At 44.3% G+C, this 50,804-nt stretch overlaps 1 protein-coding gene across 3 annotated transcripts; it reads left to right on the top strand.

Annotated features, from left to right (window-relative positions):
- Window positions 1-12,273: 12,273 nt before the first annotated feature.
- LOC122560798 (cytochrome P450 3A21-like) lies at window positions 12,274-49,715 on the top strand. Of its 3 annotated transcripts, XM_043711905.2 has the most exons (13): window positions 12,274-12,399; window positions 13,774-13,867; window positions 18,864-18,916; window positions 20,297-20,396; window positions 27,041-27,154; window positions 27,565-27,653; window positions 32,756-32,904; window positions 37,734-37,861; window positions 38,912-38,993; window positions 39,532-39,692; window positions 46,617-46,843; window positions 47,931-48,093; window positions 48,428-49,715. In XM_043711905.2, the coding sequence occupies exons 1-13, from the start codon at window positions 12,302-12,304 to the stop codon at window positions 48,521-48,523; spliced, it is 1,554 nt and encodes a 517-aa protein (XP_043567840.1). In that variant the 5' UTR covers window positions 12,274-12,301; the 3' UTR covers window positions 48,524-49,715. The 3 variants fall into 3 exon arrangements, with proteins under 3 accessions (XP_043567840.1, XP_087853833.1, XP_087853834.1); XM_087997708.1 differs by lacking the exon at window positions 13,774-13,867 and having other exon boundaries at window positions 12,305-12,399; XM_087997707.1 differs by lacking the exons at window positions 18,864-18,916; window positions 20,297-20,396.
- The last annotated feature ends 1,089 nt before the right edge of the window (window positions 49,716-50,804 follow it).

Here is a 50,804-nt window from a genome sequence, read left to right as displayed (position 1 = left end):
GAATCGACGTTTCGGGCATAAGCCCTTCTTCAGGAATGAGGAAAGTTTGTCCAGCAGACTAAGATAAAAGGTAGGGAGGAGGGACTTGGGGGAGGGGCGTCGGAAATGTGATAGGTGGAAAGAGGTCAAGGTGAGGGTGATAGGTCAGACTGGGGTGGGGGCGGAGAGGTCCGGAAGAAGATCTCAGGTTAGGAAGGCGGTGCTGAATTTGATGGATTTGACTGAGACAGGGTGGGGGGAGGGGAAATGAGGAAACTGGTGAAATCCGAGTTCATCCCTTGTGGTTGGAGGGTTCCTAGCCGGAAGATGAGGCGTTCTTCCTCCAACTGTCGTTTTGTTGTGGTCTGACGATGGAGGAGTCCAAAGACCTGCATATCCTTGGTGGAGTGGGAGGGGGAATTGAAATGTTGAGCTACAGGGTGGTTGGGTTGGTTGGTCCGGGTGTCCCAGAGGTGTTCTCTGAAACGCTCTGCAAGTAGCCGGCCTGTCTCCCCAATATAGAGGAGGCCACATCGGGTGCAGAGGATGCAATAGATGATATGTGTGGAGGTGCAGGTGAATCTGTGGCGGATATGGAAGTTTCCTTTGGGGCCTTGGAGGGAGGTGAGGGGGGAGGTGTGGGCGCAAGTCTTGCACCTCCTGCGGTTGCAGGGGAAGGTGCCGGGAGTGGAGGTTGGGTTGGTGGGGGGTGTGGATCTGACGAGGGAGTCACGGAGGGAGTGGTCTTTATGGAATGCTGATAGGGGAGGGGAGGGAAATATATCCTTGGTGGTGGGGTCCGTTTGGAGGTAGCGGAAATGACGACGGATGATGCGCTGTACATGGAGATTGGTGGGGTGGTAGGTGAGGACCACTGGGGTTCTGTCCTGGTGGCGGTTGGAGGGGCGGGGTTCAAGGGCGGAGGAGCAGGATGTGGAAGAGATGCGGTGGAGGGCATCGTCGACCACGTCGGGGGGGAAATTGCGGTCCTTGAAGAAGGAGGCCATCTGGGTTGTGCGTTTTTGGAACTGGTCCTCCTGGGAGCAGATGCGGCGGAGTCGAAGGAATTGGGAGAATGGGGTGGCGTTTTTACAGGGGGCAGGATGGGAGGAGGTGTAGTCCAGGTAGCTGTGGGAGTCGGTCGGTTTGTAGTAGATGTCCGTGTTGATTCGGTCGCCTGAGATAGAAATAGAAAGGTCGAGGAAGGGGAGGGAGGAATCTGAGACTGTCCAGGTGAATTTGAAGTCAGGGTGGAAGGTGTTGGTGAAGTTGATGAACTGTTCAACTTCCTCGTGGGAGCACGAGGCGGCGCCGATACAGTCATCGATGTAGCGGAGGAAAAGGTGGGGGGTGGGGCCAGTGTAGTTGCGGAAGATGGATTGTTCCACATATCCTACGAAGAGGCAGGCATAGCTGGGGCCCATGCGGGTGCCCATGGCTACTCCTTTCGTTTGGAGGAAGTGGGAGGATTGGAAAGAGAAGTTGTTCAGGGTGAGGACCAGTTCAGTCGGTCGAAGGAGGGTGTCAGTGGAAGGGTACTGGTCGGTACGGCGGAAAAGAAAGAAGCGGAGGGCTTTGAGTCCTTCGTGATGGGGGATGGAGGTGTACAGGGATTTGATGTCCATGGTGAAAATAAGGCGTTGGGGACCGGGGAAGTGAAAATCATGGAGCAGGTGGAGGGCATGAGTGGTGTCCCGAACATTGGTGGGAAGTTCTTGGACTAAGGGGGACAGGACGGTGTCAAGGTACGCAGAGATGAGTTCGGTGGGGCAGGAGCAGGCGGAGACAATGGGTCGGCCGGGACAGTCAGGTTTGTGGATTTTGGGCAGGAGGTAGAAGCGGGAGGTGCGGGGTTGTGGGACTATGAGGTTGGAGGCGGTAGATGGGAGATCCCCCGAGGTGATGAGGTTATGGACGGTCTGGGAGATGATGGTTTGGTGGTGGGGGGTGGGGTCATGGTCAAGGGGGCAGTAGGAGGAGGTATCTGCGAGCTGGCGTTTGGCCTCAGCGGTGTAGAGGTCGGTGCGCCAAACTACTACCGCGCCTCCCTTGTCTGCTGGTTTGATAGTGAGGTTTGATCGCCGCCCAGACAACCGCCTCCGCGATCGCCATGAAGACAATCGCCGGCAGATTCGCGACCTCCACGGCTATGGGGAATAACTCTGTCTCTGCGGTCGCCGCAGCCACTTCCGCCCCCACTGACGTCACTAACCAACACGCCCACAACGCCGCATGTGTCTCCGCCCCCACGCCGATCTCCACGCCTAACCCCGCCCCCCGGCGAGTTCCGTCACCTCGCCTAACCCCGCCCCTTCGCCGATCTCCGACTGCATGCCTAACCCCGCCCCCACACCTATTTCCGTCACCACGTCTAACCCCGCCCCTTCGCCTATCGCCATCACCACGCCCAACCCCGCCCCCACGCCGATCCCCGTCCACGCCGATCCCCGTCCCCGCCCCAGACCTAACCCCGCCCGCACACCCACCTCCAGCCCCAAACCAGGTCCTAGCTCCCAGCCCTGCCGTGTTTTCACTATCCCTCCAGACCTACCCCTCTCTGAGGATGAAAGATCAGTCCTCAGCAGAGGCCTCACCTTCATTCCCCTACGCTCTCGGATTAATGAGTTCAACACACGGCGTGACATAGAACAATTCTTCCGCCGCCTTCGCCTCCATGCCCACTTCTTTAACCAAGACTCTCGCCCACCCTCTGACGACCCCTTCTCCCGCCTCCAACACACCCCATCCACCTGGACACCCCGTGCTGGCCTCCAACCTGCCCTCGACCTCTTCATAGCCAACTGCTGCCGCGATATTAACCGCCACCTGAACTCCCCCACCCCACTCACCCACTCCAACCTCTCACCCTCGGAACGCGCAGCCCTCCACTCACTCCGCTGCAACCCCAACCTCACTATCAAACCAGCAGACAAGGGAGGCGCGGTAGTAGTTTGGCGCACCGACCTCTACACCGCTGAAGCCAAACGCCAGCTCGCAGATACCTCCTCCTACTGCCCCCTTAACCATGACCCCACCCCCCACCACCAAACCATCATCTCCCAGACCGTCCATAACCTCATCACCTCGGGGAATCTCCCATCCACCGCCTCCAACCTCATAGTCCCACAACCCCGCACCTCCCGCTTCTACCTCCTGCCCAAAATCCACAAACCTGACTGCCCCGGCCGACCCATTGTCTCCGCCTGCTCCTGCCCCACCGAACTCATCTCTGCGTACCTTGACACCATCCTGTCCCCCTTAGTCCAAGAACTTCCCACCTATGTTCGGGACACCACTCATGCCCTCCACCTGCTCCATGATTTTCGCTTCCCCGGTCCCCAACGCCTTATTTTCACCATGGACATCCAGTCCCTGTACACCTCCATCCCCCATCACGAAGGATTCAAAGCCCTCCGCTTCTTTCTTTCCCGCCGTACTGACCAGTACCCTTCCACCGACACCCTACTTCGACTGACTGAACTGGTCCTCACCCTGAACAACTTCTCTTTCCAATCCTCCCACTTCCTCCAAACGAAAGGAGTAGCCATGGGCACCCGCATGGGCCCCAGCTATGCCTGCCTCTTCGTAGGATATGTGGAACAATCCATCTTCCGCAACTACACTGGCCCCACCCCCCACCTTTTCCTCCGCTACATCGATGACTGTATCGGCGCCGCCTTGTGCTCCCACGAGGAAGTTGAACAGTTCATCCACTTCACCAACACCTTCCACCCCGACCTCAAATTCACCTGGACAGTCTCAGATTCCTCCCTCCCCTTCCTCGACCTTTCTATTTCTATCTCAGGCGACCGAATCAACACGGACATCTACTACAAACCGACCGACTCCCACAGCTACCTGGACTACACCTCCTCCCATCTTGCCCCCTGTAAAAACGCCATCCCATTCTCCCAATTCCTTCGACTCCGCCGCATCTGCTCCCAGGAGGACCAGTTCCAAAAACGCACAACCCAGATGGCCTCTTTCTTCAAGGACCGCAATTTCCCCCCCGACGTGGTCGACGATGCCCTCCACCGCATCTCTTCCACTTCCCGCTCCTCCGCCCTTGAACCCCGCCCCTCCAACCGCCACCAGGACAGAACCCCAGTGGTCCTCACCTACCACCCCACCAATCTCCATGTACAGCGCATCATCCGCCGTCATTTCCGCTACCTCCAAACGGACCCCACCACCAAGGATATATTTCCTTCCCCTCCCCTATCAGCATTCCGTAAAGACCACTCCCTCCGTGAATCCCTCGTCAGATCCACACCCCCCACCAACCCAACCTCCACTCCCGGCACCTTCCCCTGCAACCACAGGAGGTGCAAGACTTGCGCCCACACCTCCCCCCTCACCTCCCTCCAAGGCCCCAAAGGAAACTTCCATATCCGCCACAGATTCACCTGCACCTCCACACATATCATCTATTGCATCCTCTGCACCCGATGTGGCCTCCTCTATATTGGGGAGACAGGCCGGCTACTTGCGGAGCGTTTCAGAGAACACCTCTGGGACACCCGGACCAACCAACCCAACCACCCTGTAGCTCAACATTTCAATTCCCCCTCCCACTCCACCAAGGATATGCAGGTCGTTGGACTCCTCCATCGTCAGACCACAACAAAACGACGGTTGGAGGAAGAACGCCTCATCTTCCGGCTAGGAACCCTCCAACCACAAGGGATGAACTCGGATTTCACCAGTTTCCTCATTTCCCCTTCCCCCACCCTGTCTCAGTCAAATCCATCAAATTCAGCACCGCCTTCCTAACCTGAGATCTTCTTCCCGACCTCTCCGCCCCCACCCCAGTCTGACCTATCACCCTCACCTTAACCTCTTTCCACCTATCACATTTCCGACGCCCCTCCCCCAAGTCCCTCCTCCCTACCTTTTATCTTAGCCTGCTGGACAAACCTTCCTCATTCCTGAAGAAGGGCGTATGCCCGAAACGTCGATTCTCCTGTTCCCTGGATGCTGCCTGACCTGCTGCGCTTTTCCAGCAACACATCTCCGGCTTTAATTCAAGATGGGCCTTGATTTCATCACTAGATGTAATATTAAACAGTGAATCTTGAGAATAGCTGAGCCTTTTTGCCCATGAAACAAGAACTAAACAGAATTATTTCACTGAGTTAACATCTCTCTTGAAGATTTATCTTCAAGCATAGCTCCTGGTGATTCTCAGAGGATCTTCAAACTGATGAGTTCCAAATTTTCTCTGATATAGAACATAGAACATAACAGCGCAGTACAGGCCTTCGGCCCTCAATGTTGCGCTGACCTGTGGAACCAATCTGAAGCCCATCTAACACTATTGCATTTTCATCCATATGTTTATCCAATGACCATTTAAATACTCCTAAAGCTAGTGAATCTGTTGCAGGCAGGGTGTTCCCTGCAAATACTATTGTCTGAGTAAAGAAACTACCTCTGACATTTGTCCCATACCTATCACCTCTCAATTTAAAGCTATGTCCCCTCATGCTAGCCATCACCATCTGAGGAAAAAGGCTCTCACTGTCCACCTGGTCTAACCCTGTGATTATCTTATATGTCTCAATTAAGTCACCTCTCAACCTTCTTCTCTCTAATGAAAACAGTCTCAAGTCCCTCAGCCTTTCCTCATATGACCTTCCCTCCATACTAGGCAACATCCTAGTTAATATCCTCTGCACCCTTTCCAAAGCTTCCGCATCCTTCCTATAATGCAGTGACCTGAACTGTACACAATACTCCAAGTGCAGCCACACCAGAGTTTTGTACAGCTGTAACATGACCTTGTGGCTCTGAAACTCAATCCCTCTACCAATAAAAGCTAATATACCATTAGCCTTCTTAACAACCTGATCAACCTGAGTGGCAACTTTCAGGGACCTATGTACATGGACACCGAGATCTCTCTGCTCATCTACACTACCAAGAATCTTACCATTAGTCCAGTACTCTTTATCCCTGTTGTTCCTTCGAAAGTGAATCACCTCACACTTTTCCACATTAAATTCCATTTGCCACTTCTCAGCCCAGCTCTGCAGCTTTATCTATGTCCCTCTGTAACCTGCAACATCCTTCTGTCCACAACTCCACCAACCTTAGTGTCATCTGCAAATTTACTAACTCATCCTTCCACGTCATCATCCATATCATTTATAAAAATGACAAACAGTGACCCCAAAATAGATCCTTGCAGTACACCACTAGTCACTGAACTTCAGGATAAACATTTCCCATCAACCACCACCCTCTGTCTTCTTTCAGCTAGATAATTTTTGATCCAAAACGCTAAATCACCCTCAATCCCATGTCTCCATATTTTGTGCAATAGCCTATCGTGGGGAACCTTATGAAATCCATATAGATCACATCAACCGCTTTACCCTCATCCACCTGTTTGGTCACCTTCTCAAATAACTCAATAAAGGTTTCTGAGGCATAACCTATCCTTCACAAAACCATATTGACTATCTCTAATCAACTTATTCTTTTCTAGATTATCATAAATCCTTTCTCTTTTAGCCTTTTTTAACACTTTACCCACAACTGAAGTAAGGCTCACTGGTCTATAATTACCTGGGTTGTCCCTACTCCCCTTCTTGAACAAGGGGACAACATTTGCGATCCTCCTGGCTTCTGACACTATTCCTGTAGACAATGATGACATAAAGATCAAAACCAAAGGCTTTGTAATCTCCTCCCTGGCTTCCCAGAGAATCCTGGGATAAATCCCATCCGGCCATGGTACTTGTCTATTTTTACACTTTCCAGAATTGCTAACACCTCCTCCCCGTGAACCTCAGCCCCGTCTCGTCTCGTAGCCTGTATCTCAGTATTCTCCTTGACACCGTTGTCTTTTTCCGGTGTGAATACCAATTTAAAATATTCATTTCGTACTTCTCCTATCTCCTCGAACTCCATGCACAACTTCCTATTACTGTCTTTGATTGGCACTAATCTTTCCTGAAGAAGGGCTTATGCCCGAAACATCGATTCTCCTGTTCCTTGGATGCTGCCTGACCTGCTGCGCTTCTCCAGCAACACATTTTCAACACTAATCTTATTCTAGTCATTCTTTTATTCCTGATATACCTAAAGAAAGCTTTAGGGTTTTCCTTGATCCTATCTGCCAATGACTTCTCATGTTCCCTCTTAGTTCTCTCTTTAGGTCTTTCCTGGCTAGCTTGTAACTCTCAATTGCCCTAACTGAGCCTTCACGTCTCATTCGAACATAAACCTTCTTCTTTCTCTTGACAAGAGATTCAACTTCTTTAGTAAACCACGGCTCCCTCACTTGACTGCTTCCTCCCTGCCTGACAGGTACATACTTATCAAGGACATGCAGTTTCTGTTCCTTGAATAAGGTCCACGTTTCAATTGTGTCCATCCCCTGCAGTTTCCTTCCCCATCCTATGCATCCTAAATCTTGCCTCATCGCATCATAATTGCCGTTCCCTCAGCTATAACGTTTGCCCTGCAGTATATACCTATCCCTTTCCATCGCTGAAGTAAACATAACCAAATTGTAGACATTATCACCAAAGTGCTCACCTACCTCCAAATCGAACACCTGGCCTGGTTCATTACTCAGTACCAAATCCAATGTGGCCTCGCCCCTTGTTGGCCTGTCTACATACTGTGGCAGGTGGCCCTCCTGCATACATTGAACAAAAACTGACCCATCTAAAGTACTCAAATATTTGAAAGTTAAAGTCCCCCGTAACAACTACTCTGTTACTCTTGCTCCTATCCAGAATCATCTTTGCTATCCTTTCCTCTACATCTCTGGAACTATTCAGAGGCCCATTAAAAACTCCCAACAGGGTGACCTGTCCTTTCCTGTTTCTAACCTCAGCCCATACTACCTCAGTAGACAAGTCCTCAAACATTATTTCTGCCACTGTAATACTATCGTTGACTAACAATGTCAGACATCCCCCTCTTTTACCATCTTCTCTATTCTTACTGAAACATCTAAATCCCGGAACCTGCAACAACCATTCCTGTCCCTGCTCTATCTCTGTCTCTGAAATGGCCCCAACATCGAAGTCCCAGACACCTACCCATGCTGCAAGTTCACTCACCTCATTCTGGACACTCCTGGCATTGAAGTAGACACACTTCCAACCACCTTCCTGCTTGCCTGTGCACTCTTCCTACCTTGAAACCATGTTTCTGACATCACCACTCTCAACCTCCTGGACACTGGAACTACAATTTAGGTTCCCATTCCCCTGCTGAATTAGTTTAAACCCTCCCAAAGAGCATTAGCAAATTTCACCCCCCCCCCCCCAACCCCCAGGATTTTGATACCCCTCTGGTTCAGGTGTAGACCATCCTGTTTGTAGAGGTCCCACCTACCCCAGAATGAGCCCCAATTATCCAGGTATCCGAAACCCTCCCTCCTACACCATCCCTGTAGCCACTGTTCAACTCCTCTCTCTCTCTCTCTCTCTCTCTCTCCCTATTCCTTGCCTCGCTAGCACGTGGGGGGTGAAGTGAGAGAGGGATTCACTGAGATCCTTGTAGAGGGAGGAGGAGAGCTTCTTCAAGGTAGGCATCCTTGCAAGAGGATTCGCAGTAGGTTAAGATCAACTAGAAGAAAATGAGGACTGCAGATGCTGGAGACCAGAGATGAAAAGTGTGGCACTGGAAAGGCGCAGCAGTCCACGTCATCTCCTCTGCCCTGAAGCTCTTCAGCCACGTCCTGAGCAATCTTCTTCCTGACCTCTCCGCCCCCACCCCCTCTCCGGCCTACCACCCTCACCCTCACCTCCTTCCACCTATCGTATTCCCAGCGCTCTTCCCCCAAATTCCACCCCCCCCCACCTTTTATCTCAGCCCGCTTGGCACACCAGCCTCATTCCTGAAGAAGGGCTCATGCCCGAAACGTCGATTCTCCTGCTCTTTAGATGCTGCCTGGCCTGCTGCGCCTTTCCAGCACCACACCTTTCAACTCTGGTCTCCAGCATCTGCAGTCCTCACTTTCTCCTAGTTGATCATAACTCCGTTAGTTAAAACTTCAGCCCAGTTTTAAATCTTTTGCACACATTTAGATGGATATAGACAAGCAAATGGGCATATTGGCTGGAGGCAGCAAAGGTGGGAAACACAATTCAATAGTTCCAGTTTACAGTGTTCCATTACATGTTCCATTTGCTTCCTGAAATCTTCTGTCATTTGATCTCCTTTGCCCAAGTTCCCATTGTCTCTTCGCAGGAGTCACATGACTCGGTCAACATTGTATATGTCATATGCTGCAGACGTATGCCCCAAGGCATGCTGTATTGGCGAGATCAGGCAGACGCTAAGACAATGGATGAATGGACACCGCGGAACAATAACCGGACAGCAGTGTTCCTTCCCAGTTGAGGAACATTTCAGCAGTCCAGGACATTTGGCCTTGGATCTTGCAGTGACTATTCTCCAAGGCGGACTTCGGGACAGGCAACAACACAAAGTGGCTGAGCAGAGGCTGATAGCCAAAGTTGGTACCTATGGGGATAGCCTCAACCAGGACCTTGGGTTCATGTCACACTACAGGTGACCTCACTATATTATACACTCTTTCGCACACAGACGCATGCAGACACACACACTCTTACATGCTCATACACTCATGCAGACCCTCTTATGCACACGCTCTTTCTCATATACACACACATACACCCCCCACTCACACCCATGCATGCACCCTCTCTCAGGATTATACCACATCACACTCACACACATACTTTACCAAGCTTTACACACGCAAACACTTTCTCTCCTGCACGCGCTCACACATGTAAGTCTATGGGGTGAGTTTCTATTTGAAGAATTATATTTGCAGATACATTCTATTTTGCTCAAAAAATGCACAATCTGCAGGCAGTCAATCCATTAAATATTTTGTAAATTTCACTTTGGAACTTTGGAGCTGTACCTGCCTCTTTGTCGGATACGTGGAATAGTCTATCTTCCATAGCTACACCGGCACTGTTCACCACCTTTTCCTCCGTTACATTGATGACTGTAACAGCGCCACCTCGTGCTCCCACGAGGAGGTGGAACAGTCCATCAACTTCACTAACACCTTCCACCCCAACCTCAGGTTCACCTGGATCGTCTCGGACACCTCCTTCCCCTTCCCCTTCCCCTTCCTCTCCATCTCCATGAACTGACTCAACATAGACATCTACTGCAAACTCACCAACTCCCACAGTTCCCTGAATTACCCCTCCTCCCACTCTTCTTCCTGTAAAAATGCTATCCCTTATTCCCAATTCCTCCACCTCCACCGCACCTGCTCCCAGGAGGACCAATGCCACCATAGAACATGCCAGATGGCCTCCTCTTTCAAACACCACAATTTCCTCTCCCACATGGTCAACGATGACCTCCAGTGCATCTCCTTCACTTCTGTGCCTCTGCCCTTGAACACCATCCTTCCAATCGTAACAAGAACAGAAACCCTGGTCCTCACTGTCGACCCCATCAACCTTCAGATACACCACATCATCCTCCACAAATTTTGCCACCTACAAACAGACCCCACAAGCAGGGATATATTTCCCTCCCAACGCCTATATACATTCTGGAGAGACCATTCCCTCTGTGACTCCCTTGTTAGGTTCATGTCCCTCACCAACCTACCCTCCACTCCCGGCACCTACCCTTGCCACTGCAAGAAGTGCAAAACCTGTGCCAACACCTTCCCCCTCACCTCCATCCAAGCCCCAAAGGAAGCTTCCACATCTGACAGAAATTTATCTGTACTTCCACACACATCATCAACTATGTCCGTTACTCTCGATGTGGTCTCCTCTAGATTGGGGAGACAGGATGCCAACTTGTGGAACATTTCAGAGAACATCTCTGGGACACATGCACTAAACAACCCCACCACCCTGTGGCCAAACACTTCAACTCCCCCTCCCACTCCACCAAGGACATGCAAGTCCTGGGCCTCCTCCACTGCCAAACCCTAACCACCTGATGCCTGGAGGAAGAATGCATCATTTTCCACCTTGGGACCTTCCAACCACATGGAATCAATGTGGATTTCACCAGGTTCCTCATTTCCCCTCCCCTCACTTTATCCCAGACCCAACCTTCCAACTCAGTACTGCCCTCTTGAACTGCCCTGTCATCTTCCTTCCCACCTATCCACTCCACCCTCCTCTCCAACCTATCATCTTCACACCCACCTATCGTGATCACAGCTACCTTCCCCCCAGCCCCACTCTCCTCCCATTTATCTCTCAGTCCACTTGGGCCACAAGCCTCATTCCTGGTGAAGGGTTTATGCTCGAAATGCTGATTCTCCTGCTCCTTGGATGCTGTCTGACTGGCTGTGCTTTTCTAGCACCATGCTCTTCAACTCTGATCTTCAGCATCTGCAGTCCTCACTTCCTCCGGAAATAGAACCAGTTTGACTGAAGATTGGGATACAGACAGACACTAACCTCATACCTTTTAATGCATTTCCTGAGCTGAGATGTCAACTTTTTTTTATAAAACCTTAAGTTATTTTGAGAATGTGACTTAAAATAAGTTCTGGGATTTAGATATTAATGAACCGAAACCGGCAACTCATTCTAAAAGATGAAAGACTGGAGGGGGTGATGGTGATAGGTCATCCCCCACCTGCATCTCCCTATTGCCTTCCCAGCTATCTTGCTCCCACTCTCCACCCCCACCCTACTGTTTATCTCTCAGCCCCCTTTACATTCCCGATGAAGGCGTTATGCCCAAAACTTGAACTCTCCTGCTCCTCGGATGTTTCCTGACCTGCTGAGCTTTTCCAGTGCCACACTTTTTGATGACGAATGAAAAATAATCATCATGTCCATTCTGGATGGAGCAAGAAACACTGGAATGTTGTGACTTCAACTTATTGTGTTTCCTTTCTTTTGTATGATTTGGATTCATTAGGCCCTGAAGGGGGAAAGTGTGTCTAAATTCGATGTCTCAGAGATACAAAAATCTAGAGTCTGGTCAGATGGTAGTGGGCTATCATTGCTATTTACTTACAAAATGATAGCGTGCTGAGGGCTCCTGTGGTACAGTGGTTGTGTGAGCCAGGAGACTTGCTTTCAAGTCTCCAAACATGTGTCATAATATCTGAGCAGGTTGCTTGAAAAATATCCATCTAAGACACCTTGTTCGCACGCGATGTTTCATCACCTGATTTTGCTAATAGTAGGTAGAGTATTGAACATTGATGGTTTGGTGTGATGAAGCAATCCTGATCCCGCCCTCTGGCTCTCTGCCCCCCCACTCCCTATAAACACAGCCAGCACTAGCTCAGGCTGCTCACAGTTGCTGCCTGCTGTTTGCTCTCGGGATGGCTGTCCTTTTTGCAGAGAGTCTGGGGGCGATCCGGGCCGCTCTGTCCGACCAGACCTGGATCCTTCTCATCACTTTCCTGCTCCTGCTGGCTTGGTAAGTGTCTGCGGGATCTCTTTATCGCCTCGTCCAGCTTCCAACGATGGGACACAACAGTCACAAAGTTCAACTGCAGTCGCTAACGGGGACGGGGAAAGTTTGTCACCAGGTGGTCTGTGTGTTTGAACTCTTGTGTGTGAGGCGGAGAGAGGGAGGGGGCTCTCCTCAGCCTCTGACCGCACTCACCCTGCCCGGGCAATCGCTGCTGATTGTGGGGTATTTTCCCTTCCTCCTGCCCCCAGCCCTGAGATCCCAGGCTCTGGCTGAATGAGGCTGGTCCCAGGATGGGAGAGAAGCTGATCCTTGTGAGATCCAGTTTCGGGTGGGGGCAAAGGGGGGTCGGGGGTGCTGGAGAATGTCTGGTAGTGAAGAGACAGTCAGACCTGGGAGTGTGTGAGAGGAAGCCATCCTCCTAACGCTGCAGATTCCTCCCTCCCTCCCTCCAGCGTTTTCGGTTGAGGATGAGAACAAGCTGAATGTCTGGGGCAGGTGAGGTTGACAGTCCTCTGTTTTGTGGTTATCCAGAAGTTAGACAGGACTGTTTTAATTGTTTATAGGGGTAGGTCTATTCTGCCTATTATAATCTAGATCTTGTTTTAGAGCTAAACAGTATTTACAATGGTATGGGAACCAGATCTTACATTTCCAGAAGGGCACACAATTGAACGATTTCTTCTCCATCAAATAACCAGTGGGATTTTGTTATCTATTAACCACCACCAGTAAATCATCCATGTTTACCAATTGATTGATGTAGTTGCAAAGTCATACAGACAAACGGGGGGGGGGGGGGGGGGCGGAATAATATTCAAAATGGAGTTGGAAGGGGAGATAGGAAGTCAGTTCTTCTACCCAGAAGTGTCTTATCACACACAAGTAAGCGTCTTCCCACTACCAAAAGCTTCATGACTTTGTTGCTTTTAAACTAATAAACATTAAAACACTGTTAAGGGCAGTGCAAACCATGAAAGGTTGGGGGATGAGGTATTTAGGGAGAGTAAGAAGGGACTAAATCAAGATGGAGGGTGAAATAAAGCACTGAGGAAACAACTTTCTCATGTGCACCAATTAGCCTCAGTACCTGTTAATCATACCTGGAACATGCACATATCCACATTCAATTAGTTCAGCATTTGAAATATTAGCCACTTTTAACAATAAACACAATGAATGCTGGAGAAACTCAGAAATGACTGCATTGTGAAAGAGAAACAGAGTCAAACAAGATGATACTGGACTAAAAATGTTAACTCTGGCACTATCCTGTGGAGAGAGAAACAGTTTTGCTGAGTGTTTCCAGTATCTGTTGTACTTTGCTTTTATTGACATGTTCAGGTTTTGTTGTTGATGAGATAGTCATTCACTTTGCAGGTACAGTGTTTTACCATTTGGGTTATTTAAACGCATTGGAGTTCCAGGCCCAAGGCCACTGCCATTCATTGGAACATTTCTACATTATAGAAAGGTATGTTTGGTTGCCATTTTCTTTCCTGACTATGTCAAGAACTCCAATTTGAACCTTAATGAGAGCTGATGGAGATTCCTCGAACATATTTAAGGGTAAAGGTGAATCTGGAGGATGCAGGGTTGGTGCTGGCTGACTGTCATCATGCTCTATTTAGTGAATTAGCCACAATCTGATGGAACTCTCCCACAGGACTGTCTCACTGGATGTCTGCAGAAGTGAGTTTGAACTTGTACTCCTGTGATTGGCAGTGCTAGTGCTTCAGCCTTGGACTGACTGCAGTAGTGTGAGATATTGTATTCTAGTTCCCTTAACTAACCCACTCACAAATGCTTTATATTTTCCACACACAACATTTTATGTTTATTCGTTTGTAATCCTTTACTAGCCCACTAAGAAGCTCACACCACTTTCCAGTTTCATTCATTCATTCATACCTCCCTACTATAATACGGTTTCATTCAGTCATTCATAAAACCACAGTTTTGTAGTAATTTTACTACCATGATAGCATTAGCGCATTTTCACATCTTATCAGCACTTGCTACAAGCAGTGTTTAGGTTTATTTACCTCTGAATAAGTGTAGTGTATTCAGATCAATGCCATACCCTCCATTATATCTCCACGAAAGATTATGATATTCATCAGTCCTTACCAATCAACTCTCATACCTGAATAGATTACAGAACATCAAACATTTTCCCCAATTAGTACGTATTTGTTAAATGCCTTTTAACTGAGCTCATAGAGTCATAGAGATGTACAGCATGCAAACAGGTCCAACCCGTCCATGCTGACCAGATATCCCAACACAATCTAGTCCCACCTGCCAGCACCCGGCCCATATTCCTCCAAACCCTTCCTATTCATATACCTATCCAAATGCCTTTTAAATGTAGGAATTGTACCAGCCTCCAACACTTCCTCTGGCAGCTCATTCCATACACATACCACCCTCTGTGTGAAAAAGTTGCCTCTCAGGTCTCTTTTATATTTTTCCCCTCTCACCCTAAACCTATGCCGTCTAGTTCTGGACTCCCTCACCCCAGGGAAAAGACTTTGTCTATTTATCCTATCCATGCTCCTCATAATTTTGTAAACCTAATAAGGTTATCCCGCAGCCTCTGACGCTCCAGGGAGAACAGCCCCAGCATGTACAGCCTCTCCTTATAGCTCAAATCCTCCAACCCTGGCACCATCCTTGTAAATCTTTTCTGAACCCTTTCAAGTTTCACAACATCTTTCCAATAGGAAGGAGACCAGAATTGCACGCAATATTACAACCGTGGCCTAACCAATGTCCTGTACAGCTGCAACATGACCTCCCAACTCCTGTACTCAATACTCTGACCAATAAAGGAAAGCATACCAAACGCCTTCTTCAATATCCTATCTACCTGCAACTCCACGTTCAAGGAGCTATGAACCTGCACTCCAAGGTCTCTTTGTTCAGCAACATTCCCTAGGACCTTACCATTAAGTGTATAAATTCTGCTAAGATTTGCTTTCCCAAAATGCAGCACCTCACATTTATCTGAATTAAACTCCATCTGCCACTTCTCAGCTCATTGGCCCATCTGATCAAGATCCCATTGTAATCTGAGGTAACCTTCTTCACTGTCCACTGCACCTCCAATTTTGTTGTCATCTGCAAACTTACTAACTATACCTCTTATGCTCACATCCAAATAACTTATTTAAATGGCAAAAAGTAGATGACCCAGCGCCGATCCTTGTGGCGCTCCACTGGTCATAGGCCTCCAGTCTGAAAAATAACACTCCACCACCACCCTCTATCTTCTACCTTTGAGCCAATTCTGTATCCAACTAGCTAGTTCTCCCTGTATTCCGTGAGATCAAACCTTGCTAACCAGTCTCCTTGGGGAACCTTGTCGAATAACTTACTTGAAGTCCATATAGATCACATCTACTGCTCTGCCTTCATCAATCCTCTTTGTTACTTCTTCAAAAAACTCAATCAAGTTTGTGAGACATGATTTCCTATACACAAAACCATGTTGACTATCCCTAATCAGTCCTTGCCTTTCCAAATACATGTACATCCTGTCCCTCAGGATTCCTTCCAACAACTTGCCCACCACCGATGTCAGGCTCACTGGTCTATAGTTTTCTGGCTTGTCCTTACCATCTTTATGTGTTTCAAGACATCCAGCACTTCCTGCTCTGTAATATGGACATTTTCCAAGGAGTCACCATCTATTTCCCGACATTTTATATCTTCCATATCCTTTCCCACAGTAAATATTGATGCAAAATACTCGTTTAGTATCTCCCCCATTTTCTGCGGCTCCACATAAAGGCCGCCTTGCTGATATTTGAGGCTAATGTAAGAACTGTGTATAAACAGGCTAATGTAAGAACTATGTTTAAACAGGCTAATGTAAGAACTGTGTATAAACAGGCGAGTGTAAGAACTGTGTATAAACAGGCGAGTGTAAGAATTGTGTATAAACAGGCGAGTGTAAGAACTGTGTATAAACAGGCGAGTGTAAGAACTATGTATAAACAGGCGAGTGTAAGAACTGAATATAAACAGGCGAGTGTAAGAACTGTGTATAAACAGACGAGTGTAAGAACTGTATATAAACAGGCGAGTGTAAGAACTGTGTATAAACAGGCTAATGTAAGAACTGTGTATAAACAGGCTAATGTAAGAACTGTGTATCAACAGGCTAATGTAAGAACTGTGTATAAACAGGCGAGTGTAAGAACTGTGTATAAACAGGCTAATGTAAGAACTGTGTATAAACAGGCGAGTGTAAGAACTGTGTATAAACAGGCGAGTGTAAGAACTGTGTATAAACAGGCTAATGTAAGAACTATGTTTAAACAGGCGAGTGTAAGAACTGTGTATAAACAGGCGAGTGTAAGAACTGTGTATAAACAGGCGAGTGTAAGAACTGTGTATAAACAGGCTAATGTAAGAACTGTGTATAAACAGGCGAGTGTAAGAACTGTGTATAAACAGGCGAGTGTAAGAACTGTGTATAAACAGGCGAGTGTAAGAACTGTGTATAACCAGGCTAATGTAAGAACTGTGTATAAACAGGCGAGTGTAAGAACTGTGTATAAACAGGCGAGTGTAAGAACTGTGTATAAACAGGCTAATGTAAGAACTGTGTATCAACAGGCCAATGTAAGAACTGTGTATCAACAGGCTAATGTAAGAACTGTGTATAAACAGGCGAGTGTAAGAACTGTGTATAAACAGGCGAGTGTAAGAACTGTGTATAAACAGGCTAATGTAAGAACTATGTTTAAACAGGCGAGTGTAAGAACTGTGTATAAACAGGCTAATGTAAGAACTGTGTATAAACAGGCGAGTGTAAGAACTGTGTATAAACAGGCGAGTGTAAGAACTGTGTATAAACAGGCTAATGTAAGAACTATGTTTAAACAGGCGAGTGTAAGAACTGTGTATAAACAGGCGAGTGTAAGAACTGTGTATAAACAGGCGAGTGTAAGAACTGTGTATAAACAGGCTAATGTAAGAACTGTGTATAAACAGGCGAGTGTAAGAACTGTGTATAAACAGGCGAGTGTAAGAACTGTGTATAAACAGGCGAGTGTAAGAACTGTGTATAACCAGGCTAATGTAAGAACTGTGTATAAACAGGCGAGTGTAAGAACTGTGTATAAACAGGCGAGTGTAAGAACTGTGTATAAACAGGCTAATGTAAGAACTGTGTATCAACAGGCCAATGTAAGAACTGTGTATCAACAGGCGAGTGTAAGAACTGTGTATAAACAGGCCAGTGTAAGAACTGTGTTTTGGGATTCTGTTGCCGCCTCGAACTCGTGCTACTTGTGGTTTCTGAATAAAGAGGTTATTTTTGCCACTTACCAATTTTGGTCGGTATTTGAACACGATCTGGCAGTAGTGTAAAAGAATTATTTTAACAGCATGGCTAATAAATAAAGTGTTTCAAAAAATCGCAGTTAAAAATTACAGAAAGAAATGCAAATCACAGGCCTTCAGTCTGGGGGTAAGGATGGGCATGGGGGTGCAATTACAACAGAACAGAAGAAGCCTCTATTGTAGTTCTATGCCCAACCTCAATTTCTCTTTTCAGCTTAATTTTCATTTGGGCTGGAAATAGATCAGCAACAGTAAAGTCCTGATTATCTGACTTGGTGATAAAGGTTGAAGGATAAATATTGCCAAGATAAATACTGCAAGCAGTAATTGCTGCTTATCTTTGAAATAGTGCTGTGGGATCTTTCACATACACCCAATAAAAGGAAGATGAGGCCTTGAGTTAACCTGTTGTCAGAAATACACTGTTCAGTAAAAGCTGCCTTCATCTGATCACCTCAAACAGTTGATAGGATGATGCTGCTGTTGCTCCATGTCCTTCTCACATTCTCAGTCTGGATGAGCAAGGTTCTGAGGTACATACACTGTGGTCATGGACATGTCTTATCAGAGACTGAAGACAGAAGTTTGGTATCAGAGATAGTGGGAGGGATGAGGGGATGTTGAGATGAAGCTAGAGGAACACACGATGGATAAAGCGATTGGAAAGGGTCCTCAATAGAATAGATGGAGTCTTGTGCGGAGCATAAATTCCATGAATACAACAACTGCCTCATATGACCTGTCTTCATCTTTGAAAGTGATTTCAAACTGTCTGCTGTGATTGATTCCGATGAGGTTACATTAATGTATACTTGCAAAATGTCAAAATGGAATGGAATTAAAAAGGTACATTTGGTGGTGGTTCCAGAAGATTCTTTTGACTAGAACATTTGTAAGAGCACAGGACATTGACTGAAAACATTGCAGGAATGTGTTTCTCTGGAGTTCAAGAGGAGCAGTGCCCTTCGTATTGTTCCAATTGTTACCTCACCTTCTGTCTCCATGCACCAGCCCTTCGTAGCCACCCGCCACACGGACCTGGATATGTAATTATCCTTCTATTTTCTTTGAGCTTTGTGCTTGTTTTTCTGATGTTTTTGTTTTCTTCTGGCTAGGGTATGTTTGGATTTGACACAGAATGCTACAAGAAATATGGAAAGATATGGGGGTGAGTGCATTTAATCAACAGGTGACATATGTGAAGTGTTGGATTTTTATCTTCTTCAAAAATCTATTTTCCTTCAGTCATACAGTCCAGCCTAAGTGTAGTGGCCATCTCAGTTTTAAGGGAAAGATCATTCCAGTCTTGACATTGATTCAGTTATGACTCTTCAAAAACTTGATACACTGTTGTCATGGATAATTCACTTTACACACAAAAGGATGGTTTGAAGTTCTTGTGGAGGGATGTTCAACCTTCATGTCCTTTTGTTCATTCTGAGAACTGTCTCCAATGGTGCCTTCACATTAAGCCTGACATTCACTCTGGTTTGATTCAAACACAGCTCGTACACTTTTCCATCCAAGTCACTGCAATATTGGGGTGAAGTTTTGATCTGATGAGAATTGGCCCATTTTCATTGTTGCCTGGAATTATCATAATGGGTTGGCCTGAATTCCGTCCACATTTCCTGTAGGAAGGGAGCATTTTTGAGGGAGCTAGAGATTCTAGTCTATTGGAGAAATTTCATCTATTGAAAATGAGCAAGAGTCTAAGAAATGTCCCAGTTGTCCCTCAAAGCTTATTGATCCCAGAGGTGACCTTTGATAGGCTGAGAATGTTTAATCTGTCATTTCCCTTTGGATGAGGATGGGCTTCAGGATGAAGGTGGAATAGATGGTGGCGACTAATTCACTCGTAGGGTGGTGATGAGTCACAGGGTGAAAGGCTTTAAGGATTGATTCTACATGTTTTTATTGATGTCCCATTTTTGGGAGGATTTCCTGGACCTGAATTATTCCAGTGCTATCCTCCTATTGACCCCACCTCTTCTCAACCTTCCTCTGTCATTGCTACCTCAAATTCCCTATCCCTGATGTCTACTACAGGTTAGTGTCAGAGCACTTACCAGGCTGACAATTAGGCAACTTCTCAAACAGGCTGCCTTTCAGCAGAGTTAAAAATCACGCAACACTACTTTATAGTCCAACAGGTTTATTTGGGCTATAACCTGGTGTTGTGTGATTTTTAACTTTGTACACCCCAGTCCAACACCGGCCTCTCCAAATCATGCCCTTTCAGCAGGGCAAACTGATGATAAATTTGCATTATAATCTGCATGGTGTCTGTGAAACCTGAACATCTGAGTTTTCTGTTCAGCTTACAGTAAATATTGGGCATGTGTTCTCTGTCTGAACTGGTTTTGAGTGAGTCAGGTGGTGGTGAGAAAGCATTTATATGTCTGTATTAAGGTTGTAGTGACAAAGACCTGGCTGTCGAGAGCACATGAATTTATTGCAGTAAATCAGCCAAGTCCCCCAAGTCAGACCCCAAGCTTTACCTGAAGCCAAAATTCACTTTGGAACATTTTTGCCTTTTTCCCTTTAGGATTTATGATGGACGGTTACCCATTCTCTCAATCTTGGATCTTGATCTCGTTAAAACCATCTTTGTAAAAGAATGTTACACTTTGTTCACCAACAGGCGGGTATGTGTTGGACTGCGCTGAAGGTTATCTGCTTTTTTTATTGGTTCTTCTCAGAACTGCAATAAACCCTTGTTTTCTTTATCTGAATGTTAGAATTGCTTTACTGGTTCATCTGAAATGTAATTTGATTCCCATTTTTTCTCCATCTGCTAGAAGGTATATCTTACCCAAGCTTTAAGTTTCTTGTAGCCTGCAATCCTCACCACAGAGTCAGTAATTGTTGTGAAGTTTGACAGGATTTCTGCACTCTGATTTATGTTATGCAACAGAAGGATTTATAGTCACAGAGTTGGACAGCACAGAAACAGACTCTTTGGTCCAACCCGTCCATGCCAACCAGGTATCCTAAATTGATTTAGCCCCATTTCCGAGCATTTGACTCATATCCCTCTAAACTCATTCTATTCACATACCCATCTGGATTCATTTAAAATGTTGTAATTGTACCGGCCTCCACCACTTCCTTTGGCAGCACGACCCTACGTGTACAAATGTTGCCCTTATGTCCCTTTTAAATCTTTCCCCTCTCACCTTAGACCTATGCCCTCCAGTTTTGGACACACTCACCCTGAGGAAAAGACCTAGGGTATTCACCCTATCCATGCCCCTTATGATTTTATAAATCTCTTTAAGGTTACCCCTCAGCCTCCAATGCTCCAGGGAGAAATAGTCCCAACCTATTCAAACCTCTCCCTCTAGCTCAAACCCTCCAACCCTGGCAACATCCTTGTAAATCTTTTCTGAACCCTTTCAAGTTTCACAACATCCTTCCGATAGGAAGGAGACCAGAATTGCACACAATGTTCCAAAAGTGTCCTAACCAATGTCCTGTATAGTCGCAACATGACCTCCCTAGACTCCTTGATGCTAAGAGGGGATACATCACACTGAGTCAAGCGTATTTTCAGAGTGATCATAGTTCTGGGTATTTGTTGAAATCACTGCTCAGAGAAATAACAAACATTCACATTGGTGTGGTTGACAATAGCAGAGAAAATGCACATTGCAGACATTATAAGAAAATTGTAACTAAAAGCAGTCTGGGCAGACATGGTCAGAGAAAAGGTTGTGGAAGTGGGAGAAGGTCTTGAAATAGTGATTAGGCTTTAAAATAAATGGTGCATTTAGCAGGTTTTCACAGGAATCATTGCTTTACACTGATGATGGATTTGAAGCAACGAGTGTTGGTTACCTGAGGAATTCTGGCACGGATTTGATGATCTGGATTCTGAGATTTGAAAATTTGACACACCTGGAAGGGTGAGAGTTACCTGGATGCTGTGTTACCATCACACCCTCCAGATTAACTATCTGGAATTTGGTCAGTGACCGGAGAATGTGCCAACAAACAAGTAGAGGAATCCAGGAGGCAGTGCTGAAGAAACCTCAGCCTTTGAGCTCGTCTAACAGGTTTGAGATGCTAGTTCCCTTTGTGGAGAAGATTGGGGGCTGTAGGATGGATGAGCAAATCGACCATAAGCAGCGAAGAAGGTTACCTCGGATTACAACGGGATCGTGATCAGATGGGCCAATGGGCTCAGAAGTGGCAGATGGAGTTTAATTTAGGTAAATGTGAGGTGCTGCATTTTGGGAAAGCAAATCTTAGCAGGACTTATACACTTAATGGTAAGGTCCTAGGGAGTGTTGCTGAACAAAGAGACCTTGGAATGCAGGTTCGTAGCTCCTTGAAAGTGGAGTCGCAGGTAGATGGGATAGTGAAGAAGACGTTTGGTATGCTTTCCTTTATTGGTCAGAGTACTGAGTACAGGAGTTGTGAGGTCATGTTGCGGCTGTACAGGACATTGGTTAGTCAATTTTTGAAATATTGCTTGCAATTCTACTCCCCTTCCTATCAAAAAGACGTTGTGAAACTTGAAAGGGTTCAGAAAAGATTTACAAGGGTGTTGCCAGGGTTGGAGGAACTGAGATATAGGGAGAGGTTGAATAGACTGGGGCTGTTTTCCCTGGAGCATTGGAGGCTGAGGGGTGACCTTATAGAGATTTATAAAATCATGAGGGGCATGGATAGGATAAATGATCGAAGTCTTTTCTCTGCGGTGGAGGAGTCCAGAACGAGAGGGCATAGATTTAGGGTGAGAGGGGAAAAACATAAAAGAGACCTAGGGGCAACTTAGAGATTGATCATTACCAGAAAATAAAAAGAAGAAATAGAATGTATGAATGCCATATTGTATCAAGGAACCATAAATGTAGTGAAGCTCGATAATAGAACAAATGTAAAGGATTTTTATGTTAATGCACAAAGCAGTCAGAATAAAATAGATAAACTGATGGCACATATTAAGAGTTTAAAGAAGAGTTTAGACTAATTAAAGATGGAGGATGGCTCAGCAGAAGATATTAACATTTCCAGAACAAGTAACAGGACAGAGAGTATGGAAGGAGCCAGGAGTCTAATTTCAGGCAAAGCAAATAAGGGGACAACAATGAGAAAGAGAACAGTCAGTCCAGGACTAAGGCATGGTACTTAAAATGCACGGAGTATACCAAACAAGATAAAGGAGCTTGTAGATCAGATTGTAATTGCCAAGTATGTTGATGTGAGTACCACAGACTGCAAGGGGATCAGGGCTGGGAAGGATATGTGTTCTATCAAAAGGACAGGTAGAGGAAGTAGGGTTGCTTTGTCAGTAAGAAATTAAATTAATATCAATGGCAACAAGTGAAATAGCACCTGAAGGCATAGAATCTGTGTGGATAGAATTGAGGAACTGCAGAGGAAAAAAGACCTTGAGAGGAATTACGTAGAGGCATCCTTGCAGTGGTCAGGATGTGGGGTAGAAAATAAATCGGGAGATAGAAAAGGCTTGTAAGAAAGACACTATTACCGTAATCAAGGGGACTTCAATATGCAAATATACAGGGAAAGTCAGTTTGATAGCAAATCCCAAGAAAACAAATTCATGGAATGTCAAAAGATTCTTTTGAAAGCAGATTGTGATAGAGCTGACTAGGGAATAGGCAGTTCTGAATTTGGTCATGTGTACCCTAATTGAACAGACTCAATTAGGGAGCTTAAGGAGAAACCCCTAGGGGGATAGTGATCACAATATGGAAAATTCGCCTTGCAATTTGAGGGATAGAAGCTGGAATCAGGTATAATTGGATTACCATTGAGTAAAGGTAACTACAAAGACACGAGGGAGAAGCTGGTCAGAGCTGACTGGAAGAGGAGCCTCATTACGAAGACTGTGGATCAGCAATGGCTGGAGTTTCTGGAGGAAATTTGCGAGGTGCAGCAGAAATTCATCCCAAGGAAGGTGAAACATATTAAAGGGAGGATGAGGCAACCATGGGTGACAAGGGAACCCAGAGACAGCACAAGAGCAAAACTAAAAAAAAATACAATGTGGTGAAGATCAGTTCAAATCCAAAGGATTGGGAAGATTTTAAAAACCAGAGGTCAACTAAAAAAGCAACAAGGGGGCAGAAGATGAAATGTGAGGGTAAGCAAACTTGTAATATAAAAGAAGATTGCAAGAGATTTTTAGATGTAAAAGGTAAGAGAGAGACAAGAGCAGACATTGGACCACTGGAAAGTGAGCCTGGAGAAAGAGTAATATGGAACACAGAAATGGCGGAGGAACTGAGTAGGTGCTTTGTTTCTGTGTTCACGGTAGAAGACACCGTTAGAAAACAGACAGAGGTGCAGATGTGCGTGCAATCACTAAGGGGGACGTGCTGGGGACATCACTAAGGGGGACGTGCTGGGGAAGCGGAAAGATCTGACGTTGCAAAAAGCACCTGGGCCAGATGAACTACACCTCAGAGTTCTGAAGGAGATAACTGAGGAAATTGTGACGGCATTGGCGGTGATCTTTCAGAAATCAGGAGTCAGGCAGGATCCAAGAGGACTGGAAAATAGCTAATGTAACACCTCTATATAAGAGGGATATGTAATAGAAAGCAAGAAACTATAGGCGACTTAGCCTGATGATAGTGATAAGAGACCGTTATTAATGATGAGATTGCAAGTACTTGGAAGTGCATAGTAAAATAGGACTGAATTATCACAACGTTATCAAGGGAGGTCATGCCTGACAAACTTGTTAGAATTCTTTGAGGTCGTAGTGAGCAAATTAGGCAAGGGAGAGCTCGTGGACATGATCTGTTTGGATTTCAAGAAGGCCTTTGGCATGCTGCCGCGAAGGAAGCTGCTCAATGAGATAGGAGCCCATGGCATTCGGGGTGAAGTACTGGCATGGATAGAGGATTGGCGGATTGGCTGACCGGCAGAAGGCAGAGTGGGGACATAGGGATCTTATTCAGGTTTGCAGCAGTGACTGGTGGAGTTCCACAGGGGTCCATGCTGGAATCACAACTATTCATGTATACATTAACCATCTGGATGAAGGAACTGAGGGCATTGTTCCAATTTGCAGATGTTACAAAGATAGTGGAGGAACAGGTAGTGTTGAAGAGATGGGGAGGCTGCAGAAGGACTTGGACAAGCTAGGAGAGTGTGCAAAGAAGGAGCAGAAGAGCTCCAATATGAAAAGTGCAAGATTATCCACTTTGGTAGGAAGAATAGAGGCATAGATTATTTTCTAACTGGGAGAATTCTCCAGAAATCTGAACTACAAAGGGACTGTAGGAATCCTAGTTCAGGAATCTGTTAAGTTAACATGTAGGTTCAGATGGTAGTCACAAAAACAAATGCAATTTTCGCATTCATTCTGAGAATATGAGAGCAGGAATGTATTTCTGAGGGTCTCGACAGACTACATTTGGAATATTGTGAGCAGTTTTAGGCCCAATTTCTCAGGATGGATGTGCTGGTATTAGAGAGGGTCCAGAGGAGAATTACAAGAATAATCTCAGGAATGAAGGGTTTGTCATATGAGGAATGGTTGATATTCTGAGGTTGTACTCAACAGTGTTTAGAAGGATAAGAGGAGGATCTCACTGAAACTTACAGAATACTGAGAGACCAGCATAGACTTGACACGGAGGAGATGTTTCCACGAGTAGGAAAAACTAGGACCCCAAGGCACAGCCTCAGAGTGAAGGGACAACCCTATAGAACTGAGATGAGGAGGAATATTTTCAACCGGAGGGTGGTGAATCTGTGGAATCTTGCCACAGAGGGCTATAGAGGCCATGTAATTGAGTGTATTTAAAACAGGTTTGGGTTCTTGATTGATAAGGGGAAATCAAGGTTTATCGGGGGAAGCCAGCAGAATGGGTTTGAGGAATCCATCAGCCATAGCAGGATTACATAATTCATTATGTGTACCTAACAGTGACTCGTCTCTTCAAAACCCAATATTTTCAACACAGAAGGAAGGAAGCCATTCAGTTCATTGCATCTGTAGCTGCCAAAAAGTAACGTAATTATCCAACCTAACTGGTATTCCAGCTCTTGTGGTTATAGGTACAATGGGATGGCATTCTCCCTGGCAAACTGTTTGCATTCAAATATCCCTGTACATGCATCACAGAAAGGTAACATGGAGATACAGTAAACTATTAAAAAGCCAAATGTTATGTGAACTTTTATTGCAAAGAATTTGGAGAAAAGAAGTCTGATTACAATTATAATTTGGAGATGCCGGATTTCAGTTACATCACACTGTAAATTTTTGCTATTAGTTCTGCGTATTACGATCTTATACTCCACAACCACCTGATGAAGGAGCAGCGCTCCAAAAGTTAGTGCTTCCAAATAAACCTGTGGGACTATACCCTGGTGTTGTGTGCTTTTTAACTGATTACAATTATAAAACACATTGGTGAGGTCACATGTAAATTGCTGAGTACAGTTTTCGTATCTTCATCAAACAAAAGACATACTTGCTGTAGAGAGAGTGGGTGCAATGAAAATTCACTAAACTGGCTCGTGGGATGAGGGAATCAACTTCTCAGGAAAAATAAAACTCTATTTCCCTTAGAGTGAGGAATAAAGAAGTGAAACATAGAAACCTCTTAAGGGGTTTACAGGATTAATGTTGGAGAATGGAGAAGGTGGGGTCACAGAATATGAGATCTGGAAGATTAGGAGAAATTTTTTCACTCATATTGTGATCCTTTGGAATTCTCTCCTGTGAAAACTGTGGACTTTCTGTTATTGCATTTACTTAAGACAGAGATTGATAATTTTTGGAAATTGTGGAGTAGTGCAAGAAGGTGAAAATCAACCAGGATCATCTTGAATGGCAGTATGGCTCAAAAAGCGAAATTAGCTTCTGCAGCTCCTGTTTCTTTTGTTCTTGAACCTATTCCACATTTCAGTCACAAGATGGCTCATCTTCACTTCATTATGGTTTTCCACTTTGCCTTCATTATTTAGTCGTACCTTCATTTAGATTGTCAATTTCGTCTTGTTATTGTGCCAAGATTCTCAGTACTTTTATAGGGTAAAAATTTCAGATTAATATAAGGCCTATTTTTGGATTTGAAACAGGTGATATCCCAAGTTGGTTACATTCCAAGAATCGGCCCCAAATTGTATTTCAGATTTTAGAGGAATAATTCCAATGAATTGCCAGAGAGATTTCCAAAGACCAATATAGGTCACCAGTAGCTCCAACAGTGATTCTTGGTCGGTTTGGAGATATGGTCTGGCAGGGTTGATGTGAAAACCTCTTGAACCTGGCATGACAAAAAAAAAATTTCTTTTATAGGACTTTGGTCTGAGTGGACCATTGACTGAGTCGATCCTGGTGGTTGAAGATGACCATTGGAAGAGAATCCGAAGTGTGCTTTCACCAACTTTCACCAGCGGGAGACTGAAAGAGGTAATGAACCTCCATCCCATTCCCCAATAAATGAATGGCTTGTCTCTGCCTGTACTTGTACATGACATGCAAGATGAGCTACATAGAAATTATATGCAAAATTGCACAATACTAATAATTGAATATTTTTGAAGGTTAGCTGTAGTTGCTGATAAACTCTGAGGACTTATAATATAAGTGAAAATACTAAGTCATTGAAACACATTCTATTAATACCCACAAGGTCCCAGGCTCCATCCTATCTTTGTCAGATGTAATGTTGGAAAGTGCTGTTGTCACTTTGGTATAAAGAATTAGAAAAATGTTCTTTAATTGGAGAGAAACTATGGTAAGGAGGGATCTGGGTGTCTTGTACATGAATCAACTTTGACATCCACATCTTGTTTTCCCTATTTCTTTTTCCTTCCCAGATGTGTCCAATCATCAGTCACTATGCAGAAAATCTTGTAAAGAATGCCAAAAAGAAAACAAAGCTGAATGAATCTGCTGACATGAAAGAGTGAGTAACCTGTCTATGATCTCTGTTCCTGTACCACAAACCCTTCCTAGCCCAAGGACTTACTGATTCTGACTGGTTTCCAAGTGGAATTTATGTGATATTCACCAATCGTGCAGCCTGTCATGTTCATGCTGGTCCTCTACAGAGGAATTCAGTCTCATTTCCCTTTTGCCCTGCGCATTACTCTCAGATATTCATCCAGTTCCCTGTTTGAAACTACAATTAAATCTTCCTCCCCCACCCTCTTCGGCAATGCGTTCCAGATCCTAATCATTCACTGCATGAAGAAAGATTTTCCCGTTCATCTTAAACCAGTGTCCTCTGTATCCTGACTCTTCCACCAACAATACATTTCTTCCCATCTGCTCGAGTAGATGAATTGATATGTAGATTTCTCACCATCTCTTTGAGCTGTTTCTTAATGAATTTGTTGTCATGATTGCATTGAATTATTTTCCCCCACTACAGTCAGATCCTATGTACAGGTGTAGACATAGTGGTAAAATGCCAATAAGAGGAAGATGGAGTCAAAGTGGTCATGTCAGTAGGTAAGTCATACAGAACCCCAGATAAACCTGTGTTTGAATCCCACCACAGCAAGCAGTGAGATTTGAATTCAATAAAATCTGAAATAAAAAAAGCTGGTCTAATGCAGCTCTAAATTATTGTAAAAACCCACTGGTTCAGTAATGTGCTTTGGAGAGAGATCTGCCATCCTTATGTGGTCTGGACTACATGTGACTCCAGACACACACACACATCTGGTTGATTCTTCAAAGCCCTCTAGGCAATTGGGGATGAGCAATAAATGCTAGGCTCACCAATTATGCTTCATTCCATGAAGAAATTAAATTTAAAAATTGCACTTCAGGGTGCTGATTTTTTAAAATTTAAATCCTATCAAGAGCTGGCACAGACAGGATAAGCCAAATTGCTTCCTTCTGAGCTGGGACAATTCTGTGAAAAGAACAAGCCAGAGAACAGGGTGTTGGATTATCTCTCCTCCTTCAAGAGGCAGGAGGTGACTTCTCCCTTTTTGAGTTTTGTTGCAGTCCTTGCAGAGAGCCCCTAATAGTGGATGGCTGTTTCCCTCTGTATTTAATTTCAGTCCAGATAATGTCAACGTACAAAAGGTAGAGAAGCTGTGAAATTGGACTCCTCAGTGCCTGAATGCATAAAAAGATGTGGAGCACCTTGCTAGCCCCCACCTGTGTGCTACCCAATCCTGCTCAGTGTGCAGGAAATGCATACGTTAGCACTGATACATGGAGCTGCCGTGTGTACCATTTACAAGATGCACTGCAGAAATTTAGGGCGGCACGGTGGCACAGTGGTTAGCACTGCTGCCTCACAGCTCCAGAGACCTGGGTTCAATTCCCGCCTCAGGTGACTGACTGTGTGGAGTTTGCACGTTCTCCCCGTGTCTGCGTGGGTTTCCTCCGGGTACTCCGGTTTCCTCCCACAGTCCAAAGATGTGCAGGTCAGGTGAATTGGCCACGCTAAATTGCCCGTAATGTTAGGTAAAGGGTAAATGTAGGGGGTATGGGTGGGTTGCGCTTCGGCGGGGCGGTGTGGACTTGTTGGGCCGAAGGGCCTGTTTCCACACTGTAAGTAATCTAATCTAAATTCATCAAGACTCCTGAGACAACAGCTTCCAAACCCACAACTGTTACCAATTAGAAGAACAAGGATAGTAGATACATGGGTACATCACAACCTAAAATATTCCGGTCCGTGCCACCCATTGTCCTGATTTGGAAATATTGCCGTTCCTTCACTGTCAGTGGAACTCCCTCCCTAACTTTGTTGTGGGTTTACTTACATCCCAGTGGTTCAAGGAGGCAGCTCACCACCAACTTCTCTAAGGGGGGACCGAGGGGTGGACAATAAATGCCAGATCAGCCAGTAATACCAACATCACATGAATAGTTTTTTTTTCCAAAACTAAACCTCTTTCAACATGGATGATGATGGCACTGCCAATGTCATTAAACATCAGTGTGGCTAGATCCTGGCCATTCTCATCTGAAGACATATCCAACGTCTCCCATTACACTGACCATAGATTCATCTGGAAGGTGACAGAGGCCCTCTATCTTAAGCAAGGGGATTGCATTGTGTTCACTTCAAGGAAGAAACAGAATGAATAGGCACCTGGATTTGCCATGTCAGCTCGATTCTTAATGGTTCAGAAAGCTATCGGCTGCAATTGGCTATGAAGCTGTGTCAGTCCTCTCTGAGAACAGTGAGGGTTATAGGAACCACAAGATGTACCATTCCGTCAGTTTGAAGTTTGTGTCATTCATGGTACATTATGTCAGTGGGTGCCTGCTACCCTGATGAGACAACCTGACATTCCCATTATCTATGGGCCTCCAACAATGGGGCGGCATGGTGGCACAGTGGTTAGCACTGCTGCCTCACAGCGCCAGAGATCTGGGTTCAATTCCCGCCTCAGGCGACTGACTGTGTGGAGTTTGCACGTTCTCCCCCTGTATGCGTGGGTTTCCTCCGGGTGCTCCGATTTCCTCCCACAGTCCAAAAATGTGCAGGTTAGGTGAATTGGCCATGCTAAACTGCCCGTAGTGTCAGGTGAATGGGTAAATGTTGGGGAATGGGTCTGAGTGGGTTGCTCTTCGGAGGGTCGGTGTGGACTTTTTGGGCCGAAGGGTCTGTTTCCACACTGTAAGTAATCTAATCTAATCTAATCTAAAACAACCAGAGGATGGCTTTGGGGACAAAGAATTCCCTGTGCATATGATTCCTAATTTGCTCTGTGACCTGACCACACAAGCATAGTTGGGCATGTAACAAGTCATGCAACCACCAGGAACATAGTGGAGCTGCAAACATGATTGCTGAAACAATGCTGTCACTCTCTGGGCTATTCAAAGAAGCTCTCAGTCAATACAGGAGCAAGTTTGAGTTGATCAGCTGTGACCTCCACTGTATCACCATTGTGAGGACACAGCCAATGACACCAGGAATCCAGAGGTTAAGTCGAGGAGGAGTAAGAAAAGGAAGAATTTAAGAGGAGATGGGAATTAGAATATGGGTCACTTTTATAAAACCATACGACAGAGGAGCAGAAACTAGGCCATTCAGCCGATTGAGCCTGCTCCTCCATTCAGTCATGGCTGACAAGTTTCTCAACCCCATTCTCTCACTTTCTCCCCATTAACCTTAAGCCCCTTGATACTTGTTATGACACGGGGTAGACCTTCCAGCTTAATTTTAAAACCAGCAACACAGAAAAGATATATCTCATGCAGTTATCTGTAAAATTTCGAGTGGCCAAGAACTATCCAAAGTAAAAATTAACAACTTTATTTCTTAAAGTATAACAGAAAATATTTAACTCACAACTATTTACCATGCCTTACTCTAACCTATCTGTTATCTTCCCTTCTATAATACTAGTCCAATTAAGCTTCCAATTAAGATTTACAAAAGCGCACTTCTTATCTCGAAACCAGGCAGCTTTCGTTCTTCTGTTCGGATCTTCCTGTGTCTTCTTTTTCTTAGGAATTTCTGCATCAAAGGTTACTGATCGAAAAGGTACTTTTAAAAGAGCTATTATTCAAGCAGTCTGTTTACATGCTGGACTTAGCAGTTCTCCTCTCAACTGTTCAATTTTCTCCAGTCTTATACCCCCAAAGCATTGGATTGTGTTGTTGGCTTTTAAGGTTGTCAATATACTCAATTCAAATTGGATTTGAGTTTGATATTTTTCGGGGTATAATTTGAACTGATTGGCCAAATTCGAATTTGTGTTTTTGTCTCACAGCAACTCAGCGAGTGCTGTTTGTTCTCAATCAAATGTTACTTTGTAAATTCTCCAGCACTCAGTGTACTTGCCAAGTCCTTCACTTTCTTAAAGGTACATACACATCTTCATAACATACTCAAGAACCTATCTATCTCAGTCTTAAATATACTCAATGAGTTGGCCTCCACAGCCTACTGTGGCAATGAATTACATAAATTCACCACTCTCTGGCTGAAGAAGATTTTCCTCTTCTCTATTCTCAAAGATGCTCCCTTTGCTCTAAGGCTATGCCCTCTGGTCCTAGTCTATCTACCAAGGGAAACGTCTTCTCTACATCTACTCTGTCTAGGCCATTTGGTATTCTATATGTTTGAATTAGACCCCCCCCCCCCCCCCCCCACCTCCATCTTTCTAAACTCCATCAAGTATAGATCCAGAGTCCTCAAATGTTCCTCATATGTTAAGCTTTTCATTTCTGAGACAATTCTCACAGACGTCCTCTGAACATGCTTTAGGGCCAGTACATCCTTCCTGAGATATGTTGTCCAAAACTGCGCATAATAAATACTCCAAATGTGGTCTGACCAGAGCCTCAGAAGTACATCCCTGCTTTTATATTCAAGTCCTCTCAAAATAAATGTCATCATTGCACTTCATCTCTATAAAGGCTGAAGAAGTTTACTTGCATTGACCACCAGTAATCCTTTATTACCAACCTTAGCATCCATCTGAGATGCACCATCCCAGTACTTTTTGGGTCAGGATTCTACAATAAAAGCCACCAACAAAACCCTTCCCAAAACATTTTCATTTACACAAACTCATCCGCGCCAACCAGACATCCCAATCTGATCAAGTCCCATTTGCCTACATGTAGCCCATATTCCTCTGAACCATCGCAATTCATATATCCATCCAGATGCATTTTAAATGTTGTAATTGAACTTGTCTCCACCAATTCCACCTGCCACTCCTCAGCCCATTGGTCCATCCATTGTAGTCTGAAATAATCTTCTTCACTGACCACTATGTCATCTCTTTTAGTATCATGCACAACTAACCACGCCTCCTATGTTCAGATCCAACTAATTTATATAAAAGATGAAAACAGTGGACCCAGGATCAATCCTTGTGGCACACCTTTGTTCACAGATCTCCAGTCCAAAGAACAACCCTATATCACCACCCCTGCCTCCTACCAGCTAGGCTGAATGATTTCTTTCTAAACTGTACATTTGATGGAATAGCATATTCTGCCTCAAAGCCAAATGACAATAACATTTTTGTTTTCAGCTGCTAACCAGTTGTAACAAATGCATTTCTCTTCTGCCAGTTTCTTTGGAGCATACAATATGGATGTGATTACCAGCACTGCATTCAGTGTGGATGTCGACTCGATCAGCAATCCCAATGACCCATTTGTAAAAAATATCAAAGAAATAATAAAATTCAGCCTCTTTGACCTTAGCATGATCATTTCTGGTATGTGATAGCATCTTTTTCTCTCATCAGTTGGCTGTTGTGTCACTCATGTCATGTTGCAAAGTTTTAGCAATGTTTTGTGGGAAAAGCCTTTTGAGCAAAAGGTGAAGGGATGGATCCAACAGCAGACCCTATTGAATAGCCTGTCACAACTAAACCTGGCCCAATGAGTTTTTCTTTGTGTACGCATCTTTATAATTCCACATTTGAGTGCCAGGAAACTTTTTTTCCACGGTTTCTTCAAACAAATTACTGGGAATGTCTTGGGACCACTGAAGTTCAGAATCAGTCAGTGGGTGCACTGATTTACAGCTCAGGAACAGGCTCTTCAGCCCTTCACGCCTGAGCCGATCCAAATCCAATGTCTAAACCTATTGCTCAATTCCTTAGGATCTGTATCCTTCTGCTCCCCACCTCCTCATGCATCTGTCCAGACGCACCTTAAATGAATCTACCGTGCCTGCCTCTACCACCTCTGCTGGCAACGCGTTCAAAACGCCCACCACCCTCTGTGTGAAGTACTTGCCACGTGTATTCCCCTTAAACTTTCCACCTCTCACCTTGAAAGTGTGACCTCTCATTATGGAATCCTTCACCCTGGGAAAAAGCTTGTCTCTATCCACCCTGTCTATATCCTTCATGATTTTGTAAACCTCAATCAGGTCCACCCCAATCTCCTTTTTTCTAATGAAAATAAACCTAATCTACTCAACCTCTCTCCATAGCTAGCACCTTCCATACCAGGCAACATCCTCGTAAACCTCTGCATCCTCTCCAAAGCGTCCACATCATTTTGGTAATGTGGCGACCAGAACTGTACACAGTATTCTAAATGCGGCCAAACCAATGTCTTGTACAATTTTAACATGACTTGACAACTCTTATACTCAATACCCCGTCCAATGAAGGCAAGAATACTATATGCCTTCTTGAGCACTCTATCCACCTGTGTAGCAACCTTCAGGGTACAATGGACCTGTATTCCCAGATCTCTCTGCCCATCAACTTTTCCCAAGGCTCTTCCGATCATTGTATGATTCGCTCTCGAATTAGTCTTGCCTAAATGCATCACCTCACATTTGTCTGGATTGAAATCCATCTGCCACTTTTCCGCCCAACTCTCCAGTCTATCTATATCCTCCTGTATTCTTTGACAGTCCCTTATGCTTTCTGCTACTCCACCAATCTTCGTGTCATCTGCAAACTTGCTGATGATACCAACAGTGCCCTTTTCCAGATCATTTATGTATATTACAAACAACAGTGGCCCCAGCACTGACCCCTGTGGAACACCACTGGTCACCTTTCTCCACTTCGAGTCCATGTATATGACGTCAACAGCCCTTCCTTTATTTATCAACTTGGTTACTTCTTTGAAGAACTCTATTAAGTTGGTAAGGCACGATCTCCCCCCACACAAAACCATGTTGCCTATCACTGATAAGCCCATTCTTTTCTAAATATAAATAGATCCTATCCCTCAGTACCCTCTCCAGCAACTTTCCCACCACTGACATCAGGTTGACTGGTCTATAGTTACCCAGAATATCCCTACTACCCTTCTTGTACAGGGGTACAACATGAGCAACCTTCCAGTCCTCTGGCACCTCATCTGTATTTAAGGATGCCACAAAGATATCTCTCAGGGCCCCAGCTATTTCCTCTCTTGCCTCCCTCAGCAACCTGGGATAGGTCCCATCCAGTCCTGGGGATTTGTCTGCCTTAATAACCTATAGCCTACCCAACACATCTTCCCTACTTATGTCAACGTGATCCAGACTAATTAAACTTCTATCTCTAATTTCAGGATTCATCATGTTCCTCTCCTCAGTGAACACTGATGCAAAGTGATCATTCAGAATCTCACCCATTCTCTCAGGTTCGACACACAGCCTTCCTTCATTATCCTTTAGTGGATCAATCCTTTCTCTAGTTACCCGCTTGCTTTGGGATTCTCCTTAATTCTGCTTGCTAAAGTTATTACATGACCCCTTTTCGCCCGCTTGAGTTCTCATTTAAGACTTGCCCTACTCTTCCAATATTCCTCCAGGGCCCGTTCTGTTCTTAGCTGCCTCGACCTTATGTACACTTCCCTTTTCCCCTTGGCTAGTTGTACAATTTCTCCTGTCATCCACGGTTCATGAATCTTGCCCTTCCTATCCTTTGCCTTCAACGGGACATGCTTATCCTGCACTATCTTCAACCTATCTTTCCCTCTATCATGTCATATCAAATGTGGACTTCCCTTCAAATAGCCGTGTCCAATCCACATTTCGGAGTGCCTGCCTAATTTTGATATAATTGGCCTTGGCCCAGTTTAGTTCTCTTCCCTAAGGACTACTCTCATCTTTATCTACGAGTTTTCCAAAACTTACAGAATTGTGGTCACTGTTCCCAAAGAAATCCCCCACCGCAACTTGTACCACCTGTCCTGGCTCGTTCCCCAGTACCAGGTCCAATATGGCCCCTTCCCTCGTCAGACTATTGACATACTGCTCTAGAAAACTCTCCTGGACGCTTCTTACAAATTCTATCCCATCTAGACCTCTGACACTAAGTATATCCCAGTCAATGTTGGGAAAATTAAAATCTTCCATCACCACTACCCTATTGTCTCTATATCTTTCCATAATCTGTTTAGCTATAATCTTTTACCTCACGCTCACTGTTGGGATGCCTGTAATACAGCCCCCAATAATGTAACTGCACCCTTCTTATTTCTCAGCTCCATCCATAATGCCTCACTACCCAAGATCTCCATAGTATCCTTCTTTAGCACAGCCGTGATATCATCCCTGACCAGCAATGAAACTCTACCCCCCTTTTATTTTCCTCCCTGTCCTGTCTAAAGTGTCTATATCCTGGAACATTTAGTTGCCAATCATCATGCCCTTCCTTCAATGAAGTCTCTGTGATTGCAATACCGTCATACTCCCAGGCACCAATCCAAGCCCCAAGTTCATCTGCCTTACACACTATGCTCCTTGCATTAAAGTAGATGCATTTCAGGCCACCAGTTCTTTTGCACTCATCTGCTCTGCCTATTCTTCCCTTTATTAATGCTATCTTCATGATTTTTACAGTCTCCAGTCTCCACCTCGCTGCCTACTTGGTTTCTCTTCTGGTTCCCAGTCTCCTACCTAAAACCTCCCTAACAGCAGTAGCAAAAGCTCCCCCAAGGACATTGGTTCTGGTCTGGTTCAGATGTAGACCATCCATTTTGTAATAGTCCCACCTTCCTCAGAACCGGTGCCAATGTCCAACAAATCTGAACCCCTCCCTCCTACACCATCTCTCAAGCCACATGTTCATCCTGCCTATTTTTTCATTTCTACGCTGGCTAGCACGTGGCACTGGTAGTAATCCCGTGATCACTATCTTTGAAGTCCTCCTCTTTAACTTCTCTCTTAGCTCCCTGAATTCTTCTTTCAGGACCTCATCTCGTTTTATCGTTGGTGCCTATCTGCACCAAGACAACTGGCTGTTCACCCTCCCCTTTTAGAATGCTCTGCAGCCGATCAGTGACATCCCTGACCTGAGCACCTGGGAGGCAACATACCATCCGGGAGTCCTGTTTTCGGCCACAGAACCGCCTATCTACTCCCCTCACAATAGAATCCCCTATGACCATGACCTTATGAGTCTTTTTCCCGCCCTTCTGAACAGCAGTGCCCACCACGGTGCCATGATCGTGACAACTGCTGCCATCTCCCCCACCAGTATCCAAAATGGTATACCTGTTTTGGAGGGAGATGACCACAGGGGACACCTGCACTGCCTTCCTACTCTTTTTCTGTCTTTTGGTCACCCATTCACTGTCTCCCTCAGCAATTCTAACCTGCGGTGTGACCAGTTCACTAAACATGCTATCCATGACCTCCTCAGCATCGCGGATGCTCCACAGTGAGTCCATCCGCAGCTCCTGAGCCGTCATGCGGTCAAACATGAGCTGCAGCTGGACACACTTCTTGCGAGTGTAAGAGTCAAGAAAGTCAGACACGTTCCTAAGCTCCCACATCAAGCAAGGGGGACATGCCACAGATCTGAGGTCCTCTGTCATTGTAAGTTTAGCTTTATATGAACTAACTAAAATCAAACAATGCACTTAAATATATGAAAAAGAAAGATAAGAAAGAAATAAAAGCCTTACCTTACAGAGTATTTTTCTTCAGTGTCAAGGATGCTCCAGTAAAGTGTAAATAAAGGGTAACTTGGTGACGGGATACTGACCTCTGGACTTATTTCAGTGTTCCAGACCTAGAAGGTGATGGGTTCAAGCCCCACCCCAGAGACTAGAGCACATAATCCAATTAATTATCTATGCAGAGCTGATTAGCACTGCACTATCAAGAAGTACAAGTGTTGAAGAAATATTAAATTATCTTCATCCTCAGATGGGTATAAAAGATCAATTTTGAACAGGGAGAGTTTACAGTTTCTTGTCAATGTTTTATTCCTCAAACAGCATCACCTGAAACCATTTCTGTTCATTATTATTTATTTCTGTTTGAAAGTTGATTGCTATATTTCTTACTTTGCATTTTGTAAAACATTTGATTTTGCTGTCAATTATCTGTAATTAAAAGTTGACTTTACACAAAATTTTCTTTCTCTTCCCCCACCCCTTCTCTCTTCCCCACCTTCTCTACATCCATTCACTCTTTTCCTCTCCCACTCTCTCCTTCCCTTTCAACCACCCTCTCTCTGCCCCCACCCCAGTCTTTCCTTTCTGCCACTCACTCTCTCTCTCACCAACCCTCTCATATCCTCCTTTCTAAGCCTGTGCAAGTGGTTTTATTGACCCTTTCATTTTGCCTCATAAATTCTAGTTCTCTTTCCTTGCATTATTCCAATCCTGGAAAAAATGGGTGTCAGCTTCTTCCCAAGAAATGCAACTGATTTTTTTATGAAAGTCCTAAAGGATTTGAAGGCAACGAGACAAAACGGAGTGTGCACTGTGAGTATTAAAATATATATTAGTGACTTGAATGAGGGAAATGAACATACAATTGGCAAGATTGTGGAATACGTAAAAAATAAGTGGGAAGCCAAACAATGAACATGGTATAGTCTACAGCAGGATACGGACAGGTTAACTGAATGGGCAAATGCTTGGTAGGTAGAAAATAATGTGGGAAATGGAAATTATGCACTTTGTTGGGAAGAATAGAGAAGTCATATTATTTTAAATGGAGAAAGACTGCAAAACGCTGTGGCATAACATCCTCGTGCATGAAAGATCACAACCTAACACCCAAGCTAACCAGGTAACAGAAAAGGCAAATGGACAGTTGGCCTATACTTCAAAGAAAATCCAGTATAAAAATAGAGAAGTCTTGTTAAAACTGTACAAGGCACTCGCCAGATCACAGCTAAGTACAGCAAACTATTCTGATCCCTTCATATAACAAACAATATTCTAGCATTGGAAGCAGTCCAGGGAAGGTTCAATTAGGTTGATTCCAGGTGTGAATGGAATTGAAGAGGAGAGGTTGGGAGGGTTGGGCCTGAACTCACAAGAGTTTAGAAGAATGAGAGGTGACCTGATTGAAACATTCAGGATTATTAGGGAGCTTGACAGGGTAGATGCTGAGTGGTTGTTTCCCACTTGTGGAGAATCTGGTACCCGAGGGTGTGTTCTTTCAAGAAAGGAATCATCTGCCAGAGATGTGGAGGATTTTCTTTTATTTTGAGGGTAGTGCACCTGTGGATTTTTTTACCCACAGAGAGCTGTTCAGGCTGGGTCATTAAGAATGTTCAAGGCTGAGAGAGATTTTTGGTAAGGCAGGTAATCAAGGGTTGAGGGGCAAACGGCAGGAAAGAGACATTGAAGATTATCAGATCAGCCACGATCTCCTTGAATGACACAGCAGACTTGCTGAGCCAAGTGGCCCACTTCTGCTCCTGTGTTTTATGGTCTTACATTTGGGTGGGATCTCAGAGACTAGGAACTTTGCTCCAAAGGAACCTGTTCCTGTGCTGAGCCCTTGCATTGTTTCATTCTCAGGATCGGGTGGATTTTCTGCAGCTGATGATTGATTCTCAGGTGACAAACAAACAAAACACTGACAGCAAGTCGAGAGACAAAGGTATCGTCAGTAAAAAGCCTCTCATTCTTTTCATCGTTGTTTCTGTTCCTGAAATGAATGCTTCATGTTCAGTTTTATTTTTGTTTATCATTCTTCAGTGTCCTCGTTTAACTTCCTGGTTGATACCTATTCCCAGCCCCTTTAAATACTGAGGTTCTGACTCAACCCCTCTGGAAGCCATACGTTTTAAATTCCCTCCTTTAAGTGTACCCCCTATTCAAAAAGGGATGCAGACAAGGAAAATGATTTTAGGCCAATCAGCTTAACACTTTTCCCTCCAAATGACAGATATTAGTCTGTCATGAAGGATGGAATAACTCTTGTTGGGATGTGTTGTTTGTTACCATAATGGGAGTTGCCCAATCAGTGATTCCATACAATCATGGGCCTGAGATTGCTTGTTGTACAGTGTGGAGAAATCTAAACACCTTATCTAGTAGAAAAAGTTCTTAAAGTATTAGTGTTGAAAACCCATCATTTGCATTTGCTCGGTTGTAAAGTGGAGTTTTTGACAGTTTCTGGTTCTGATTCTCTGCAGCTCTGACTGACACAGAGATTTTGGCGCAGGCTTTGACCTTCATCTTTGCTGGGTATGATACCAGTAGTACTACATTAGCATTTGCTGCATATAATCTGGCGATGCACCCAGATGTACAGATGAAACTGCAGCAGGAGATCGATGAGACTTTCTCTAACAAGGTGAGTGCCTGAGAAAAGACAGGAGAGAACTTGAATTTCTGTAGCACCTTTCCTGCTCTCGAGATATCTTTGATCCATTTTACGGAAATTGCCGTCACTGTTGTAATATATAAAATGTCTGCCTAACTGGACAACAATGTGACTTAACAGTCAGATATTTGTGAGAATGCCCTTCCAAAAGCCTGATGTGTAAATTGAATTTTCCCGGCCTCTGAACAATGTTAATGACAATTCAAAAAATATCCTTCTCCGTGTCGAGGGGAATAAACTTTCCATTCAATCCTTGAATGACAAGATGAGCGGAGAGGAGGTCAATTTGTCTTCATTTACATCTCATTATTACCTAGCTCCACTTCATTCACAGGCAGTTTGCTACTCATCTGCCACATGCAGATAGAAACTGCACAGCAATAGTTCCTGGCATGGAATTCTGAAAAGGTATTTGTTGCCACCAGCTCAGTGCTTGTTCCTCTGAGCCTCCAACAGTGAGCCTAGGACCAGCAGGTAACCTCCCCATGAAGATGTCACAGATTAATGTCCCCTTCACGATATGGAGCAGGTACAAGACACCCAGACTCTCATCATCCCCAATATAATTTCCTCCAGCTGAGTAAAGCACATTGCTACTACAGTTCTGTGAGGGAACAATCCATGCCGACCAGTTGTCCTCACCTAACCTAGTCCCATTTGCCAGCACTTGGCCCAAATATACCCACCCATATGCCTTTTAAATGTTGTAATTGTACCGGCCTCCACCACTTCCTCTGGCAGCTCATTCCAAACATGCACCACCCTCTGTATGAAAATGTTATCTCTTAGGTCCCTTTTATATCTTTCCCTCTCACCCTAAACCTATGCCCTCCAGTTCTGGACTTCCCCATTCCAGGGAAAAGATCTTGTCTGTTTATCCTATCCATGCCCCTCATGATTTTATAAACCTCTATGGTAGCTTCCGAGGCTCCAGGGAAAACAGCCCCAGCCTATTCAACCTCTCCCTATAGCTCAAATCCTCCAACCCTGGCAACGTACTTGTAAATCTTTTCTGAACCCTTTCAAGTTTCACAACATCCTTCTATAGGAAGGAGACCAGAATTGCAGGCAATAGTCCAAAAGTAGCCTAATCAATGTCCTGTACAGCCGCAACATGATGTCCCAATGCCTATTTTCAATGCTCTGACCAATAAAGGAAAGCATACCAAACGCCTTCCTCACTATCCTGTCTTCTTTCAAGGAACTATGAACCTGCACTCCAAGTTCTCTTTATTCAGCAACATTCCCCAGGACCTTACCATTAAGTGTATAAGTCCTGCTCTGATTTATTTTTCCAAAGTGCAGCATCTCGCATTTATCTAAATTAAATTCCAACTACCACTCCTCAGCCCACTGGCTCATCTGATCAAGATCCTGTTGTACTCTGAGGTAACCTTCTTTGCTGTCCACTACACCTCCAATTATAGTGTCATCTGCTAATTTACTAACAATACCTCTTATGTTCATATCCAAATCCAATAGTAAGACTGAGTCTATACGGTTTCAAGTACCCCCCCCCCCCCACCTTCCTAGCAAATGTACAATCTCTGGAGAACAAGATGGACGAACTCAGATCACGGCTCAACTTCCAGCATGAACTGTGGGACTGCTGCGCAGTCTGCTTCACAAAAACCTGGCTCAACCCATCAATTCCCGACTGCGCACTTCAGGCTGATGGTTTTTCTATCCATCATATGGACCATACAGTGTCCCTGGGTAAGACAAAGGGTGGAGGGGTTTGCTTTTTAATCAACAACTTGTGGTGCACGGACATTGCAACCCTGGGCAGTCATTGCTCCCCAAGCCTTGAATTCCTCACCATCAAATGCTGCCCCGTCTATCTACCAAGGAAATTTACCGCTGCTATACTAACTGCTGTGTACATACCGCCACAAGCAAAGATTGAGGAAGCTCTGGATGTGCTGTACTCCAGCACTAACACCCTAGAGATGGAACACTCCGAGGCCCTGTTTATTGTGACTGGCGACTTCAGTCAAGCCAATCTAAGGAAGGTGTTGCCCAAGTATCACCAGAACATCACCTGCTCCATCAGGCGCCCGAGCATTTTAGACCACTGCTACACATCTGTGAAGGATGCCTACTGCTCCATCCCCTGCCCTCATTTCGGGAACTCCAACCACAATGCAATGCTTCTTCTCCCGGCTTACAGGCAAAAGCTCAAGCAGAAGACCCCCTCACTGATACAGGTCCAGTGTTGGTCGGAGGAGGCAGAGGATCAAGTCCGGTGCTGTCTGGAATCGGCTGATTGAGCCATATTCAAACAGTCTGCAGGTACTTTGGACGAGTATGCCATCACCGTCACAGAGTTTATCAACAAGTGTGAGGAGGACTGTATACCGAGGCAGTCAATCCAAGTGTTCACCAACAGGAAACCCTTGATGAATCAGGACATACAGACCCTGCTAAAAACAAGGCCCATTCAAATATAAGGAATCCAAGTATGACCTTCACAGAGCCATTAAGACAGCCAAGGACCAATACCAATCCAAACTAGAGACCCAGACAGACACCCAGCAACAATGGCAAGGACTGAATGACACCACAGGTTCTAATCAGAGACAGTGCAAGATGGCTGATGATGATATATCCCTCCCAAGCCGTCTCAATGCCTTCTATGCTGGCTTTGAGCAGAATTTTGGCGGAGAGGTAACACGTATTCCAACAAGTCCTGGCGAACTTATCCCAACAGTCACTGTATCAGAGGTCAGATCAGTTTTCCTTCATGTGAATCCAAGGAAAGTGATGGGACCAGACGGAGTACCAGGCCGTGCACTCAGAGCATGTGTAGATCAACTCGTAGAGGTCTTCTCCGACATCTTCAGCCTCTCCCTGTAGCAGGCCACTGTCCCTGCCTGTTTCAAGAGGGTCAACATCATCCCTCTGCCTAAGAAGGCTCATGCAGCATGTCTCAATGACTACCGCCCAGTGGCCCTAACTTCAGTGGTCATGAAGTGCTTTGAAAGGCTGGTCATGGCATTAATCAACTCCAGCCTCCCCACTACTCTTGACCCACTCCAATTTGCCCATCAGACCAACAGATCCACGTCAGACGCCATATCACTTGCCCTTCACTCCCTCCGAGAACTTCTTGACACCAAGAACAGCTATGTAAGACTACAGTTCAGCCTTCAACACTATTATTCCCTCAAGACTGATTACTAAACTTAGTGATCTCGGACTAAGCCCCACTCTCTGCAACTGGATCCTCAGTTTCCTGACCCACAGGCCACAGTGAAGATTGGGGATAATATTTCATCCTCACTAATACTCAATACTGGAGCCCCCCCCAGGGGTACGTACTCACCCCCCTACTGTATTCACTGTATAACCATGACTGCATCACCAAATACCAGACTAATGCCATTAACAAGTTCATTGATGACACATCATAGTTGGTCGAATCTCAGATGGCAATGAAACAGACCACAGACGGGAGGTGGAAGACATGGAAAAATGGTGCACTGAGAACAATCTAGCTCTCCAATGCCAGCCAAAACCAAGGAACTCATTACTGATTTTCAACAGGATGTTACTCATGCCCCCCCTACACAATAACAACACAGAGGTGGAACGAATGGAGAGTGTCAAGGTCCTGGGAGTGGCCATCCACAACAAGCTTTCTTGGACTCTTCATGTGGATGGACTGGTTACAAAGCCCAACAACGTCTCTTCTTTCTCAGGCAGTTTTATAGGTGCGCCATTGAGAGCATTCTGCCTGGATGTATCACTCTCCGGTATGGCAACTGTATTATCCAGAATCGTAGACGGTTACAGAGAGTGGTGAACTCGGCCCAGACAATCACAAAAGCCAGCCTCCCGTCTATAGAATCCATCTACCAGACCCACTGTCAAGGAAAGGCAGCCAGCATTCTTAAAGATCCATCCCACCCTGGCAATGTTTTTCTACAACCTCTACCATCAAGGAGAAGGTACAGAAGCCTGAACATACACACCAGCTGGTTTCGTAACAGTTTCAACCCTACTGTTGTTAGACTACTGAATGGACTCTCAAATTCTTAATATTCGCCTGTACCTGTGTTTTTGTTTTTGCTGCTGTTTACCTATTATTTACTTATTTGTATTACTTAACTCTTGTGATATTCCTGTATTGCTCGCAAGACAAAGCTTTTCACTGTGCCTCGGTACACGTGACAATAAATTCAGTTCAATTCAAATCATTTTTGTAAATAACAAAATGTGGTGGACCTAGCACTGATCCTTGTGACACACCATTGGTCACAGGCCTCCAATCTGAACAGCAATGCTCCACCACCACCCTCTGTCTTCTACCTTCAAGCCAGGTCTGTATCCAAATGGCTAGTTCTCCTTATATTTCATGAGATTTAATCTTGCTAATCAGTCTCCCATGGGGTACCTTGTCAAACACCTTACTGAAGTTCATATAGATCACGATCACCGCTCTGCCATCATCAATCCTCTTTGTTACTTCTTTGTAAAGCAATCTCAGCTATCTGTAAGAATAATAGGGTGGGTATGGTAGAGGATTTTAACTTTCCAAACATAGACTGGGACTGCCATAATGTGAAGGGTTTAGATGGAGAGGAATTTGTTAAGTGTGTACAAGAACATTTTCTGATTCAGCATGTGGATGTACCTACTGGAGAAGGTGCAAAACTTGATCCACTCTTGGCAAATAAGGCAGGGCAGGTGACTGAGGTGTCAGAGGGGGAGCACTTAGGGGCCAGCGACCATAATTTTATTAGATTTAAAATAGTGATGGAAAAGGATAAACCAGATCTAACAGTTGAAGTTCTAAATTGGAGGAAGGCTAATTTTGACGGCATTAGACAAGAACTTTCAAAAACTGATTGGGGCCAGATGTTCGTAGGTAAAGGGACGGCTGGAAAATGGGAAGCCTTCAAAAATGAGATAATGAGAGTCCAGAGACAGTATGTTCCTGTTGGGGTGAAAGGAAAGGTTGGTAGGTATAGGAAATGCTGGATGACTAAAGAAATTGAGGGTTTAGTTAAGAAAAAGAAGGAAGTATAAATTGGGTTGGGATATCTGGTCGGCATGGACGGGTTGGACCGAAGAGTCTGTTTCCATGCTGTATATCTCTATGTCTCTATATGTCAGGTGTAGACTGAATAGATCGAGTGAATCCTTAGAAGAGTATAAAAGAATAGGAGTATACTTAAGAGGAAAATCAGGAGGGCAAAAAGGGGACGTGAGATAGCTTTGGCAAACAGGGTTAAGGAGAATCCAAAGGGTTTTTACAAATACATTAAGGACAAAAGGGTAACTAGAGAGAGAATATAGCCCCTCAATGATCAGCAAGGCAGCCTATGTATGGAGCTGCAGGAGATGGGGGAGATACTAAATGAGTATTTTGCATCATTGTTTACTGTGGAGAAGGACATGGAAGATACAGAATATGGGAAAGTAGATGGTGACATCTTGAAAAATGTCCATTTTACAGAGGAGTTGGTGCTGGATGTCTTGAAATGAATGAAAGTGGATAAATCCCCAGCAGCTGATCAGGTGTACCCTAGAACTGTGTGGGAAACTAGGGAAGTGATTGCTGGCCCCTTGATGAGATATTTGTATCATCAATAGTCAAAGATGAGGTGCCGGAAGACTGAAGGTTGGCTAATGTGGTGCCACTATTTAAGAAAGGTGGAAAGGACAAGCCAGGGAACTGTAGACCAGTGAGCCTGACATCATTGGTGGGCAAGTTATTGGAGGGAATCCTGAGGGACAGGATTTGCATTATTTGGAAAGGCAAGGACTGATTAGGGATAGTCAGTATGGTTTTGTGTGTAGGAAATCATGTCTCATGAGCTTGTCTGAGTTTTTGAAGAAGTAACTGTCATCTGCAATGCATCCCTTTCAAACCGAAGCGTTGGGTGACCATTGGATCCCAGCAGTCATCAGGTTTTTATGCAACTGGTTGCTTCTAAGGATCCATTGGATTTTTCTCAGATGTCTCAGTCTTCCAACCACAAATGCATCAAGGCTGTTCCTGAGGAAACTTTGTACCAGATCACACTCCTTCACATTTCCCCATGAAGAGGTCAATGCTGCAGTCCAAGCTGTAGGCTTTGCCAACAGAGCTGGCTTCCCCCAGATGCAAGATGCTACATCACATCAGAATGTAACTGACTTCCTCAACAGTAAATAATGTACAAAAGACCCAGATGCCTATATCCTTAAATTCTCATGTTCTTGAATTTCAAGGGCTGGATGCTTTACAAAGATGGTTACTAGGAAACATGGCTATCCTCTGCAAGCCCCTGACTGAGTGAGCGTAGCTAAAACTCCTGAGGACAGGTGTTTTTTCTGAATTCCTGCTTAGATTTCTTAATGACAGTCTTGTACTTATGATCCCATAGTTATGGCCTTCCCCCAAGAAGGTAACCTTTTCCACTGATATAAAATAATCAAATAATTATATTGCTCTATGACAAAATATTTTCATTTTCTGGAGGGCACTGCATGTTACATTGAGGAAACGGTGGCATCATGGGTATTGCAGAGACTTAATCTTCCAGGGGCATGGATACAAATCTCGTTGCATCCAACTGGTGTAATTTAGGTGCAACTAATACATCTGGAATATAAATCCAACCTCTTAATAGCAACTATTGTCATTGAAAATAAGAACCTGGTTCACAAATCTCCCTTACAGAAAATGTTGTGATTCCTATTTGGTCAGTCCTTCAGTGGATTCCACACCCACCATAATGTGAATGACCCCCAACTCCCCTGTGAAATAGTTTTGTACGCCATTCAGCTCAACAGTAAATCAGGGATGGGCAACCAATTCTGGCCTTACCTTTAAGTACATATGACCTCTGAAAAATCAAAAAAAAGTTTCTTGTTAATTGGTAAAAATGTTCTTATCATACAAAGGCTCCTGCCACATACGATGGAGTGATGCAGTTGGAATATATGGACATGGTGATATCTGAAACCCTACGAATGTTCCCCCCTGTCCCCCGACTTGACAGAGTGTGCAAGAAAGATGTCCAGCTCAATGGGATAACTATTCCAAAGGGGACTATCGTCATGGTTCCTTCCTATGTCCTGCACCGTGATCCAGACTACTGGCAGGAGCCTGAAGAGTTTAGACCTGAAAGGTATGTAGTAATGATTTACATTTTCACTTCTGCTGCATAACTCAAAGAATCTCAAAGCTTTTGAATTTTGATGATCAACCAGCTTTTGATGCATTTTAGAATTCGTCTGTCATCTAACATTGAAACTGCCAGAATTGCCCTGTGCCTTGGCCTGTGCAGTTAAGTTTAAGCCCATCTGTATACCTGGTCATTAGGATGAATATCCATCTTGTCAGTTGACATAGGGCATAAGCCTCACCTGTCAGAAATTCACCAGTACTGAGCAGGATAATGTCCTCATCCATGCATACATGCCAGCTTTCCAGTCAGTAAAGTTGTCAGGAGCAAACACATCCCAGTAATAATTCATTGGTTGTATTCCACTGCTCCAGAGTTACTGAGACTTAGTGTAACAGCACTATCACTATTCTTAACTGAGACCAACCTGACACTCTACTCAGCGGACAACACAATCTGGACTTTAAAGCTGAATTTTCCAGGACTTCTGTATATTGCTTCACTGAATTTGTCATCTGGTTGCTCATTTGTCTACGCTTGCAAATGTCCTATGAGTTGTTGAAAGTTGTATCTTTCTTCTGCTTAGGAAGAACTACATTTACTTCAAAATGGATTTACCACCTAGGGTGGGCTGGTTGTGATAGCTTAGGTAGCCTGAGATGCCTCTATTCTGTAATGATAGTATAAACACAAACCATGGCTAAAACAGTGAATTAGGTGAGCCACTTCTTGAGCTGTTACATCCATCAGGTAAGGTGAGGCCAGACCTGGAAAGGATTGCAGATCCTAATAAATTGGGGTTCACTGACATGCAGCACGACCATTACCATTCTGAATAGATCTGTTCACACCGAGATGTTCAGTGTAGAGAGGATCCAGATTGGCTATCATCCACACTTTTCCACAGTTGGTTAGTCTGACTACATATCAAGCCTGACACTCATTGCCTGTGAACCACCAACTTGAAATATCAGTAAATTAAAGATTCATTGAACAACTCCATAGCTTCAAACTGTGGTCTTCTCTGTCTACCCAATTAGAAAATTATGAAATGATATAATTTACTCTCATTGTCTCTCAATATAATTAGATTCAGTGAAGAGAATAAGGAGTCTCGGGATCCTTACACCTTCCTACCATTTGGAGTGGGCCCTCGGAACTGCATTGGGATGAGATTTGCTCAACTGGCAATGAAGATGGCACTCACCTCTGTCTTGCAACATGTGACCATTGTGCCTTGTGAAGAGACAATGGTAGGAATTTAATCATTTTGTTTCAGTGAATATTGAGAATAATAGGATGAACAGAAGCATCCATTAACATAATCAACTGTAATGGGTTATTTAACCACACATGTGGCACAAAGATCATGAAGCAGGGGTTCATTATTTCACTGGCATTGGATTTTTTAAATTTTGAAATTAAGACTAAAAGCAGGGAAACAGAATTTACATTGGACTAAACCTATAACTCAAACCTTGGTTGCAGAATCATTTTTTTTGAGAGAGGACACTATGAACCTACTTCAAACTATATTACACAAATTTTTCTGTTGGTCATGTATTAACTTTGCTTTTTCTATTCCAGATTCCATTAGAACTAGATGTGACTGGATTCATGCAGCCTAAAAAGCCGATAATCCTGAAATTTGTGCCAAGAGTGAATGCTGATTCAAAGGAATAAACTACTTGGTACAAATACACAGAACTGTGTTTGCATAAGATAATCAAATGAAAATACAGTACAACCTCGATTATCCGAATTTTGGATTATCCGAACAAGATCTCAAGGTCCCGTAAAAATGGCATTAGGCAACTCAGCATTCAGTTATTAGTTAAACGGCATTATGGTGTGCATTGCCAGATAACCGAGGCACGTTCTATAACCAGCACTCAACGTTTGTTATGATCATTTCAATTATCCAAATGATCAGTTGTCCGAACAAATACTCACTGCCTGTCTCGTTTGGATAATCGAGGTTGTACTGTACATGAAAACTTGTAACTCAATTTAAATCTATAGGATCAGAAAAATGTATTAGCATGAATGTTAACTTTTTTTTTCTACTGTTAAAACAGTGAGGGAGCCTCTGATGTTCTACAAGTGATTTACTCAACAGGAAAAGATCTGTCAAGTGAATATTAATTTTTTTTTGTAATCTTAGGTGTAGAAATAATTATGTGATTGTAAAATTATTAGACTACCTACGATCGTTTGAATATAACTTTTTTCATAGCAAATATATCTAAAGGATTTCTTAAAACTAATTGTAAGTATTGTGGTAAAAATGTAAACAACATGGGTTAATGTTTTGTTTCGGCTACCTTGTATACAAAAGAGCTTGCAGGGTTATTCTTCAGAAAATCATGCCAAGGGGACAGCTCACTTGGAAGACAGATTGTTATTGAATTTGTCAACATTCTGCAATCTAAATAGAACAAGCTCTCAAATCGTATTACAAATGGTGGAAACTTGAAGCAAATGGGTTCAAGTTCCCAAGTGTGCAGCAAATCAACCAACATAATTAGAGAGTTGACACTTCAATTCAAAATAGTTTAAAAGTATCTGAAACTGAGTTTGTGTGTGTGTGTGTGTGTGTATGTGGGTGGTTGGGTGGGAGAGGGAGGTCAGCCTGTGGTCTGAGGCCTGAGTTGGATGGAACTGAATTCACCAAGCAAGCTGGTGAAAGTTTCCCTTTCAGCTCAAGGGAAGCTAGGTTTCACAACCTAAATGTTCACTACTACTCGCAAAGAATGAACACTGGTGGGAACTTTACATTCATTACTGTGTAAACAACTTATTAGTATCAGCATAAATGGTCAGTGTTTATAATCTGAAAAAAGGTCCTTCCATAAAACATTTGCAAATTCCTGCATTACTGAATAATCCCTGCAAGACTGATTACTGTATATGTTTATGTTCAATGCAGCAGATACCCACACAACTGTTTTGTAAATTTTATGTGGATTGTTTTAGATTATCAAGCTACTCACTGAGCCACAGAATTCATTCAAACATATCAGTTAGGAGTAGGCCATACATCCCTTGAGGCTACTCTGCCATTAACTAAGGTCATAGAGTCATACAGCATAAAAACAGAATGGTTGGTCCAACCAGTCCATGCCGACCATAATCCCAAACTAAACCGGTCCTACCTGCCTGTGTTTGGCCTGTATCCCTCCAAACATTTGTTATTCGTGTACTTACCTAAATGTGCTAAACATTGTAACTGTACCTGCATCCACCACTTCCCCTGGACGTTCATTCCACCATACAAACAACTTTAAAAAAAGATGCCCCTTGTGTCTTTCTTAAAATCTTTCTCTCACCTTAAAAATATGCCCCCTAGTCTTGAAATCCCCCAACCTAGGGGAAAGACAATTGCTTATCTATACCCCAGATGATTTTATAAACGTCTGTAAGAGTCACCAGGGAACTTCCTGTTGCAGATTTGATTATTCTGTATTCTTGTATAGCCCTGATAACTTTTCACCCACTTATCAAGAATCTACCTCTCCTTTTAAGAATATTTAAAGACTACTTTGTTTTCATCGTCTTTTGATAAAGAGTCCAAAAGACTTTGAACCCTCAGAAAAAATTCTCCTCCTAATCTTGTCTAAAATGATGATTGTTTTAAAAATAAACAATGACCCCACATTCCAGGCCCTCCCATATCCACCTGTCAAGTCTCTTCAGAAGCTCACACGTTCAGTCAAGTCATGGTCAGCATGGACAAGTTGGACAGTAGGATCCGTTTCTGTGCTGTATATCTCTTTGACTCTAAGTCACCTCTTACTCCTGTAAACTGCAAGCATCACTTCCAATATTTTATTACAAAACAGCCCATGGGGCAGCACGGTGGCTCAGTGAGGAAATCCCGTGTAAGAGTCCATTTCCTGCAAGCATCCCGGCTGCAGCCCATAAAATCTGTCCAAATTTATCTCATTTGTTGTTGATAACCATT

Source organism: Chiloscyllium plagiosum, unplaced genomic scaffold (genome assembly GCF_037043375.1).
Source record: "Chiloscyllium plagiosum isolate Xiang-an unplaced genomic scaffold, Cpla_swu_hap1 HiC_scaffold_20, whole genome shotgun sequence".
Classification (NCBI taxonomy): Eukaryota; Metazoa; Chordata; class Chondrichthyes; order Orectolobiformes; family Hemiscylliidae; genus Chiloscyllium; species Chiloscyllium plagiosum.
This window is presented reverse-complemented; position numbering and strand designations above follow the sequence as displayed.

Bases quoted from the DNA above. Each gene is read 5' to 3' on its own strand.
- LOC122560798 (XM_043711905.2), top strand. From the start codon at position 12,302: ATGGCTGTCCTTTTTGCAGAGAGTCTGGGGGCGATCCGGGCCGCTCTG. The intron at 18,917-20,296 runs GTGAGTGCATTT...TTTTCCCTTTAG, and splicing joins AAATATGGAAAGATATGGGG to GATTTATGATGGACGGTTAC. The intron at 27,155-27,564 runs GTAATGAACCTC...TTTCCTTCCCAG, and splicing joins CCAGCGGGAGACTGAAAGAG to ATGTGTCCAATCATCAGTCA.